Raw genomic sequence first — 72,089 nt, forward strand, 5'->3', positions numbered from 1 at the left:
TACTGGATGGGGTGGGGGCCCTGCCTCTGTCCCATAATACACACAGGTCACTAGAAGCAGGCTGCCACCAGCAAGGGGAGTGTCCCTGCTGTGCCAGCTCCCTTCAGCAGAAGCAGGTCCTGGAGCTAAAGCTGCCAACACTTCAGAATCCGGAGAATGAGGACTCCACCTGCAGGGCAGGGGCCAGGATTCTGGTTGTCACACAGGACACCTAGGACAGAGCCAATGGCAATAGCTTTGATGCTATGACCAGGAAGGAATAAAGACATGCATACACATAGGCAATACGGACAGGAAAAGACAAGGAGAAAAGAGTGCATGTAAAAGGAACGGCATCGGATGAAGACATACTGGAAGAATGAAACAGAACATGACTAACAGGAGACATGCAGAGAGACAGAGACAGAGACAGACAGAGGCAGAGTGAGAGACTCCAGCACACTCTAAGTTCAGCTCACCTGCCTGGACTCCTCTGTCACATTCACAGCCACAGCAGCTCCAACGTGCCTCCAGGAGCAGGTCCTGTGACCTGTTTCAGCTGCTCCCTGGACTAATTTGTCAGTACCACCTCAGGCTTTAGAGATTCCCCAAATGTGACAATAAGACCACATGATGTCCATTCTCAAGACTCTGCTGAGGCCACAGCAGAGTACTTGTGACATAAACTGTTACTCCAGGTCTCGGATCACCTGGTATCTGTGAGGCCAACTCATGGGTGTGCAACAACCTGGGAAGGGACACTCATCCTTCACATTGTTAATTAGTCACTTTCACATGACAAGAGCTGACAGTGGCCTTTTTAGACCCTGCCCCTTGACTATAAAAAATGGCATCTCATGGCCCTCGGTCCTTCTCTGACAAGGCTTTGTAGTGGCAGCTCCCTCGCTGCTTGGTCACTATCCAAGCACAATAAGGGATGGTCTTTATCTGCTTCCCTTTAGATTCACTGTCATCACTTCTAGGACTTTGTCCCTTTGTCTATCCATCACAAGCTACTGCTGGCCTTCCTCTATGTTGTTAGCCCCACAAGACCCAGGTAGACATGGATATGATGTGGTCCGCAGAGGGTTTGGATTTATTTCCCTAAAGTCCTCCTGACTCACTTTCCTACAGTGTAAGCATTGGAGGAAGCTCCCCGCTAGAGGGACAAATGGGAGGCCTTGTTGGTGACAAAGTCACTGCAAATCCTTGTAGAGATCAATCGTTTACTGGAGTGGGGAGGATGGAGCTGGCCCTGTGACCCCTATGACTCAGCCAACCAGAGGCTGACACATGTCACTGCAGGACTGAGCCTTGATGTCTCTCTCTTGTCCTCCTTCTCCTGTCTCCTGTCCACTCCCACCCTAGGAGACTAGCCTACCTTCAGGCACCCTTGGGAGTCATACAGGCAACAGGAAGCTCCTGGACCTTCCATCTCAGAGCTCAGACATGGTGGATCAGCCTGGAATTCTGGGGTTAGCCCTGAAATCCCACCTGATCCTGCTCAGGTCATGGCCCAGGGACCAGGGTTACTTCGTCAATATGGCTGCTTCATGTTGACACAAACTTATGGGTGTGTGTGAAATATGCTTGTTTTTCAGATGCCTGAAAAGGTATTGAAGAAATCAACAAGTCCAGGAAACCACCCCCTTCCCAAATATATTTAGAGTCAATAACCCACCAGGCTAAGACTCAGGGGAGGCACAATATTTTCCACATCAATGTCCCCTTTCCCACAAGCCCTGATGCTGTCCCAGTGAACCTGGTCCTGGTCCCTAGAAAAGTCCTTTGGGAAAAATGTAGAGCCTTCTTGGCACCAAAAGCTGAGATCTACCACAGCTGGAGAAGAACATGCTTTTCTCCGTGTTGGTCCTGCCACAGACCTCCTAACATGCACTCCACTTCCCTACTGGACCCCAGCTCAGCACCCACCATGGGGTTCATGTCTGTCTATCCTGCCTCCCCAGAGGGCCAAGTGCTTCCTGTTGAGCCCTCAACCCTGAGAGTACTCCTGCTATACACTGTGGTTCCCCTGAGTCAAGACATTAGCTGCAGATGACTTCCAGGGTCACCAATGGAACCACAAGATCTCTGTCTCTTCCCTGAGCAGAACCTCATGCTGGGACCAAGGGACTTAAGCTCCCTGGGGACAGAGTCATCTAAGTCCAGACACTTTCTCGGGGTGATTTTCCTGCCTGGGCTGATCTGATCTCTCCCAGCATTGTGCCCACAGCCATGTGGTGGAATAAATAGATGTCAGATTGTCAATGACCTAAATTTTGACCTGTATCAGCCTCTTCTTAGTAATGTGATGGGGTTTGCAATGAGAAGAGTCAAAGGTCTCAGGGTCCTGGAGAGGGATAGGGAGCAGTTCACCATGAGTCCCAGTGTATAAGAGGGAGGGGGAGGTTTTGGCTTCATTTCCCTTTGTCAGTGTCACTGTGGATTACCCATCCTTTCTATCAATTGTGTGGCTCTCACCACAGTGATACTCAGCCTCATCTTGAGACTGGTTGTTAGAGATGGTTAAGTAGCCTTCAGCCCAAGGGATGGAGCCTGAGAAGCTATCAGGAATCCCATCACCCTTGCTGTGGCTTCAGTCGCTGTTAACCCTCATCACATACCCAAGGCCCTTCCCTGGTCTCTGTTGATACAGTGAATGGAGTAGGTGCGGTGCTCACAACTTAGGATGCAGGTGAACTTGACTGAGGCTCTCATGGAGGCAGATGCAGATGGGGACTTGGTCAGCACAGGCAGAGCACAGAGACCTGGAAACAGAAAGTACCAGAATGATTCTGAATGCACTGAGATTGGACAGATTTCCTTGGGGATTGTGCTTGGAAGGAAATGTCAGGGAGGGAAACACCTGAGAGCCCTGGGACACTCTGACCTGTGGAGAAAATGAAGGGCAAGAGGTAGAAGGGAACCCCGTCCATGGTTACGGGGTTTCCAGGAGCTCTGCCCTGCTGCCCAGATGGACTGGCCTCTCCAAGCTCTAGGCTTACTCTCTTTTTGCAGCTCAAGAAGGGAGGAGCACTGAATGCACGTCTATTCTCCATTCCCTCTGTCTGAGCTTTTTTCTGAACCGTGACCCTAAAGACCTCCTGCTGGTAATTTTCTGAGGTCAGAAGAAGGGCCAAGTGTGGTTTTCCTAGTAGGGGGTTGATTCTGCCCAATAGGAGTGTCTGCACAAAGCTTCAGTCATGCCGTTTGCTCTTGAGCACAGCCCAGGAGACTTGGACCTATTAGGGTCCCTAAACTAAACCCACAGTTCCCCTGTTGCCCATAGGATGAATGGCATCCTATATGTACAGCTAGTTCAACAAAATGACTAACTGCTTCTGAGCCCTCAATAGATGCCAGGCCTTTGGTGAGAGTTTGCACGCACCCCCTCAACCAGATGTCACAATAACCCACCAGCAGCTCTCTGCTTAAAGTCAAGCTCTCCTCTAGTCTGATAAGGAGGGAGCCATCATTGTGAGGTTAAATGGTTTCCCCAAAGTCCCCCAGACAGTGATGAGTGAGTCAAGATGCCAACACAAGACACTGACCTCAGAGCCTTAGCTGTCAGCCCCCTCCCTGCCTGCTCCTCACAATGCCTCATATCCTCCTCCTCCCTCATCCTGGCCCTCCTGGGCTCTCCTGTCACCACCTTCTCTTCTGTATTCTGGTACTCCCTCCCTGAGTCTGTTCTGAAGAGCCCTCAGATCTTAATGGTGTTGGAGTCCATGTTTCCCAGTGAAACGTAGTCTCTTTGTGGACACAGGTGGGGACACTCCCTCTATGACAGGCAACACAGGAGCACGTGTCAGGAGGACACTGTGCAAATTGGATGTCTGTTTGAACTCATCGTTCCAGGCTCATCTTCTAACAAGTTAGGATCAGGATTCATCTTCTCACTTGGTCAAGGCCATTGAGTTTTGGCAATTGTCAGAGTAGGAATAGAAACCTTTTAATTGTAATAAACATACTTGGCAAGATGCATTTTCACCTAATATCCTGAACAAATGTATTTGTTTTCAAACCTAGTACTAGTGAGGATGTGATGACACTGGTTCACTTACAAATTGCTGGAGAAATTGTTCATGAAAATAATGTGTGAAGTGCTGTGCTGACACATGAGCACAAACAGGAGACCCCATTGTGCTCTCTCCTCAGGGTTTGGACTAAAGAGATCATAGAAGATGAGATGTGCACTACTGCTCCCTCTGAGTGTGTTACACACAGCTCCTCTCCACCCTCCTACCACGTTGCCTCCACTCCTCACTCTTCACACATCAGTCTCCCCCATGGGGCTCTGCTGGCCACTCCAGTAGGCCAATTCTGACACCTTTGCTTCTGGGTCTCATTCCAACATGGAAGGGAACTTGTTAGTACCATCCAGAGGAGAATTGACCTTCAAGAAAAATGATCTGTGCTTGTGAATTAGGCATATATATCTCATACGGAGAATAGCAAGTCATTCAAATTCAATAAGATTTTCCTTGTGATCAGCCTTCCTTTCTTCATCTATGTACAAAATATAACTTTATAACTGTCATGAGGTTTATGGAAATGATCTTCCCTTGAGAGGGATTGGCAATATGTATAAAAAAATTTCACACAAACTATTGCCTTTCATTACAGCTACTAGTAATGACAATTATTAGTTAATGTTGAGGGCTCAGAATCACCTTCAAAATTGTGGTTGTATTTAACGTCTTGTTTTGAGAACAGAAGTAGTGTTCACACACGTTTTAAAAATTTTCTCATTTAGGTGGCCTCAATATGCCCAGTTTGGGTGGAAAGCACGGCAGCCATTCCTCCCCTGTGTGACTCTGGGTCATGGGACCCTCCATCGCCCCCAGTGGCTCTGAGTACACACTGTAGGAACAGTTACCCCAAGGAAAACCCATCCATCTAATCTGCTCTGTACAGGGAGTGGCCACAAGCCACATGTACGTGCTGAACATGAAATGTGAGTAGTCCCAGGAGCGATGTGCTGTAGTTCTGAAATATCCACCATGCTTCAAACTCCTGTAAAAAATAAGGTAAAAATATCAACTTTTATATTTAATTCATTTTGAATGATATTTTCAATTAATTGATTAAAACAAAACGCATTAGGGAAAATAATTCCCCTTGTGTCTCCTCATTTTTTAAATGTGACTACTGGAAAATTTTAAATTACAAATATGGTTCAAATTTTATTTCTATTGAATAGGGCAGCAAGGTAAACTCATAATATCAGTCATTTCCTCTTTAAATAGGAGAAAGAACTTTTTGGCACCTTAAGGAGAGGGCTAGTCTCAACTTTGAAAGCACAATGAGAGGCCACAGGATGGGGGTGATGATCAGGGACTCTGGGGTCACAAGACCTAGGTTTGCTGCTGGGTTGGCCACTTTCTAGTTCTGACCTCGGGTGGGTTGCTCATCCCTCCATGCGTCAGCTTCCCCATCTGTGTAATGGGTCATAATGAAAACGCTTATTCATAGAGTATTTGTGATTAATCTATTTAATAATATGAAATGCACTGAAGGATGCATGATATGTATTCAGCACACATGAATGGTTCTTCCTCCTTCTTCTATTATTATTCTTAATCTTTATTCTTATATGCAAAAGAATACAAAGACACTGGAATAGAGGGAGGAGGAAAGTTATTGAAACAAAAAGTCTTGGATTTGGGCCATTTGACATTGGCCAAATGTCCTTGGCAACAGCAAAATACACACCCATGCACACACACACACACATGCACACAAGCCCACAGATGCACTGCCCTTTGCACAGGTCACAGGAGACCACATCCTCCCGGTCCCCTGTCCTTCCCATGAAGCCTTTGTGGCCAGGGACGTGGTCCTTGTTCTCCAAAGGAGACATGATGGGATGTCCCAGCAGAACTACAGCAGAACTGCTTCATGCTTGTCCACATCTGTGATGTGGGTCATCTCATCCACATTGTCTCACTAGGGTTGGCCCTGCTTGTGACTCCCTGTTCTTGGAGAGGGTACATAGTTCTATAGAAACTGCAAACTTGAACTCCCCAGGGTCGACATCAGTGTGTGTCCTCTGAACTGTTCAAAAAAGGCAGCAGACAGCCATTGTTAGTGTCAACTTAAAAGCAAATTCACCAAATTTTTTAAACTTTTTATTGAGATTATGATAGTTTACAACCTTGTGAAATTTCAGTTGTACATTATTGTTTGTCAGTCATGTTGTAGGTGCACCACTTCACCTTTTGTGCCCACCCCCCACCTCCCCCTTTCCACTGGTAGCCACTAATCTGTTCTCTTTGTCTACATGTTTAACTTCCACCTATGAGTGGAGTTATACAGAGATTGTCTTTCTCTATCTGGCTTATTTCAGTTAACATAATACTCTCAAGGTCCATCCATGTTGTTGTGAATGGGATGATTTTATCCTTTTTTATGGCTGAGTAGTATTCCATTGTATATATATATATATATATATATATATATATATATATATATGTGTATATACCATATCTTGTTTATCCAATCATCAGCTGCTGGGCACTTAGGTTGGTTCCACGTCTTGGCTATTGTAAATAATGCTGCAATGAACATAGGGGTGCATGGGCCCCTTTGAATTGCTGATTTCAAGTTCTTTGGATACATACCCAGTAGTGCGATGGCTGGGTCATATGGTATTTATATTTTTAATATTTTGTGAAATCTCCATACTGTTTTCCATAGTGGCTGCACCATTTTGCATTCCCTCCAGCAGTGTATGAGGCTTCCTTTTTCTCCACAACCTCTCCAACATTTGCTACTTTTTGTTTTGGTTATTTTCGCCATTCTAATGGGTGTAAGGTGATATCTTAGTGTGGTTTTGATTCTCATTTCCCCAATGATCAGTGATGATGAGCATCTTTTCATGTGCCTATTGGCCATATGTATATCTTCTTTGGAGAAATGTCTGTTCATGTCTCCTGCCCATTTTTTAACCAGGTTGCTTGATTTTTTGTTGTTGAGTTGTGTGAGTTCTTTATATGTTATGGAGATTAACCTTTTGTTGGATATATGACTTGCGAATATTTTTTCCCAATTGGTGGGTTGTTTTTTTGTTTCAATCCTGTTTTCCCTTGCCTTGAAGAAGCTCTTTAGTCTGATGAAGTCCTATTTGTTTATTCTTTCTATTGTTTTCCTTGTCTGAGAATACCTGGTGTCTGAAAAGATCCTTTTAAGACTGATGTCAAAAACTGTACTGCCTACATTTTCTTCTAGAAGCCTTATGGTTTCAGGTCTTACCTTTAGGTCTTTGATCCATTTTGAGTTTATTTTGGTGAATGGTGAAAAAGAATGGTCAATTTTCATTCTTTGCTGTGTGGCTTTGCAGTTTTCCCAGCACCATTTGTTGAAGAGACTTTTTTTTCTCTGTTGTATGCCCTCAGCTCCTTTGTCGAAGATTAGCTGTCCATAGATGTGTGCTTTTATTTCTGGGTTTTCAATTCTGTTCCATTGACCTGTGCACCCATTTTTGTACCAGTACCATGCTGTTTTGCTTACTGTAGCTGTGTAGTATGTTTTGAAGTCAGGGATTGTGATGCCTCCAGCTTTGTTCTTTGTTTCTTTTTTAGCAATTCGGGGTCTTTTGTTGCCCCATATGAATTTTAGGATTCTTTGTTCCATTTCTGTAAAGAATGTCATTGGGATTCTGATTGGGAAAGCATTGAATCTGTAGATTGCTTTAGGTAGAATGGACATTTTAACTATGTTTATTCTTCCAATCCATATGCATGGAATGTCTTTCCATCTCTTTATGTCGTTATCAATTTCTTTCAAGAAAGTCCTGTAGTTTTTGTTGTATAGGTCTTTTCTTCCTTGGTTAAATTCACCTCAAGGTATTTTATTCTTTTTATTGTGATTGTGTGAACAGTATTGTGTTCTTGAGTTCTTTTTATGTTAGTTCATTATTAGAGCATAGAAATGCTACTGATTTATGTAAGTTAATTTTATACCCTGCAACTTTGCTGTAGTCATTGATTACGTCTAATAGTTTTTCAATGAATTCTTTGGGGTTTTCTATATATAAGACCATGTCGTCTGCAAATAGCAAGAGTTTCACTTCTTCCCTCCCTATTTGGAGTCATTTTATTCCTTTCTCTTTCCTAATTGCTATGTTGAAAACCTCCAGTACTGTGTTGAATAAGAGTGGTGATAGAGGGCATCCTTGTCTCATTCCTGTTCTCAGGGGGATGGCGCTCAGTTTTTGCCCATTGGGTATGATGTTGGCTGTGGGTTTGTCATATATGGCCTTTATTATGTTGAGGTAATTTCCTTCTACGCCCATTTTGTTAAGAGTTTTTATCATAAATGGCTGTTGGACCTTGTCAAATGATTTCTCTCCGTCTATTGAGATGATCATGTGGCTTTTATTCCTCAGTTTGTTGATGTGGGGTATCACGTTGATGTATTTGCAGATGTTGAACTATCCCTGTGTCCCTGGTGTGAATCCCACTTGACCGTGATGTATGATCCTTATCATGTATTGCTGAAGTCGGGTTGCCAAAATTTTGCTGAGAATTTTTGCCTCTATGTTCACCAGCAATGTTGGCTTGTAGTTCTCCTTTTTTCCTGCTTTTGTTGTCAGGCTTTGGTATCAGAGTGACGTTGGCTTTGTATAATCTGTTAGGAAGAGTTCCATCCTCCCTAATTTTTTAGAAAAACTTGAAAAGGATAGGTATTAAATCCTCTCTGAAAGTTTGGGAGAATTCTTTAGGAAAGCCTTCTGGTCCTGGGCTTTTATTCTTTGGGGTGCATTTGATTGCTGTTTCAATCTCTTTCCTAGTGATTCTTCTGTTCAGATTTTCTGTTTCTTTTTGACTCAGCTTTGGGTGGTTGTAAGAATGTAAGAATTTATCCATTTCCTCTAGATTATCCATTTTGTTGGCATATAGTTATATGGTATGCTATCATTTTCATCAGTCTCCAGATTTTTTTTTATTTCTCCTTTAAATTCTTCAATGATCCATTGCTTGTTCAATAGTGTGTTGTTTAGCCTCCACATCTTTATCCCTTTATCAGCTCTTTTGTCGTAATTACTTTCTAGATTTATAGCATTATTATTGGAAAGGATGCCTGTTATTATTTAATTGTTTTTTAATTTATAGAGTCTTGCCTTGTTTCCCAACATATTACCTATCCTTGAGAACGTTCCATGTGCGCTTGAGAAGAATGCGTATTCTGTTTTTTGGATGAAGTGTTCTATATATGTCTATTAAGTCCAACTGTTTTAGTTTTTCATTTAGCTCCACTGTTTCCTTGTTGATTTTCTGTCTGGATGATCTATCCAATGATGTGAGGGGGGTGTTCAGGTCCCCTACTATTATTGCGTTATTTTTGATATCTTCTTTTAGATTTTTTAATAGTTGCTTTCTGAACTTTGGTGCTCCTGTGTTGGGTTCATAGATATTTATAAGCATTATTTCTTCTTGATGGAGTGTCCCTTTGATCATTATATATTGTCCCTCTTTGTCTCTCTTTACCTGCCTTATCTTGAAATCTACTTTGTCTAAGTATTATGACACTTGCTTTTTTTGTTTGCCATTGGCTTGGAGCATCGTCTTCCACCCCTTCACTCTGAGCCTGTATTTGTCATTGGAGCTGAGATGTGTTTCCTGGAGGCAACAAATTGTTGCATCTTGTCCTTTAATCCATCTTCACTCTGTGTCTTTTTATTGGAGAGTTCAATCCATTTACATTGAGGGTGATTATTGATGTATGAGGGCTTAATGCTGTCATTCTGTCACTCGTTTTCCAGTTTTCCTGTATTTTCTTTATTTCTCATCCTGTGTGTTTTGGTCTAACCATTTAATTCTGCAGTTTGTTATCCTGTGTTTCTTACTTTTTTCCCTATTTATTTTTTGTGTCTCTGTTCTGCTTTTAAGTTTAGTGGCTACCCTGAAGATTGTATTCAGAATCTTGTGCACAACATAGTCCATTTTCTGATGGCCTCTTATTTCCTTAGTCTAAACTGATTCAGTCCCTTTCCTCCTCCCCTCCTAAGTTATTATTCTCATGTCTTATTCCAATTTGTGTTGTGAGTTTGTGGTTAAAGTGACAAGATTATCTTTGTTTTGGGTGTTTTCCTTCCCTTTAGACTAATGCTATATTTGAATATTTGCTATCCTATTCTGATTCTGTCTATCCATCTGTCTCCTCACTCTGTGTTTTTTGGCCCCTTTCTCTCTTTTTTTATTTTTTCAGGTATGAGCGCATTCTTGAAGATTTCTTGTAGGGAGCGTCTCGTGGCTACCAAGTCCCTTAGCTTTTGTTTGTCTGGGAAAGATTTAATTTCTCCCTCATATCTGAAGGATATTTTTGCTGGATAGAGTATTCTTGGCTTAAGATTGTTATCTTTTAAAGTTTTGCATATGTCACTCCATTCTCTCCTAGCTTGTAAGTTTTCTGCAGAGAAATCTGATAAATGTCTGATAGGGGTTCCTTTGTAGTTTATTTTCTTCTGCTTTGCTGCCCTGAGTATTCTTTCTTTGTAATTTCATTTTTGCCAGTTTTACTACTATATGCCTTTCAGTAGGTCTTTTTACATTGACAAATCTAGGGGATCTGAAATCTTCCTCCATACACATTTCCCTCTCATTCCCTAGATTTGGGAAGTTTTCTGCTACTATTTCTTTGAGCACACTTTCTGCTCCATTCTCCTTCTCTTAACCTTCTTAAATACCTATAATTCTTATGCTGCATTCCCTCATTGAGTCGGATATTTTCAGAGACTTTCTTCATTTCTTTTTAGTCTCAGTTCTCTCTCCTCCACTGTCTGGAGCAATTCAACATGTCTATCTTTGATTATGCTGATTTGCTCCTCTACAGTGTTTACATGCGCATTCAGGGAATCCATATTTTGTTTTATCTCTTCCACTGTGTCTTTCGTCTGTAGTATTTCCAAATGATTCTTCTTTAGAGTTTCAACCTCTTTTGTGAAGTAGTTCCTGAACTCATTGAATTGGTTTTCTATATTCTCTTTTATCTCTTTGAGTTTTTTGACGATAGCTATTCTGAATTCATTGTCATTTAGTTTACTTATTTCTAAGTCCTCAGGACATAATTCTGGATATTTATTGTTTTCCCTCTGTTCCGGAGGTTTGATGAACTGCATGATGCTGGAAGAATGGGTTTTTCCCATTGTGATATTATTTGGTTGCAGTTAAGCCTATCACCACTGGATGGGGGTTGAGACCCGTGTATTCTGAGCCCTCTGGCTTCAGCCAAGATGGTGCAGTGTGGCTCTGGTTGGGGGGATGCTTTCTCTTGCATGCAGTACCCAGTTTCCCCATATCAGCTCTCACTATCTGATCTCTTGGGGTCTTGGCTTGATGAGGTCACCCCGCATGAAAGCTTTCACCCTGTTAGAGGGCTTCCCTCTAGGCTGCAAGTGCACTAGGGAGTTCTGGGTGATCCTGCAGATGTGTGACCCCTCTCCCACTCTTTCCCTCCCAGAGCCTCCCATGGTAGCAATCCCAGTCTTTAGGGGACGGAGCAAAGTTCTCTCTTACCCCATTCTAGGTCCTCCAGCCTCTCCACCCTCTGTCATTTGGCTGCTATGACTCTCTCAGGATTCCTGTGCTATTAGGATAATTTCTGTTGGAATATGATTGTTCCTTTTTGTTGTGTGTTGGAGGGAAGAGAATCCCAGGCAAGCTCACTCTGCCATGATGCTGACATAATTCTCACCAATTTTTTTTACCCTCAAAATGAGTTTATTCAGGAATAGCCAAAAGAATTGCAATTTGGGGTGTACATGCTATGACAAATGATAGGCAAATCTGGAAAATAAGGGAAGAGAGTGGCTTTAAAGAGAAAAAGAAGGATTTTGGAGGGGCTGTTCTAGAGAAAGTCCATTGGGGGAAAGTAACAGTTCAAGGCGGCAACAGCTTCTCATTGGCTGAGCTGTTGCCAGATGGGGAGAGAAGCATTCCTTCAGCAGTAGAGTAGTTGTACTTCTTGTTAGAGATGCAAGTGTCTCTCTTCCTGTTTGGAGTAATCGATGAGGTATGATAGGGCATGAGAGCTCCCACTAGAGGACTTCCTGACTCTTTTTTAGTTGAGGTTTCTTTCACCAATTTCCACAGTGGGAAGATGAGGACTGATGGGCTTCGGGACTGGGCTGGTGTTACTGACATAAGGGATGCTGGACAGAGAGAGTGGGGGCACCTCACACTGATTCCTCCAGGTCAGTCCAGAGGCATGAAGGGGAGTGTAATGTGCTTTTAGAGACACCACATCCTTGGAAGAGCTGAGCTGACTCAGGAGGAACAGAACCTGCAGTTGGAGAAGCAGATAAGCTTGGTGTCCCAGGCACTCTGTCAGGAAGGCAGCAGCCAATGAGTTCCCCTGAAGAATTGTGGTTGTTGTCTCTCTATGGCCTGACTGGGAGGCTATGGAGGCCACCTTTCTTTGAGTCAGAGATTTTCTCACTATGGTTGAAGTTTGGATATCAGGTACAAGAGATGTGTCATTTAGAACATGGTCAGGGGACTTTCTGCACTGTCAGTTCATGCCTCAACTGAATCCCTGAGAGACTGGTGGTGCACCTACAACCTGAAGAGTTGTACACCTACAATCAACCTCCCCAAGGGCAGGGAATGGCAGAAACACTCTTATGAACTAAATTAGGTCCCCTCTCAAATCTTTATGTTGAAGTCCTAATCCCAGTACCTCTGAATGGGGCCCTATTGCATATAAGATCATTGCAGATGTAATTAGTTAATTTAAGATGCAATCACACTGGAGTAGAATGGACAGCTAATCTAATTTGACTGATGTTTTTACACCAGGTGAAATTTGGAGACAGACCCTCAGAAGGGAGAAGCCCATGTGAAGATGAAGTCAGAATCTACAAGCAAGGAACACCAATGATTGCCAGCAAACCACCAGAAGCTAGAAGGGAGGCATGGAGCAGATTCTCCTTCACAGACCACCAGAACACCAACCCTCTGACACCCAGACCTATGACTTTTAACCCAAGAACTGTGATAGAGTAAAATTCTATTGTCAGCCCCTTGTGTGTGTGCTCTGTGACAGCTTCCCTAGAACTAACTCAGCCCCCCTAGAACTCTGCTCTCAGGGCCTCAGCAGCAGGGTTGGGCTTGTTCCACCTGCTTTGCCTCTCTGATCACAATTCCCTGGGGAGGGGCCTCCTGCCATGTGCCTACCTCCCCTAAAGTTTCCATTCTCCTCTCAGGCACCTGTCTCAGATCCCCAGGCAACATAGTCTCTGCTGTAACCTAAGACCCCTCTGTCGCCATGCCTGCTTCTTTTGATGTCATGCTGGAGACCAATGCACACAATTCCAGAACATTGTCCTGTCCCACTAGGACATTCTGTGGTTTCCCATGAGAGTTACGATTGTCACTGTAACTACTCAGAGTCACTGCCTTGTTAGGCAGAGTACACAGGATCTCCCTGTCAGAACTGACTCTGTGATAAATGCGTAAATGACATATGACATTTGCTAAGAGTTGCAATAGGGGGAAATATAGGGTCCTGTGAGAACATTCATGAAAAACATCTCACTTAGGCTCTATTTCATGGATGGTCTCCCTGAGAAAGGGATTTTGAAATACAATCTTGAAGATTAATTTGTGTTGATGTAGTAAGGATCAGTACCCCTGGGGGTGCCAAAGAGAGGCTGGGAGCCAAAGTAAATCATGGAGTGAAGAAAGAGATTTAGGAGGAGGAGTGAAGCATCTTCGATGGTAGGATCCCTGGTTCCTCACAGCACCAAGTGTACTGGTTATAGACCACACCAGACCCCACATGGTTTGGAAGACCCTGCAGAATCTGCTTCGTCAGGTCACATGCAAGTCAGGCCAGAATCACCTCTCCTTACACTCCTCTCCCTGGTAATGGGAAGAGAAGATAGACCTGATGAGTTGGGCAGAGAGGTTCCCATCACAAGATGGAGTGGACAGAGTAGCTGGAGACAGGATCTCCAGGTGACCCCCTGCACTGTCCCAGCCTGGACTCTGATCATCTGGACATCATCTCTACACGCCTCTCCTGAGCAGATCAAGTGTGTGCCTGAGCACATAGGCCACAGGCAGGGACAGAACAGAACATTTGTTCCCAAGTGGTCTCAATGAGCTGATGCTCCCAAGGATGCACATTGTCAAATAGGGGGAAAGAGGAAAGGACCTCACTTCTTCAGCCTTGAACCTAGAAAGTGATGCCCTCCAGGGGAGTTGACAACAGAGGAGTGGCAGGAGGGGTTTAGGAACAGCCCAGGATGTTTTTTGTCTCAGTTCCTCATAACTAAGAAACAGTGTGAACCAGTCTGCCTCCCGCTTCCAGCATAGGGACAGCAATAATAATCAGCCTCATGGCTGGACTGGAGCTGATAGATACTCAGAGAGGCCCTATTGCCAGATTTGAACTCCAGGATCTGTGAGGTTAGATTGTGACCCATACTCAGTCATGTGTGGTGGTGCCATGACCAGCTGGCATCAGGAGACACAGCTACAACCCCTAATTGCTGCTGTTTTAGCACAGGAGATGGTGACCATCTATCCAGGGGCCCCAGATGCCTAGGGAAGCTCAATCAGGACAGACTGGACCCCCAAACCCTAATGGGAGAGAGAAATGTGAACAGATGTGAGTGCAGGGCCAAGATCCCACGGACCCTGTAGGAAGGGAGAGTAGGTCCCCTGTGCTTCACAGATTGTGTCTTCCTGTGGTGACTCTCACCTGAGCTGTGAGGAGCAGGTGAGCAGGAGTGAAGCCACTCAAAGTGTGTTCCTTGGAGGACTGGCATCACAAGCACCCCGAGAGCTGTTAGACATGCAGATTCCTGGACCCCACCCTGACCTGCTGCAGCTGCATCTTGTGGAGACCCCCAGGGGACTGTGTGCTCAGTGAAGTCTCAGAGGCTCTGATCTAGGTCACCATGAAAACTCTCACTTCTTCCTGCTTGTCTCCTCAATCTTTTCTGGGCCCCCGAATCTTGGGACTTAGTTGTCCTGCTCTTGTTAACTCAGCTTGATTCAGACCTAAACCCTGCAGTGATGTCGGGAAATGTTTAAGAATAGACTTTTCAAAGGCCACATGAGTGGTGCGCTGGGAGAGGATGTCCTAGTGGAACGTCCAGACAGAAACAGGTTGTTCCTGCTATTTCTTTGATCTCACTCAGTCTCAGTTGATCTGGACTTTCTTACTTTCTACACACATCATGTTCTCTTCTGTCTTCTAGTTTCTATGATTTCCTCTATGATTGAAACCCTTCTTGTGACCCTTTTCCTTGCCAATACCTGTATTCTGGTCATTCTTTCATTCTGTGTCCGTATGTTTTTTCTAGGAAGTGACCCCTAAACACAGAACACACAGAAACACAGAATTACACTCCTTTCTCATTTATCATCAATCTTCTCACAGTTGGGCACGTGATACCCAAATCATTTTCATGGAATAACCCCCTGTCCCATCTCTGCACTTCCAATCTTATCTTTTTGATGCTGTAATGGGACTAGAAATACAACCAGAGGCAACATCAGATGCATGAAAACATTGTGACTCTTGAGAAGATCATGATTTTTGTCCTTTATTCTATTAATATGGTGCATTCCATTGACTGATTTCCAGGTGTTTAAACAACATTGCATTCCTGTGATAAATACCTCTTCATCACAGAGCACATTTCTTTTTCCATATTGCTGGATTAAGTTTTCCAGTAATTTGTAGAGGACTTTTGTATCCATATCTTTAAGGGTTATTGATCTATAGTTTTATGTCCTTGTGATCTCTTTATCTGGTTTTGTTATCAGAAGAATAGTGGCCTCATAGAATGTGGTGCTAAGTGTTCTTTCCTCTTCTATTTTGTGAAAGAGCTTGTGAATAATTGGTATTAATTCTTCTAAATAAGTGATGGAATTCGCCAGTGAAGCCATGTGTGTCTGGGCCTTTGTGGGTGGTTTTTGATTACTGATTTAATCTTTTTCCTTTTTGCAGACTTCATCCATTTTTTCCTTTTTTTACTGAGGTAGTTTTAGTAATTTGTGTCTTTCTAGGAATTTGCCCTTTTCATCAGTTTTTTTTTCATGTAGTTGTTCTTAGTATTCCTTCACAAACTTAAAGTCCTTTTTTATTACTATAATGTCAGGAGTGATGTCATGGACTTACTCTGGGCCTGATCTGGCCATGGAAGAGCTCAGAGGTGAATTTATCCACATTTTCAGAAACTATTCTACAGCTGACACACTGAGGCTTAGATAGGGGCAGGGTCCTACCCCAGATCACAGTTCCTGAGTGACAGAGCGGAATACAATTTCTCCCTTGCTAAGGCATGTGGAGCATTTCAGGAGTCACTGAGGTGCTGTAAGTTTTTACTCTTGCTGAGAGCTCCTGAGGAAGGTCATAGGTGTGGTACCTCAGTATCCCTAATTGTGCACAGGGCTAATTACAAATCCAGTGCTGGAAAAGGTCTTTGGAATCTAGGGCTGGGCAAGAATTCTTTGATGACACCAGAAGCATGATTTGTAATAGGATGATTGATCAAACACTGAATTTCATCATAATTAACATAATTTACTGTGTAAAACTTTCCAAAGAGCATGAAAAAAGCAAACAACAGTCAGAAAATATTTGAAAATTGCATATCAAGTGAATTATTAGTGTATAGAGAATATGAATAAATCTCAAAACCAAACAGTAAATATAAAATCCACCCAGAAAGTGGGCAATGAACAAGACTGAACATTTCATGGAAGATGATATAGAGATGACAAAGAACATATGAAAAGATGTTCCCCCCAGCCATGAGGAAAATGCACATGAAAACCACCAAGAGCTATCCCGATATCCCGATCAGAATGACTGCAATAAAAATAATGACAAATCTACGTGCTGGCAAGGATATGGAGAAACTGGACCACTCAGGATTGCTGATGAGAATGTGAAATGGTACAGCTACTCTGGAAAAGAGTATAGCGGCTTCTGGAAAAAACTAATCTTGTGGTTATCATACAACCAAGCAATTGTTCTCCTGGGTATTTATTTCAGAAAAATTAAAACATATGTTCGCAGAGAAACTATACACAAATGTCCATAGCAAACTTATGCTTTATAGCCTCAAATAGCCATAAAGTGAGAACAATACAGATATTCCTTAATGGGTAGATGGATAAACAGACTTTGGTACAGCAAGAGCATGGAACAGTACTCAGCAATGAAAAAGAATGGAGTCTTAATGCACACAGCAATTTTGATGAATGTACAGCATATTATGCAGAGTGAAAACTGTCGATCCCAAAGGCTACATAGTATAAGACTCTACTTTTTATTTCTATATATCATTTCTGAAAAGAAAAAATTGTAGAAATGGAGAATCATTAGTGGATGCCAGGGGTTAGAGTTAGAGAATGGCACCTCAGAGGAAGTAGGTCGATGTTGTTATTAAAGGACAACATGAGGGATCCCTGTGGAGGTGGAACTGTTTGTATCATGACTGTGGTGGTGCATACGTAAGCCTAATCATGGAATAAAATCACATCGATCTAAATACACAGATACACAAAGAAGTGCAAGTCACCAGGGGGATAGGAATGTGAAAATGGGCAAAGATTTGATCAAACTCTTCACCAAAAAAAATACACAGATGGCAAATAAGCACTTGAGAAAATGCTCAACATCACAGGTCTCTAAGGAAATGAAAATTAAAAACATAATGAGATAACACTGTAGATACATTAAAGTGGCTTTAAAAACATGACAATATAGTGATAATGAGGATGTGGAAGAACTGGAAGTCTCATGAATGTGTGGTGATAATGAAGATGCAAAATCAGAGACCATCCCAGTGGCCAAGTGGTTAAGTTCCCATGCTCTGTTTCCATGGCCTAGGGTTTAGCTGGTTAGGATCCTTGGCATAGACCTAGCACTGCTCATTGAGGCATGCTTAGGTGGCATCCCACATAGCAGAACTAGAAGGACCTACAACTACAATACACAACTATGCAATGGGGGCTTTGGGGAGAAGAAAATAACAAGATTGGCAACAGATGTTAACTCAGGGCCAATCTTAAAAAAAATAGGAAATGCAAAATCAAGCATCCACATTGGAAAAGTTTGACAGTTTCTGAGAAAGTTCAATATATATCTGCCATATGTCCTAGAAATTCCATTGTCAGGTATTTACCCAAGTAAAATGGAAACACATGTCCACAGAAAAAACCCATAGCAGATTTAAAAAGGTTTTATTTCAAATTGCCAAAGTGTGGAAACTGGAAACAACTCAAATGTTAATTCACTAGAGAATGGACAAACTGTGGTTCATCCTTGCAAAGGAATTCTACTCAAAACAAAAATGGAAATAACTCTTAACATCCAACAACACAGAGGCATCTCAAATGCATTATGATTAGTGAAAGAAGCCAGAATTGAAAGGCTACCACATCTAATTCCATTTATATGACATTCTTGCAAAGACCCAACTATAGGGACAGACAAGAGATCTAGAGTTGTGGGATTGGGGCTGGAGGGAGAGTGTGACTACCAAGGGTTTTGATAAATTTATGGACAAGGATTGAACTGTTATGCATCGTGATTGTGGAAGTGCTTACACCTCTGTATGCATTTATCAACGCTCATAGAACTGTTCACTACAAAGGGTGGATTTTAGTGTATGGAAATTATAAGTCAGTGAAAAAAGAACTGTGACAGGTGAAGGTTGGCAGGAGCCAACTCTCTCTTAAAGACTAGTGAACAGGAGTTCTAGATAAACCAGAAAACACATCCCGAGGACAGGGAGGAATGGAGAGATGGGATGTGGACAGGGATGGACACTGATCTGTGAAGCAGTCACAGCCAAGCCTGCAGTAGCACTTACGTGGCTCTGGTGTGGCGTGAATTCTTTAAATCCTACTAAATGGTGTGGGACTCTTTATTCTATCCCACCGCACACCCAGGCCACTAGATGCTGGAGGCCACCAGGAAGGGGGGTATCCCCACAGTGCCAGTTCTCTTCACAAGAAACAAGTCCTGGAGCTTTAGCTGTCAATACCCCAGCCTCTGGGGAATGAGGACTTCATACTGCAGGGGAGAGGTGTGGATTTTGGGTGTCACACAGGACACCAAGACAGTAACAGATTCAATGTCATAGGTTTGGTGTTATGACCATTAAGGAATAAAGACACAGAAACATGCACAAAAAATGGACAGGAAAAGACAATGAGGAAAGAGTGCACATAAAAGGAACAGCATAGGATAAAGAAGTACTAGAAGTATTAAAAGGACATAAACAACTGGAGAAATCAAGAGACAGTCAGAGACAGAGACAGAGTGAGAGATGCAGGGGGAGCCAGAGTAAAGGACCCCTCCTCCAGCACTCTCTCACTCCAGCTCAATTGCCTGCCCCCGTCACACTCACAGCCACCTCAGCTCTAATGTGCCTCCACGTGCAGGTCCTCTGACTGTTTCAGCTGCTCCCTGGAATGATTTGTCAATAGCTCATCAGGCTTTACAGATTCTCCAACTGTGACAATGACACTACATGACATCCATCCTCAAGACTCCGCTAAGTACACAGCAACAAGTACTTTTGACATAAACTGTTACTCCTGTTCTCAGGAAAACTTGGCATCTGTGAGCCAAGTGCATGGGTGTGAAAACCCTGGGAAGAGACATTCTTCCTTCACATCATTTATTGTCATTTTCATGTGACAAGAGCTGACAGTGGTCTTTGTGAGACCCTGACCTATCGTAACCTTGACCATAAGAAATGACCTCTAATGGGTCTTTGGTCCCTCTCTGACAAAGCTTGGTGGTGGCAGCTTCCTCACTGCTGGGACTCCATCTAAACACAGCAGGGAATGGGCTTTATCTGCCTCCAAATTCCACTCACTGTCTTCACATCTAGAATGCTGTCCTTCTGTCTGTCCATCAGAGGCAAATTGCAGCCTTATTCCAAGTTGTTAGCCCCACAAGGTCCAAAATGACATAGATGTGCTGTAGTCCACACTGGGGTTTGGATTTATTTTCCTACAATCCTCTCAACTCCCTTTCGTACCATATAAGTGATGGAGGAAACTCCCCACTGGAGGGACCCTCAGGAAGTCTTGCTGTGGACAATGTCACTGAAAATCCTTATAGAGATCAACCCTTTCCTGGAGTGGGGAGGATAGGAGACGGCTCTGTGACCCCAAAAACTCAGCCAACCAGAGACTGACACATGTCACTGCAGGACTGAGCCCTGATGTCCATCTACCCGTGACATCCTGCACCATCTCCACTCCTTCCCTCACTCACAGGACTGAGTCTTGGGGGGAATCAACATATTTTCCATCTCAGTGTTCCCTGTCCCCATGCTCTGCTGATGTCTTAGTGGACGTGGTCCTCAATTGTCCCTGGAAAAGTCCTGTGGACAGGATCTGGAGCCATTCTTGGCACCACAATCTGGGAATCTAACTCAGCTGGAGAAGCCCAAGCCATGCTCCATGTTGGTCCTGCCACAGACCTCCTAACATGCACCCTGCTTCCCTACTGAAACCCAGATCAGCACCCACCATGGGGTTCAGGACCCTCTGCCCTGCCTTCCCTGGGGGCCAAGGCTTCCTGCTGAACCTCAACTCTGACAGGAGTCATGCTGTTCACCATGGTGTACACAGAGTCAAGACATTAGCTTCAGATGATATCCAGGGTTATCCATGGGACCCTGAGTTATGTATCACTTCCTGGAACAAAGCACCATGTGGGTGCACAAAACCCAGCTATTCTTAGCGACATGTTCATCTCAGCCCAGCCACTCTCTCAGGGCAGTTTTCCTGCCTGAGCTGGTCAGGTCTCTCCCATCATCATCACCAAACACCAGTGGTGGAGGAAACAGAATTCTGTGCTGTCAAAATGACCGAAATTGTGCCCTGTGTCTGTTATCTCAAGGAGGAGGAACAGGACGATGGAGTTTTCAAAGAGAAGAGTCAAAGTCTCAGGGTCCAGGAGAGGAACAGGGAACAGCTCACCCTGAGTCCCTGTGGGGAAGAGGAGACAGAGGGAGGGAAGTTTGGGTTTCAAATCCCATTTGTCTGTGTTTCTGTGCCTTACCCGACCTGTCCATCAATAGTATGGCTCTCACCACAGTGATACTCAGCCTCATTCTCAGACTGGATTTTGGAGATGGTTAAGTAGGAGTCAAGACACAACCAGAAGCTTCAGAAGCAGTCAGGTTTCGGCCCCCTTGTGGTGGCTTCTGCCACTGTAAATCTACGCAGGGAATGAAGTATTTGTTGTGCTCACTGCTCAGGATACAAGTGAGCTTGGCCGAGGCTCCAGGAAAGCAGATGCAGTTGGGGGTTGGATCAACACAGACAGAGCACAGAGACCTGGAAACAGAAAGTATCAGAACATTGCTGAATGCACCAAGACTGGACAGATGTCCCTGGGGACTGTGCTTGAAGGGAAATGTCAGGGAGGGAGATTCCAAGTGCCCTAGAATACTCTGACCTATGGAGAAAATGATGGGCAAGAGGTAGAAGATAACCCAGTCCATGGTTTGGGGGCTTCCGGGAGCTCTGCCCTCAGGCTGCCTGGCTGGACTGGCCTCTCCAAGCTCTGGTCTTATTCTCTCTTCTTGCAGGTCAAGAAAGGAGGAGCACTGAACGCACATCTATTCTCCATTCCCTCTGTCTGAGCTCTGGTCTGAGCCCTGAGCCTATGGTCCTCCTGCGGGTAATTTCCTCAATTCAGAAGAAGGGCCAGGTGTGGGTTTCAGAGTCGGGGGTTGATTCTACCCAGTGTAGAAGTGTCTGCAAAGGAAGCATCAGTCATGCCCTATGCCCTTGAGCATGACCCAGGGGACTTGGATCTATTAGGGTCCCAAACGAAGACCCACAGTGACCCTTGGTGCTCCTAGAATGAATATCATCTTACACGTACAGCTAGTTCAACAGAATGACCTCTTCTGAACCCTCAATAGATGCCAGTCCATTGGTGAGTGTCGACATGCATCCCTGCAACCAGACATCACAATAACCCACTAGCAGCTCTCTACTTAAGGTCAACCTCTCCTCCAGTCTCATGAGGAGGGAGCCATCATTGCAAAGTTACATGATTTCCCCAAAGTCCCCCAAACAGTGAGGAGTGAGTCAGGATTCCAATCCAGGACATTGACATCAGTGCCTCACCAGTCAGCCCCCTCCCTGCGTGCCCCTCACTATTTCCCATATCCTCAGCCTTCCTCATCACAGCCCTCCTCTGCCTCTCCTGTAGCCACCATCTATTCTGTAGTGAGGTCCTCCCTCCTCCCTGAGTCTCTTCTGAAGAGTGCTCAGAACATCAGGTGTTGGATTCTGTGTTTCCCAGTGAAATGCAGGTCTCTCTGTGGACATAGGTGGGGATGCTCTGAAAAACCTATCAAGTTTCAAATCTTGTATAAAAATAATGTAAAATGTATCAGTATTTTTATATTTACTTCATACTCAAATGATAATTTTTCAACTAATGGAGTTAAAATATATTCTAAAAAGTAATGCCACCTGTATCTTTTTAAATGTGGTTACTGGAAAATTTTAGATTACATAAGTGGTTCAAATTTTACTTCTATCGAACAGGGCTGCACTGCAAAGCCACGATGTCAGTCATTTCCTTTTGAAAGAGGAGAGAGAGCTTTCTGCACCTTAAGGAGATGCCAGGTCTCAGCTTTCAAAGAACAATGAGAGGCCTCAGGATGGTGGTGAAGATCAAAATCTCTGGGGTCAGAAGACCTGCATTGGCTTCCAGGTCAGCCACATACTAGTTCTGAACTCTGGCAAGTTGCTCATCCCTCCATGCCTCAGCTTCCACATGTGTAAAACAGGATCATAATGTGAATGCTCATTCACAGAGGATTTTTTAATTTAATAAATATGAAGTGCTTTAGATGGTGCTATCAATATGTATCACGTTTTGAGCGCATATGAATGTTTCTTCCTCATCCTTCTATTAATACCCTTAATCCTTATTCTCAAAAGTAATATAAAGCCAAGACAGTGGAATAGTGGAAGGAGGAAAGTTATGAAACCATAAAGTCTTGCGTTGGGGACAATTGACTTTGGCAACTCTTCCTGGCCACACCAAAATATACACACATGCACGCACACACACACATGCACACAAGCCCACAGATGCACTGTACAGGTCAATGGAAGGCACATCTTCCCAGTCCCCTGTCCTGCTGATGAGGTCTTATATCCAAGAATGTGGTCCTGGTTCTCCAACAGAGACATCATGGGATGTCCCAGCAGAACTATAGCAGATTTGTCCAGATCTGTGAGGTATTTCCTCTCATCCCTCTTGTCTCTCTAAAGTTGGCCATGCTTGTGACTCATTCAGGGAGCTGGAACTTGTTTTCCAGAAACTGCAAAACTGAACTGCACACGTTGACATCAGTGTGTATCTTCTGACCTGTCCACAGAGGGAAACATGCAGGCCTGGTTGGGAAGGTGAAGACTGATAGGCCTCAGGGCTGGGCTGGTGTCACTGAAGGGAAGGGACACTGGGCAGAGAGTGCAGGCACACCTCACAATGATTCCTCAAAGTCAGTCCAGAGAGCATAGGGGTCTTAGGGACACAAGGTGTATAGCAGAACTGAGGCTGGCTCAGGAGGACCAGGACCTGCAGTTGGAGGAGAAGCAGATCAGCTTGGTATCCTGGGGACCACATCAGGAAGTCAGTTGCCAACAAGCAACCCCCACACACTGAAGAAACGGAGTTCTTGTCTGACTTATGGCCTGCCTGGGAGGCTATGGAGGCCACCCTTCTTTGTGTCAGAGATTTCTTTTCTGTGGGATGGAGCCTAGATATCAGGCACAAGAGATGCGTCATTTAGGGGACTGTCAGGTGTCTTTCTGAGCTGGCAGTTCATGTCCCACCTGAATCCCTGAAAGCTTTGTGGTGTACTTACAATCTGCAGGGTTTTGCATCTACAAGATTTCCCCCCAAGACAAGGAAGAGCCTAACCATAGCAGAAACAGTGTTATAAGCTGAATTGCATCCCCTCTCAAGTCCTTGCCCCCAATGTCTGTGAATGAGACCTTATTGTGTATAGGATCATTACAGATGTAATTAGTTAATTTAAGATGAGATCATATTGGAGTAGGGTGTATCCCTAATCCTATTTGACTGATGTCCTTACAAAAGTGGAAATTTGGAGACACTCACCAGGGAGAACCTCATAATAAGACAGAGGCAGAATCTACAAGCAAGGAACACTAATGATTGCCAGAAGAACACTAGAAGCTAGAAGAGAGCCCTGGAGCAGATTCTCCTTTGCAGCCCACAGGAAGACCAACCCTGCTGACACCTTGATCTCAGACTTTTAACCACAGTAGGTTTTCTTGTGGATTCTTTGAATTTTCTATGTATAGGACCACGTCATCTGAGAGAGAATTTTACTTCTCCCTTTCCATTTTAGATACCCATTATTTCTTTCCCTTGTTTAATTCTCTGACTAAAATTTCCAGTACAAAGTTGAATAGCAGTGGGGAACTTTTCAGTCTCTCGCTACTGAGTGTGATGTTGGCTGTGGGTTTTTCATAAACACTCTGTATCATTTTGAGATGGTTTCCTTCTACTCCAGTTTTCTGGGAGTTTTCTTTTTTTTCTTCTTCTTTTTTTTTTTCCTTCTTTTTTGTTTCATCGGGAAAAGGTCTTGGATTTTGTCAAATGTTTTTCTGCATGTATTGTGACATGTCTTCTTTTTTTCTCTTCAGTATATTAATGTGGTATTTTCCATTGGTTGATTTTCTATATTGACTCACCCTCGCATTACTGGAGCAAACCTTGCTTGCTCATGGTGTGTAATCCTTTTAACACTCTACTGGATTCTATTCGCTAGTGTTTTTTAAAGGATTTTTGCTCCATATTCACAAAGCACATTGGTCTGTCATTTCTTGTGGTGAGTTTGACTGGTTTGGTAACTCACAGAATGAGTTGGAAAGTGCGCCTTCCTCTTCCACATTTGGTAGAGTTAGATAAAGATTAATGTCAATTCCTCTTTAAATGGTTGGTATCTAATCAGTGAGACCATCTGGTCCTGGACTTTTCTTTGTTTGGAGTTTTTAAATTGCTGATTTAAAACTCTCTACATGTTATAGGTCTGTTCAGATTTTCTATTTCTTCTTGAGTCAGTTTGGTTACCTTGTATGTCAAATTAATAGACATGTAATTTGTTGGTATACTAGTGTTTATAGTATTGTCTGATAATTATTTTTCTTTGTGTAAGATTGGTAGCAATATCTCCAGAGAGGAGTTACAAACCAAAAATACATTAGTAGAGGCTTTTATATTAACTTGCGTTGTTAACTTCATTATAGTTCCTTATTTCTTAGCATAACTTCTCATTACTCTCTAATGTCCTTTCATTTCACTGTGAAGGACTCCTTGTAGCATTTCTTGCAATGCAGAAAAAGTGTCATACCATGTACAATGACACATTGCTTTCTGTGGAACTTTTTGGAAAATTTCCCATAAGCCTAGATTTATAAGCAATCTCAACTGATAAATGCTGGATCACAAATAAATAGTAACCAAATGCGAAGGTGGGAATCTGGTCTGATAACAAAATTAAACAGCTCTAGTAGACATTTTGGGGAACTGAGGAAATGTGATACAGACTGGATGGAAGATCGTTGTCAATTTTCTGAAAGAGAGATAGAGATTAAAAGATAGAGAGTTAGAGAGAGAAAAAGAGAGAATTGGAGAGACAGAGAGAGATGGAGACAGAGAGAGACAGACAGGCAGACACAGAGGTGGGAGAAGAGAGAGCAAGAGTGAGAGAGAGAGAGAGAGAGAGAACTGAACGGTCACAAAGCAACACATTCTTATGTCCAGGTAGTGAGCATTTGGGTGCTCATTATACAATTCTTTCAACTCTTTTGTCACTCAAATGACTTCAAAATTAAGCTTCCTCTGCTCTCTTTTGAGACTGTGCCAGTTTTAAAATTATAGTAAAAGATGTATACATAAAATTCGCCATTTTAATCATTGTGATGGTTAATTTTGTGTTTCCACTAGACTGGGGCACAAGGTGCTGGGACTAAACTTATTTCTCACTGTGTCTGTGAGGGTGTTTCTGGATGATGTTAGCACTTGAATTGGTGGACTCAGTAAGACAGATTGCCCTCCCCGATGTGGGTGCGCATCATCCAATCCATTGTGGACCTGAATAGAACACAAGGAAGAGTAAGGGACAACTCCTCCCTCCTCCCTCACAGTTGAGCTGGGACATCAGTCTCCTCCTGCCCTTGGACTGAGACTTACACCATTGGCTTCTCTGGTTCTCAGGCCCTGGGACTGAATTACACCACTGGCTCTCCTGGGTCACCAGTTTACAGGTTAAACATCATGGGACTTCTTAACCTCCATGATCTTGCGAGCCAATTCCTCACAATAGATCTTTTTATTTATACATATATAACCTATTGGATCTGTTTCTCTGGAGAAATCTAAATAATACAATCATTTTTAAGTGAACAGTTCAGGGATACTAAGTACATTCAAAATGTTGTGCACCATTAGTATTATCTGTTTTTAGCGATTTTTTTATCACTCCAAACAAACTCTGAACCCATTAGGGAGTTGTCTTGGGGACTTGGGACCTTGGGACCTTGAGTACAACATTAGGACAGTGCAGCCAAGAGAAAGTCCCCAGGAAGAACCCAAGGGGGTCTCTGCACTTCCTCTACAGTTTCTGTGGAATTTCAGGATCAGAGGGGCCCTGGGGTGGAGAGATCAGGTCTCCAGTCGTGCCCAGGCTCAGACAGCCTGTTAAGATGTGGGGGACATCTCATCCAGGAAACCAGATGATCCCAGGCTTTTGGGGCTCCACCAAGCTGGTTTGCACCAGGAGAAGATGAATTCCCGCAAGACTAAGCCATCTCAGACAGCTCTCCTTTCTCCTGAGTGACACATGATTACTGCTGGAGCCACTGTAATACATCATGGTGCCCTAAACATTTCCTTTCTACTCCAAACCTGACAACAGACTTTGGAACTCAGAACAGCTACATTTCTCAATTTTTCATCAGAATAAATGAAGGCCCTGAGAGGACAGAGAACCTGCTCAGTCTCCTGGCCCTAGAGGGGCCAAGCAAGTACCACAGATGACGCCTGAGCCTAAGGCCTGACCTACAGCTGCTCAGAGGGCAGGTGAGAGTGAGAGCCAGGCAGGGCAGGAGGTTTGTGTCCTACTTCCTCATCTGTTTGTGTCACCGTGAGTGACTGCCAGCTGCTCCCACTTCCAACACTTACCCCACAGTAATAGTCAGTCTCGTCCTCAAACTGGACCCCACTGATGGTCAGGGTGGCTGTGTCCCCTGAGTCAGAGGCAGAGAATTGTTCAGGTGTGCCTGTGGTCCAATTGTTTTTACTATAGATGACCCATACAGGGGCCTGGCCTGGCTTCTGCTGGTACCAGCCAGCATAGACACTTTTTGGTCTCTCTCCCTGGCAGGTGACCCTGGCTGTCTGTGCCAAGGCCACAGACACCGCAGTTAACTGAGTCAGCTCAGAAGGGGCCACAGAACCTGCAAGAGAGGAGAGCAGAGGTGAGTGTGGGGATGAGGATCTCATTCCCAGAGGGCACACACCCTGCGGCCTCCCCTCTGCAGAGTTGAAGGTCAGCACCAAGCTGCTCACTGGTTTCTTTGGGGGCTGAGCCCTGAGGGACAGCACCTGTGCAGAGAGTGAGGAGAGGGAGCAGGAGAAGTGTCCAGGCCATGGTGGAGATGCCCAGGAGCTCTGCCTCTGAGCCCACAGCTGGGGATATGCCTCAGGGCCTCTCTTATTCTCTGAAGAAATGCAAATCCACTTCCTTCCTTTGTGTGGCCCTGTTGCATGTCTCCCTGCTGAACAGAAAAGGGCTCAGCTTGAAGGAGGCTGTGAAAGTGGGTCCTGTTCCCTAGGCGTATCCCTGAGCACTCAGAGCCTCTGTGGTGTTGAGTGAGAAAGTGCTGACCCCTGCCCCCAGCACATGCACACACAGCTTGGTCTGTGCCCCAGGATTCCTCTCTGGGCTTGGGGAGAACCCCTCAGTCATGCTCTGTAATGAGCGGTCATCCATGGGGGTGGGCTGGGCAGTGATGAAGCAGAAGCTTGTAGGGACTGGGGTTGTGCTTCTACGTGAAAGGGCAGAACTCATCATCAGACACAGACAAATTGCTCACGTATCTCTCAGGAAATCCTGTTTTCATGTTTTAGAAAAACGACAGCAGAAATTTTTGGGATATAGAGCTAGTCAAGATTTCTTCAATGACACTAGGAGCATGATTTGAAAAAGGAAGATTAATGCATTGAATCTCAGCAAAAGCAATATATTTTGTTTTGCAAAACTTTCTGAAAGGATGAAAAAAACAAGCAACAGAGAGAAAATATTTGCAAACCACATATGCAATGAATGACCAGTGTACAGAGTGTATGAAAAACCCCAAAACTAAACAGTAAAAATAAACCCCATGCAGGAAATGGGCAATGGACAAGAAAAGACATTTCTTGGAAGAGCATATAGAGATGGTAAAGAGCACTTGAAGAGATGTCCCTCAATGGCCAGGAGGGAAATACACATGAAAACCACAAGGAGACATCCCTACATACCTATCAGAATAGCCGCAAGAAAAATATTGAAAATTCCTAAATGCTGGCATGGATGTGGAGAAACTGGGTCACTCCTGATTAGTGATGAGAATGTGAAATGGCGCAGCAACTCTGGGAAAGAGTAAGGAAACTTCTTTAAAAACTAGACTCGTTAGTATACAACTCACAATTGTACTTGTCGGCATTTGTCTCAGAAAAACAAAAACTTATGTTAATAGAGAAGTTATGCACAAATGTTACCAGCAATTTATGCATAATAGCCCCAAAGTGAGACAAATCCAGATGTGCCTCAATATGTGGATGGATAAACAGACTTTGGTACTCTAGTACCAGGGTATACTACTCAGCAATGAAAAGGAACAAACTCTTAATGCACATAATATTTTGATGAATGTGCAGGGGATTACGCAGACTGGAAAATGCCAATACCAAAAGCCAACATACTATAGGACTCTATTTTTTATTTCTATACATCATTTCTGAAAAGGTAAAATTTTAGAAATGGAGAACCAGTTAGTGGTTGCAGGCATTAGGGACAGTGAACGGCATCTCTGAGGGAGGAGGTGGGTGTTGTTATAAAGGACAGCACAAGGGATCCTTGTGAAGATGGAACTGTTTTGTATCTTGACTGTGGTAGTGGACATATGAAACTACTCATGAGATAAAATCACATCCATCTAAATACACACACACACACACACACAAGGACAAGTCATCTGGGGAATGTGAATTTGAAAGTGTGCAAAGATTTGACCAAACACTTCACAGAACAAAATACAGAGATGATGATAAGCACCTGAAAAGATGCTCACCATCGCATGTCCCTAAGGAACTGAAAATTAAAAACATAATGGGATACCATTATAGACATATTAAAATGACTTAAATAAAATCTGGCAATATGGTGTTAATGAGGATGTGGAACAACTGCTAGTCTCGTAAATGCCTGGTGACAATGAAGATGCAAAATCAAGCATCCATGTTGGAAAACAGTTTGGCAGTTTCTGAGAAAGATCAACAAACGTCTACCATATGACCCAGAAATTCCATTTCCAGGTGTTTACCCAAGTGACATGCAACACATATCCCCATAAAAACCTATAACAAGTTGTATAAAAGTTTTATTTGAAATCGCCAAACAGGGGAAACTGGAAACAAGACAGACATTACTTCACTGAGGAATGGATAAACAAACTGTGGTTCATCCGTGCAACGGAATTCTACTCACCAGCGAAAATGGAATGAACTCAACATACAGCAACATAATGCATCTCAAATGCATTACGCTGATTGAAAGGAGCCAGAATCAAAAGGATACTACTCATGATTCCATCTATGTGATGTTCTCACAAAGACCCAACTTTAGGGACAGAAAACAGATCAGGAGTCACCAAGATCGGGGTTGGAGGGAGGGTGTGACTACCAAAAGATCTGTAGAATTGATGGACAATGATTGAACTGTTATACATGGTGATTGTAGAAATGCTTACACCTCTGTACATCTTTATTAAAACTTATAGAACTGTTAACTGAAAAGGGTGAATTTATTGTATGTAAATTATAACTAAAAAAAAAAAAAAAAAGAAAATAAGTTGTGGCAGGTGAACTTTCCCAGGAGTCAACTCTCACTTAGAGATCAGTGTGCAGGGAGTCTAGATAAACAAGAGAACACAGCCCAAGGACAGGAAGGGATGAAGGAGGCAGGACATTGACCTGCAAGGCATCACAGTAAGGCCTGCAATAGAACTTACAGGGCTCTGGTCCTGGGCATGCTCTTCACATCCTGCTGAAGGAGGTGCGGCCTCTGCCTCTATCCTACCACACACGCAGGTCACAAGATGCAGGCTGCAACCAGGAAGGGGAGTGTCCCCACTGTGCCAGCTCTCTTCATCAGAAGGACGTACTAGAGCTGCAGCTGCCAACATTTCAGCCTCTGGGGAGTGAAGACTCCATCCTTCAATGGAGGGACTAGGATTCCGATCATCACACAGGATACCTAGTACACTGAAAGACTCAATGTCATTAGTTTTTGTGTTATGACCGTTAAGGAATAAAGCCACATGCCCAAACACACATGTCCATACATGGACAGGAAAAGACAATGAGAAACAAGGGCATTTAAAAGAACAGCATAGGGTAAAGATGTATTGGAATAGTTAAACATAAAATAAAGAGACATCCAGAGACAGAGAGTGAGAGACACAGGAGGAGCCAGAGGGGAATGACCCCTCCTCCAGCACACTCTCCCTCTGGCCCACCTGCCTGGCCTCTACTCTCACACTCACAGCCACATCAGCTTCACAGTGTCTCCATGAATAAGTCCTGTGACCTCTTTCAACTGCTCCCTGGACTGATTTTCAATAGCTCATTATTTATTAGTGATTCCCCAACTGTGACAATGACACTACACAACATCCATTCTTGAGACTCTGCTAAGGCCACAGCAACAAGAACTTTTGACATAAAATGTTACTCCAAGTCTCAGGATCACCTGACATCTGTGAGGACAAGAGCATGGGTGTGTAACAACCGAGGAAGGTACCCTTGTCCTTCGCACTGTTCATTAGTCACTTTCACATGACAAGAGCTGACAGTGGCCTCTGATGAGATCCTGACCTGTTGTAACCTTGACCATAAGAAATGGCATCTCATGGCCCTTGGTCCCTCTCTGACAAAGCTTTGTAGTGGCAGCTCCCTCACTGCTTGGTCACCATCTAAGCACAATAGGGCGTGATCTTTTCTGCCTCCCTTTTCCATTCACTGTCATCACTTCTAGAACACAGTCCCTCTGTCTGTCCATCAGAGGCTACAGGTGACCTTCTTCCAAGTTGTTGGCACCACAAGGCCCAGGTGGACATGGATGTGGTGTGGTCCACACTGGGGTTTGGATTTATTTCCCTACAGTCCTCCTAGCTTCCTTTCCTACAGTGTAAGTGGTGGAGGAAACTCCTCCCTGGAGGGACCCACAGAAGCCATTCTTGGGGACAAAGTCACATCAAAGCCTTGGTAGTAACAACCTTTAACTGAAGTGGGGAGGAAGATGGTAGATGGCCCTGTGACCTCAGTGACTCAGCCAACCAGAGGCTGACACATGACACTACAAGGCTGAGACCTGATTTCCACCTTTTCCTGCTCCTCCTGCACCCGGTCTACTTCCTCCTTGGGAGACCAGCCACCTCCTCCACTCCTGCCCACTTGGGAGTCATCCAGGCCCCAGGCAGCTCCTGGACCTTCCATCTCAGAGATCAGTCACTCAGGAGACCAGCCAGATGTTCTGGGTTCAGCCCTGAAATCCCACCCAGCCCTAGTGAGCTCAGTGCCCAGGGAACGGGGTTAATTGGTTAATGCAGCTTCTCCATGTTGACACAGATGTGTAGGTGTGTGTTAAAGATGGTTGTTTTCTGATTCCAGAGAGTTATGGAGGAAATCCACATATCCAAGAAGCCTGGCCCTCCCAATGCATTTGAGGTGGATCACTGATGGGGCTGAGAGTCAGAGGAATTAACACATTTCCACCTCAGCATCCTCCATCCTCCATGCCCTGTTGCTGTCCTGTTGGATGTGGTCCTGGTTTGTTTCTGGAAAAGTTCTGTGGGAAGGATGCAGAGCCACTCTTGGCACCACAAGCTGATAATCTACGACAGCTGAGGAAGCCCAGGCCATGGTAAATGTAGGTCCCACCACAGACTTCCTAACATGCACCCTCCTTCCATACTGGACCCCAGCTCAGCAGTAACCATGGGGTTCATGTCTCTCTGCCCTGCCTCCCTTGAGGTTCTCATGCTTCCTGCTGAACCCTCAACCCAGACAGGAGTCCTGCTGTACACCATGGTGCCCCTGGAGCGAGACATTAACTACAGATGATTTCCAGGGTTGCCCCCTGGAGCCCTAAGGTCTGTGTTGCTTCACTGAGGAGAGCCCCATGCTGGTAACACAGGGCCCGATGGTTCCTGGGGAAATGGTCATCTCAGGCCAGCCACTCTCTCAGCATCATTGTTCTGTCTAGGCTGCTCTGGTCTCTCCCAGCATTGTCTCACAGTCGGTGTTGGAGGAAACAGAATGTTGTGTTGTCAAAATGACCTGTATTATGACTTGTGTCTGCCTCACACTTGTTGTGTCTCACAGTGGAGGTGCAGGATGACAGGGTTTGCAAGCAGAAGAGTCAAAGGTCTCAGGGTCCTGGAGAGGGATAGGGAGCAGCTCACCTAGAGTCACCGTGGGGATGAGGGGACAGAGGAAGGGAGGTTTTGACCTTACTTCCCCTTTGTCTGTGTCACTGTGGTTTACCTGTCCTGTTCATCAATTGTGTGTTTCTCACCACTGTGATGCTCACCCTTGTCCTCAGACTGGATTTTGGACATGGTGAATTGGTGGTCAGCCCCAGAGCTGAAGTCTAAGAAGCAGTTGGGAATCCCATCTCCCTTGCTGTGGCTTACATCACTGTTAACCTTCATCACATACCCAGGGGTCTGTGTCACTGTGGTTTACCTGTCTTGTTCATCAATTGTGTGTTTCTCACCACTGTGATGCTCAGCCTTGTCCTCAGACTGGATTTTGGACATGGTGAATTGGTGGTCAGCCCCAGAGCTGAAGTCTAAGAAGCAGTTGGGAATCCCATCTCCCTTGCTGTGGCTTCCATCACTGTTAACCTTCATCACATACCCAGGGGCCTTCCCTGGTTTCTGTTGATACAGTGAATGGAGTAGGTGCTGTGCAAACTGCTCAGGGTTCAGGTGAGCTGGGCTGAGGCTCCCAGGGAGGCAGATACAGATGCGGGCTGGGTCAGAACAGGCAGAGCACAGAGACATGGAAACAGAAAATACCAGAATGATGCTGAATGCACCAAGACTGGGCAGATGTCCATGGGGACTGTGCTTGGAAGGAAATGTCAGGGAGGGAGACCCCTGAGAGCCCTGGGAAAGTCTGACCTCTGGGGAAAATGAAGGGCAGAATGTAGAAGGGAACCCAGTTCATGGTGGGGAGCTCCCAGGGGAGCTGCCCTGAGGCTTCCTGGTTGGACTGGCCTCTCCAAGCTCCAGTCTTATCCTCTCTTCTTGCAGCTCAAAAATGGTGCAGCCATGAATGCATATCTATTCTCCATTCCCTCTGTCTGAGCTCTTGTCTGAACTCTGACCCTAAAGACCTCCTGCTGGTAAGTTCCTGAGGTCAAACGAAGGGCCAGGTGTGAGTTTCAGAGTGGTGAGTTGATTCTACCCAGTAGAAGCAGCTGCAAAGGAAGCATCAGTCATACCCTTTGCACTTGATCACAGCCCAGGGGACTTGGACCTACTACGGTCCCCAAACAAACACCCACAGTACCCACTGGTGCCTTAAGGATGAATATCATCCTACATGTACAGCTTGCTCAACAGAATGACTACTTCTCAGCCCTTGGTAGATGCCAGGCCCTTCATGCGTGTTTACATGCACCCCCTCAACCTGACATCACAATAATCCATCAGCAGCACTTTACTTAAGGTCAACCTGTCCTCCAGTCTGATGAAGGAGAAGCCATCATTGTGAGGTTAAATATTTCCCCAAAGTAACCCAGACAGTGATGAGTGAGTCAAGATTCCAATCCAGGAGACTGACCTCAGAGCCTGACTTGTCAGCTCCCTCGCTGCCTGTTCCTTGCCTTGCTTCATATCCTCCTCCTCATCATCCCAGCCCTCCTGGACCCTCCTTTCACCACCCTCTCTTTTGTATCCAGGTGCTCCCTCCTCCCTGAGTCTGTGCTGAAGTGCGTTCAGCTAACCAGGTATTGGAATCTGTGTTCCCAGTGAAACACGGGGATCTCTGTGGACAGAGGTAGGAACCTTCTTTCAGCTCCCTTCATGGATTAACTAGGTGTCTGTGGAGATCACGTTGTCACATGTCTGAGATATGCTCATTCTGGTGATGTCTGAGAGCAAGGGCAGGGCCTGGACAGCCTGGCACACAGATGGATCATTTACAGGAGGACTGGTGGACTTTCTGGGCTGTCAGTTATGTCCCATCTTAAGCCCCAAGAGCTTTGTGGTGTGCCTCCAACCTGCAGAATCCCCCAAGGGGAGAGAGGGCCTGACCATTACAGAGACACTGATATGGGTTGAATTGTGTCCTCTCAAAAACATTTCATACGTTGAAGTTCTAATCCCAGGAACTCTGAATGGGACCTTGTGGGGAATTAACCCAATTAATTGGACAGGTGTCCATATGAAAACAGGAAATTTGCAGACACAAGGGAGAACGCCATGTGAAGGTGGATGCAGAATCTACAAGGAACACCAATGGTTGCCAGCAAACCACCAGAACCTAGAAGAGAGGCATGGAGCAGATTTTCCTTCACAGCCCATAAGAAATCTAACCCTGCTGACAACTAGATCTCAGACTTTTAACACCAGAACTATGAGACAGTAAATCTCCATTATCAGCCTCTGTGTGGTGATCTGTGACAGCTGTCCTAGCAAACTAACTCAGTTCCCCCTAGAACTCTGCTCTCAGGGCCTGAGCAGCAGGGCTGGGCTCCTTTCAGCTGCTTTGTGTCTATGATCACCACCTCCTGGGGAGGGCCCTCCTGACAAGTGCTTCCCTGCCCTAAAGCATCCATTCTCCTCCCAGGAGCTTGTCACAAGTCCCTAGGCAGCATAGTCTCTCCTATAACCTAAGACCCCTTTCTCCCCATGCCTGCTCCTTCTGGGATCTTGATGGGGAGCAATGCACACAGTTCCAGAGTCTTGTCCTCTCCCAAAAGTACTTTCTGTAGTTTCCTGTGTGAATTATGACCACACATATAAATATTTGAAGTCACTACCTTGTAGAGCCGTGTGCACAATCTCTCCCTCCAATAACTAAGTCTAACTGTGATGAAAGTATAAATGAGATATCACATGTGCTAAGAGCTGCAAAAAGGAACATACAGGGTCCTGAGAGAACATTCAGGAAAACCATCTCACTTAGTCTACATCATGGATGACCTCCCTGAGGAAGGGACTTTTATACAGAATGAAGAAGGATAACTGGGTGTTAACCTAGCAAGTTTCAGTATCCCTTGGAGTAATGCTGAAGGGCAAAGAGCCAAGATAAGCCATGGGGTGGAGAAAGGGATTTATGAGGAGGTGCCAGGCATCCTTGATAGTAGGACCCCTGGCTCCTTCAGGGCTCCAAGGCTGCAGGTTGCACACAAAGCCTGACTCTTTGCGGGATGGAGGAGCTCCCCTTCCCATGATTTCTTTCCTCAGGTAACAGCCAAGTCAGACCAGGGTTACCTGGTAATGTGAAGAGAGGACAGATTTGAAAAGCTGCACAGAGAGGCTCCCTCCCAGGTTGAGATGGACAACAGTAGCTAAAAGCAGGACCTGAAGCCGACCCCCCAGCACTATTCCAATCTGTACTCGGAGCCATCTGCACATTGTCTATTCCTGCCTTTCCTGAGCAGATCAAGTGGTGTCTGAGCACACAGACAACAGGCAGGGAGAGAACCTTTGTCTCCAAGTGGCATCCATTAGCTGATGCTCCCAAGGATGCACTTTGTCAAGTGGTAGGACAGAAGAGGGATGTCATTTCTTCATCCTTGAAGCTAGAAGGTGTCACATGCCAGCTGACAACAGAATGTGGGTAAGAGGGACGTAAGGCCAGCCCAGGATGGTTTGTTATCACTTTCTCATCATGAAGAAACAAAGGGAAACAGCCCCTCTCTTCCCCCTTGCATAAATGCAGAAAAAATAATCAGCCTCAAGGCTGGACTGGAGCTGAAGAATGCTCAGAGAGACACGTTGCCAGAGTTGAAGTCTGGGTCCTGTGAGGTTTGATTCGTGACACCACCTTGATGCATGTGGTGTTGTGCCAAGAGCTGTTGACACCCAGAGACACAAGTATAAACTCCAGTGTTGTTACTGCTTCAGCATAGGAGATGGTGACCATCTTTCCAGGGGCCCCAGAGAACTAGGAAGGCTGAGTCATGGCAGACTGGGCCCTCAACTCGAACTGGAGGGAGAAATGTGGACAGAGGTGAGTGCAGGGCCAAGACCCTAGGGACCCTTGGTGGGAGGGAGAACAGATCAAACTGTGCCTTCCTGTGGTGACTCTAACCTGAGCTGTGAGTAGCAGGTAAGCAGGAGTGAATCCACTCAAAATGTGGTCCTTGGAAGACCAGCAGCACAGGCTCCCCTGGGAGCTGTCAGGCATACAGATTCCTGGGCCCCACCCTGACCTGCTGCAGCTGCATCTGCACCTTGTGGAGACCCCCAGGGGACTGTGTGCTCACTGAAGTCTCAGAAGATCTGGTCTAGATCACCATGGAAACTCTCACTGATATCGACCCTGATATCAGTTTCCCCACATTAAACCCAGCATATATGAGCTTAAAAGCAAAACACCCATTCCCTGCTTGCTCTCTGGCTTCCTGGCTCCAGAAGCCACTATCCTCCATGGAGACAGACACCGTCAAGGACAAGCACCTGGACTATCTCCTCCAGCAAAAAGATACAGGCTGGTGGGAAAGCTGCTGACCAGCAAGGTCATGAGCTCCCTCCTGTCTGCAAGTAGTCTCAAGGCCAAAGACAGGCTGGTGGGAAAGCTCTGACCAGCAAGGCCATATGCTCCCCCTCCCCTACCTAAAACCCCAAATAAAAAGCCTTCCTTTTAGCTTTTCGGGGAGTTTGGGATTTCAGCGTTAGCTGCCCTCTCTCCTTGCTCAGCGCTGTGCAAAAATAAAATTCCTACTTTCTTCCACCACACCCGGTGTTGGACATTGGCTTGCTGAGCAACGGGTAAGTGAACTCACTTCAGGTTCGGTAACATCACTTCCTCCTGCATGTCTCCCAAGTCCTTCCTGGGCCACATGGGTCTTGGGGCTTAACTCTCTCGCCCTCATCAACTCGGCTTGATTCAGATCTAGACGCTGCAATGATTTGGAGAAATGTTTAAAAATAGACTTTTTCACAAGTATATGTGTGGTATAAGGGGCTGATGTCCCAATGGGACGTCCAGACAGAAATAGGTGGTTCCTACTCTTTCCTCGATCTCACTCGGTCCCAGTCGATCTGGATTTTCCTACTTTCTCCACATGTCATGCTCACTTCTGTCTTCTGGTTTCTATATGTTTTTCTCACTGATTGATACCATTTCCATGACCCTGTTCTTCACCAATGCCTGAATCCTAGTCACTTCACGTTCTGTGTCCATATTACATGGTCTCTGAACACCTGAACTTTAAGAAACACAGAATTACATACCTTTCTCATTTATCATCATTATCCTCACATTGGGTGTGGGATATCCAGATTCTTTGCATGGAATAACCCACTTCCCGTCTCTGCACCTCCAATCTAATCTGTCTGTTTCAGTAATAAGACTAGAAACAATGAGAAGCAATGTCTGTTGCATGAAAACATTTGACACTTGAGAAAATCATGACATTTGTCCTTCATTCTACTAACATGGCGCATTCTATTAATTGATTTCTAGGTGTTAAAACAAACTTGCATTCCTGAGACAATACTATTTGGTCATGGTGTATATTCCTTTTTGTATGTTGCTGTATTGGGTTTTCAGTAATTTGCAGAGGACTGCTATGTTTAAATCCATAAGTGTTATGGATTTATACCTTCCCTTCCTTGTGATCTATCAACTTGGTTTTGGTATCAGAGTAATTGTGGTTTAATAGTGGGAGATGGTAAGTGTTCCATCACTTCTTTTTTGTGGATGAGCTTGTGAATAATTGGTATTAGTTATTCTTTAATTATTTGACGGAATTCTCTAATGAAGCCATCTTTGACAGGGTCTTCTTTGTGGGTAGGTATTGATTACTAATTTAATTTATCTTCTTGTTGCAGACTTCATCGTGTTTTCTATTTTGTCTTCTGACAGTTTTAGTAATTTGTATCTTTCTAGGAATTCTTCCATTTCATTTAATCTTTTGGCATGCATTTTTTTGTACTTGTCCTCCACAACCCTCAAGTCCTGTTTTGTTTCTCTCATGTCAGTAGTAATGGCTCTTCTTTACCTCTCAGTTTTGGTAATTTGTCTTGTTTACTAATGATCAGCCTGCCTAAAGTTTGTCAATATCGTTGACTTTTTAAGGAACCAACGTTTAGTTTTGTATATTTTCTCTAATTTGTTTCTGTTTGTATAGTTTATTTCTACATTATCTTTATCATTTACTTCCTTCTGCCTGCTTTTGTTTCAGTTTTCTCCTCTTTTACATTATATTAAGGTGGAATGTTACATTATTGATTTGAGATCATTCATGTATTATATATGGTGCTTCTAAAGCAGTGCTTGGATATCAATGAGTACCTATGTGTTTGTGTATATGTCACCACTAATGTGCAATCTTTCTTGTACCCTCGTGAACACATAGAATACACTTATAATAATTGCTGTTGTATCCTTGCCTATAAATTATATCATTTGATCAACTTCAGGGCCAGTTTAGAATATTGAGTTGTGTACATACTAGTGCTCTTATTTTCCTGATTCTTTGCAATAAATTTTTGACAGGATGCCAGGTATTCTGAGTTTTACCTTGTTGGGCCCTGCCTACTTATATTTCCCTCTAATTTTTTTTTTTAATTTTTGGAGTCAGTAAACTTACTTGGACACAAGTCAATGGTTTCTAAACTTGTTTCTACACTTTCTTAGGTGGCAGCAAAGCAGCATTTAGTTTGTGGCTGATTTCCCCATGACTGAGGCAAGTTCTCCTGACTAATCAACCTGACGCCTTAACCAGGAGCTTTCCCCTCTGATAGGGGAACAAGCACTACATGACTGTGAGTGTGAGCCCTGCAGAATGTTCCTCTAGTGTCTCTGGTTCTTTCCTCAACCTCATACAGTTTCCTCCTACACATGACTCATCAGTCCTCTTAGGAATATGTACAGAACTCCAAAGGTCTCACCCTGTGCAGTTCTCTCTTCTTCCATACTCTTCACTCAAGGCTTTTATTTTCTCTTTGGCTCCCTGGAAGCACACTGTGACATGGAGGATTGCATTCAGCAGGGATTTGAGGTGATCTCTCTGGAACAAAGCATGTAGACAAGGCTGGGCAGACATGCAAAGTGCTGGCAAATGAGGACTCAGCTGGGAGTCCCTGGAAAGTTATCCTGAACTGAGGCAGGACCTTGGGGTCTCTGCATCAGGCAGACATTGGACCAAAGTGACACAGAGAGGAACAAAAGCTTGGGGAAGGCAATTCTCTGCAGATAAAGGTGTTTCCTAGTGAGGGCACAGCTCTGAACATCTAGGGCTCCCAGCAGTGTTGGGTGGGTTTGTGAGTACTGAAAAGGGGATCTAGGCAGACAGTACATTGTCCATTACCTTAGTTTTCTTCCTTCAGAGGCCCAGGCTGTCATGGGAGTCATGGACTTCAGAGGACCTACTGACCTTGGAATTTCTGGGCACTAACCCAGGAGAAGTGGAGCAATATATAGTCCAGTTACTCCCATAAGGAAATACACACATAAGGACCAAGACAAATAAAGACCATACATTTTTCTCACTCTGTCTCACCACCTAGGACCTCTGTCCCCAGTTCACAGCCTTGCCCAGAAAACAGCAGAACAACCTGGTCCTACCAGTCCTGATCCATCCTCCACAGAGCCTGCCTGGAGGGCTGGGAGGAGAGGGCAGCCTGGGGATCTCAGAGCTGGTGACCTGGGCCAGACCTGCTCATGGCTTTGTCTACAGTCCTCCTGCAGCTAAAGGAGAGTGTGACACAGAAAGGGAAAGGGTTTTTGTCTCATTTCCCCATTAGCCTTTGACACTGTGAGCTTCATAACTATAATAATCTTTTCCTGAGTGACAGTAATAGTCAGCCTCGTCCTCGGCCTGGGCTCCGCGGATGGTCAGGGTGGCTGTGTTCCCTGATTGGGAGCTGGAGAATCTGTCAGGGATCCCTGAGGCCCGGTTGTTACTACCATAGATGACAAGCACAGGAGCCTGGCCTGGCTTCTGATGGTACCAGCTCGCATAACTGTTTCTTAAGCTGTCTCCCTGGCAGGTGATGGTGGCTGTCTGTGCCAAGGCCACAGACACTGCAGATGGTTGTGTCAGCTCAGAAGAGGCCACAGAACCTGCAAAAGTGGAGAACAGAGGTGAGTGTGAGGATGAAGGTCTCATTCCCAGAGGGCATGCACCCTGAATCTTCCCCTCTGCAGAGCTGAAGGTCAGTGCCAGGCTGCTCCCTGGTTATTTTGGGGGTCGTGCCCTGAGGGGCAGCACCTGTGCAGAGAATGAGGAGAGGGAGCAGGAGAGGGGTTCAGGCCATGATGGAGATGCCCCAGAGCTCTGCCTCTGAGTCTAAAGCTGGGGATGTGCCTCAGGGATTCTCTTATTCTCTAAAGAAATGCAAATCCACTTCCTCCCTTTGAGGCCTTCTTGCCTGTCTCCCTTCTGAGCAAAAAACGGCTCAGCTTTAAGGAACCTATGAAAGTGAGTCCTATTCTCAAGGCCTGTCCCTGAGCACTCAGAGCTCCCTCTGATGTTGAGTGAGAAAGTGCTGACCCCTGCCCCCAGCACATGCACACACACCTCAGTCTGTGACCTGGGCTTCCTCTCTGGGCTTGGGGAGAAGCCCTCAGTCAAGCTCTAGAGATGGGTCATCCAGGGGGGTGGGCTTGGCAATGATGAAGCAAGAGCTTGTAGGGACAGTGGTCATGCTGTTGTATGAGAGGCCAGAATTCATGATCAGATACAGAGAAATTGCTCATTTACCTCTCAGGAAAGCTTCTTCTATGTTTTAGAAAAAAATAGGAGACATTTTAGGATCTAAGGCTAGTTAAGAATTCCTTGATGATGCCAGAAGCCTGAGTCATAAAAGGAAGATTAATACACTGAACTTCATCAACATTAATATCTTTTGCTTTGTGAAACTTTCTAAAAAGGATAAAAAAAACAAGTAGTAGAGAAAAATATTTGCAAACCACATATCCAATGAACAACTAATGTCTAGAGTTTATCAAAACTCTCAAAACTAAGCAGTAAAAATAACATTGATGCAGAAAATGGGCAACGAACAAGAACAAACATTTCAGCAAGGGGTGGAGAGACGGCAAAGAGCACATGAAACATGTTCCCCACCACAACTAGAAGGACCACAACTAAAATATACAACTATATACTGGGGGGATGTGGGGAGAAAAATCAGAAAAACAAAACAAACAAACAAACAAAACATGTTCCTCATTAGCCATGAGGGAAATGCACCTGAAAACCACAAGGAGATATCCCCTACTTCCCTATCAGAACGGCTGCAATAAAAATATTGACAATTCTACATGCTGCAAGAATGTGAAGAAACTGGACCACTCATGCTGGCTGCTGAGAATGTGAAATGATACAGCAAGTCTGGAAAAGAGATGGCAGCTTCTTTCAAAACTAAAATTGTGGTTACCATACAAGCCAGCAATTATACACTTGGCCATTTATTTCAGAAAAACGAAAACTTATGTTCACAGAGAAACTATACACAGATGTTCATACAACTTTTTGCATAGTAGCCCCAAAGCAAGAACAATGCAGATCTCCTTCGAAGAGTGGATGGATAAATAGGCTTTATTATACTGGGTCCACAGAATACTACTGGGCAACCAAAAGGAAGAAACTCTTAATGCACACAACGATGCTATGAATGTACAGCCGATAATGCAGAGTGAAAAACGCCAAATCCAAAAGGCTACATACTACAGTATTCTATTTTTTATTTCTCTATATAATTTCTGAAAAGACAAAATTTTAGAAATGGAGAGTCAATTAGTGGATGCCAGGGGTTAGGGACAGTGAAGGGCACATCAGAGATGAGATGGATGTTGTCATAAAAGGTCATCACAAGCGATCCCTGTGGAGATGCAGTTGTTTTGTGTCTTGACTGTGGTGGTGGACATACAGACCTACTCATGGGGTAAAATCACATCCATCTAAAGACACACACCCAAGTGAGTATGAGTCACCCGGGAAATCTGAATTTGAAAAAGGAAAAGACTTTGATCAAACTTGTCACCAAACAAAATACATAGATGACAAATAAACACCTGAAAAGATGCTCAACATCACACATCACTCAGAAAATGAAAATTAAAAATGTAATGAGATATCACTACAGCTATATTAACATGGCTTTAAAACCCTGACAGTCTAGTGTTAATGAGGATGTGAAACAACTGGAAGTCTCATAAATGCCTGATATTAATGAAAATGCAAAATCAGGCATCCACGTTGTAAAACAGTTTGGTAGTTTCTGAGAAAGTTCAGCATATGTCTACCATACGATCCAGAAATTCCATTCCCAGGGATCTGCTCAAGCATCATGAAGACTTATGTCCACACAAAAACCTATAACAAATGTTATATTTGAAATTACCAAAGAGTGAAAGCTGGAAACAACCAAAATCTTGCTTCTCTGGGGATGGATAAACAAACTGTGGTTCACCCATGCAAACTAATTCTACCCACAATGAAAACAGAATCAACTACTAACAGACAACAACATAGACGCATCTCAAATGCATTGTGCCAAGTGAAAGAAGCCAGAACCAAAAGGCTACCAGGTATGATCCCATCTTTATGATGTTTTTTCAAAGACTCAACTATCAGGACAGAAAACACATCATGAGTTGTGGAGTGGAGGGTGGAGGGAGGGTGTGAATACCAAGGGGTCTTGGGAATTTATGGACAACAATTGAACGTTAAATGTCATGATTATGGAAGTGCTTACACATCTGTACACATTTATGAAAACTTACAAAACTGTTCACTAAAAAGGGTGAATTTTAGTGTATGTAAATTATAACTCAATAAAAGAAAAAATTAATTGTGTCAGGGGAACTTTCCCAGGAGTCAACTCTCACTGAGAGATTAGTGTGCAGGAGTCTAGGTGAACCAGAGAGCACACCCCAGGACAGTAAGGCACGAAGGGAACAGACATGGGCAGAGATGGATGTTGATCTATAAACTGGTCATAGCCAGACCTACAGTAGAACTTACAGGACTCTGGTGCCTGGCATGCTTGTCAGATGCTACTAAACAGGATGGGGACCCTGCCTCTATCCCACCACATGCACAGGTCACTAGATAAAAGCTGCCACCAGGAAGGGAGGTGTCCCCATTCTGCCAGCTCTTTTCAGTAGAATCAAGCCCTGGAGCTATGGCTTCTGACACCACAGCTTCTGGGAAATGACTTCGCCCTGAGGGGAAGGACCAGGATTCAGGTTATCACAGCACTCCTAGGAGCATTACAGACACAAACTATAGGTTTTGCTATTATGACCGTTAAGGAATGAAGACCTACTCACACACACACAAAATGGACGGAAAATGAAAATGAGAAAAGATATAAAAGGAACAGCACAGGATAAAGCAATGTTGAAAGAATTAAATAGGAGTTGACTAATGAGAGAAATTCAGAGACACAGATAGAAACAGACGGAGACATTGATTGAGAGATGCAAGAGGAGCCAGAGGGGAAGGACCCCTCCTCCAGCACACTCTCACTCTGGCCCACCTACCTGGCCTCCCCTGTCACACTCACAGCCACATCAGCTCCACCACATGTCCACGTGCAGGTCCTATGACCTGTTTCAGCTGCTCCCTTGACTGACTTGTAAATAGCTCCTCAGACTTTAGAGATTCTACAACTGTGACAATGAAACTACTTGGTGTGTATCCTTAAGACTCTACTAAGGCCACAGCAACAAGTACTTTTGACATAAAGTGTTACCCCTGGTCTCAGGATCACCTGGCATCTGTGATGCCAAGTGCAATTGTGTGAACAACCTGGGAAGGGATACTAGTCCATCATACCGTTCATTGTCACTTTCACATGACAAGTGCTGACAGTGTCCTCTGATGAGACCCTGACACTATCATAACCTTGATCCCAAGAAATGGCCTCTAACGGGCCCTTTGTCATTCTCTGACAAGGCTTTGTAGTGGCAGATTCCTCACTGCTTGGTCACCACATCAACGCAACAGGGGATGGTCTTTATCTACCTTTCTTTTCTATTATGTGTCACCATGTCCAGCACCCTTTCCCTCTGTCTGTCCATAAGAGCCTACTGATGACCTTTGTCCAAGTTGTTAGCACAAGGCCCAGGTAGACATGGATGTGGTATGGTCTACACTGGGGTTTGGATTTATTTCCCTACAGTCCCCCTGATTCCCTTTCCTACAGTGTAAGCAGTGGAGGAAATCCCCACTGGAGGAACCCATGAGAGGCCTTGTTGGGGACAAAGTCAGTGCAAGCCTTTGTAGAGATAAACTCTTTACCAGAGTGGTGAGGATGAGAGATGGCCCTGAATTCTGGTCATTCGGCCAAGAAGAGACTAACACATGTCACTGGAGGCCTGAGCACTGTTGTCTATCACTCTTTCTTCTCCAGCACCCCTTGTCCACTCCCTCCCCGGGAGACCAGCTATCTCTTACCTTCCTGCCTGCTTGGGAGTCATCCAGGCCACAGGCAGCTTGTGGACCTTCCATCTCAGAGCTCAGACATGGGGGATGACCCGCCTGATTTTCTGGGGCTCAGCTCCAATATCCCACCTGATCTTGCTCACGTCAGTGCCCAGGGACCAGGTTTACTTTGTCAATATAGTTGCTCCATGTTGACACAGGTGTGAGTGTGTGTGAAAGATGCACGTCTTCAGATTATGGAGAAACTATGGAGAAAATCAGGACATGCAGGAAACCTGTTCTCCCCCAGTGCATTTGAGGTGGATCACCCACTGGACTGAGACTCATGGGAGTCAATACATGTTCCCCCTCAGTGTCGCCCATTCCCCATGCTCTGCTGCTTTCTGAGTGCACGTAGTCCTGCTCTGTCCCTGGAAAAGTCCTGTGGGAAGGATGAGGAGCCATTCTTGGTACCACATGCTGAGAATCTACCACAACTGGAGAAGCTCAAGTCACACTCCATGTTGGTCCATCCACAGACCTCCTAACATGCGTCTGCTTCCCTACTGGACCCCAGCTCAGCAGCTGCCATGGAGTTCAGGTCTGTCTGTCCTGCATCTACAGAGGTCCAAATAATTCCTGTTGAACCATTAACCCTGACAGGAGTCCTGCCTACACCATGGTGCATCGGGAGTCCAGACTTTAGCTGCAGATGACTTCCATGGTAACAGCTGGAAAACTGAGCTTTCTGTCACTTCCCTGAGCAGAGGCAGGTGATAGTGCACTGGGCCTGATGGTTCTTTGTGACACAGTCATCTCAGCCAAGCCTCTCTCTCAGAGTCATTTTCCTGCCTGGGTTGCTCTGTCTCTAAGATCATTGTCCCCACAGGCCTGTGGTGGAAGAAACAGATATCCAGTTGTCAATGAACTAAGTTTTGACTTGCATCGGTATCTTCTTAGTGGTGTCTCAGGGAGAAGGTAGAGAATGACTGATTTTACAAAGGAAAGAGTCAAGCGACTCAGGGTCCTGGAAAGGAACAAGGAGAAGCTCACCATGAGTCCCCATGGGGAAAAGGGAGGCGAAGGCTGGCCTCTCTTCTCTTTGTCTGCTTCACTGTGCCTTACCCGCCCTGTCCATCAACTGTACAGCTCTCACGACAATGATACTCAGCCTCCTCCACAGATTGAATGTTGGAGATGGATAAGTATGGGTCAGCCACAGAACTGGAGCCCAAGAAGAGGTCAGGAATCCAGTCCTTCTTACTGTGGCTCCCATCACTGTTAACCTTCGTGACATACCCAAGGGTCTTCCCTGGGCTGTTGATACAGTGGATGGAGTAAGTGCTGTGCTCACTGCTCAGGGTACAGGTGAGCTTGGCTGAGGCTTCAAGGGAGGAATATGCAGATGGGGGCTGGGTCAGCACAGGCAGAGCACAGAGACCTGGAAACAGAAAATATCAGAATGATGCCGAATGCACCAAGACTGGACAGACATCCATGGGGAAAGTACTTGGAGAGAAATGAAAGGGAAGGAGACCCTTGAGTGTTCTGGAACACTCTTACCTGTGGAGAAAATGTGGGGCACGAGGTAGAAGGGAACTCAGTCCTTGGTGAGGGGCTTCCAGGTGCTCTGCCCTGAGTCTACCCAGCTGGACCAGCCTGTCCAAGTTCCAATCTTATCCTCTCTTCTTGCAGCTCAAGAAAGGAGGAGCATTGAGTACACATCTAATCTCCATTCACTCTGTCTGAGCTCTTGTCTGAGTTCTGAGCCTAAGGACCTCCCACTGCTAATTTCCTGAGGTCAGAAGGGCCAGGTGTGGGTTTCAGAGTTGGGAGTTGATTCTACCAAATAGAAGTGACTGTAAAGGAAGTGATAATCATGCCCTCTGCACTTGAGCACTACCGAGGGGACATGGACCTACTAGGGTCCCCAAACAAAGACCCACAGCGTCCCCTGGTTCCCCTCAGACTGAATGTCATCCTACATGTACAACTAGTTCAACAGAATGACTATTTCTGAGCCCTCAGTAGATGCCAGACCCTTGCAGAGTGTTTACATGCACTCCCTCCACCAGACATCACAATAACCCATGAGCAGCCCTCTGCTTAAGGTCAATCTCTCCCCTAGTCTGATAAGGAGGGGGTCATCATTGTGAGGTTACTCACTTCCCCAAGGTCCCACAGACAGTGATGAGTGAGTCAAGATTCCAATCCAGGGGCCGGCCTGGTGGCCCAGCAGTTAAGTTTGCATGTTCTACTTTGGTGGCCCGGGGTTCGCTGGTTTGGATCCCGGGTGTGGACAGGTCACCGCTTGGCAAGCCATGCTGTGGTAGGCGTCCCATAAAGTGGAGGAAGATGGGCACGGATGTTACCTCAGGGCCAGCATTCCTCGGCAAAAAGAGGAGGATTAGTGGCAGATGTTAGCTCAGGGCTAATCTTCCTCAAAAATAAAAAAAGAAAAAGGATTCCAATCCAGGAGACTCACCTCAGAGCCTGACTTTTCAGATTCACCTCAGAGCCTCCCTGCCTGCCCCTCAATATGCTCCATATCCAACTGGTCCCTCATCCCGGCCCTCCTGGGCCCTCCTGACAACACCTCTTTTCTGTGTTCAAGTGCTCCCTCTTCCCTGGGACTCTTCTGAAGAGCGCTCTTCATAGTGTTAGAATCTGTGAGTCCCAGTGAAACATGGTCTCTCTGTGCATAGAGGTGGGGACACTCCCTCTGCTGCCTCCACAGCAGCAGGACTTGAGGGAATTCAGATACCTGGTTGGGTCCTCGAGTCAGGCTCAACCCCTGACAAGTTAGGATCAGTGTTCCTTTTATAACATGGTCAAGGCCATTGAGTTTGGACAACTCTCAAAGTAGGAACAGAAACTTTTTAATTTTGTAAACTTGATTGTCAAGATTCATTTTTCACCTAATATCCTGAATATATTTGTTCCAAATCTAGTACTGCTAAAGATGTGATGACGCTAATTCACTGACAAAATGCTGGGGACATTGTACATGGAGATAATGTGTGAAGCCCTGTGCTGATACACGTGCACAGACAGGAGACCCCATGTGCTCACTACTCAGAGTTTGGCCTGAAGAGATCACCGAAGATGAGACGAGGGCCACATGCCTCAGACGCACACACCACTGTTCCCACTGAGTGTATTACACACAGCTCCTCTCCACCCTCCCACCTGGATGCCTCCACTCCTCACACTTCACACATCAGAGACTCCCCTGTGGGGCCTTGCTGTGCACTCCTGCAGGCCAGTTCTGACACCTTTGCTTCTAGATCTCATTCCAACATGGGAGGGAACTTGTTAGTACCATCCTGGGGAGAATTGACCTTCATAAAAGTGATCTGTGCTTGTGAATTAGGCAGCTATATCTCTTTGTGAAAAACACCAGATCATTCAAGTTCAAGAAACTATTTCTTATGATCAGCCTTCCTATGTACAAAACATATCTTTATGAATTGACATGAGGTTTACAGAAATTATCTCCCCACTGAAAGAGAAACTTGCAGCAGTATTTATTTAAAAATTCACAGACTATTGCCCTTCATTACACTAACTAATTAGGAAAATGTGTGTTGATGGCTCATTTCCATCTTTAAAATTGTAGTTCTGTTTAATATGCTGTCTTTGAGAACAGTGTGGACACGTTATAAAAGCTACTTTATTTCTAGGCAGTCTCAATATTCCTGGTTTGGGAGGAGAGTGGAACAGCCATTCCTCCCTTTGAAACCCTGAGTCATGGGACTCTCCAATGCCCCCTGGTGGCTGTGAGGAGATACCGCAGGGACAGTTGCCCCAAGGAAACCTCATCCATCTAATCTGCTCTGTCTAAATGGTGTCCACAAGCCTCATGAAGCTGCTCATGAAGAGCATAAAATGTGGGTAGTACCACAAGAGATATGCTATAGTTCTAAAATACCCACCAGATCTCAATGACTTTGTATAAAAATAATGCAAAATATTTCAATGTTTTTATATTGAATTCCTATTGAAATGGCATTATTTAAACTAAGTGAGCTAAACAAAATGCATGATGTAAAACGATTCCACCTTTTTCTCCTCATTTTTTAAATATGGTTACTGGAAATTTTCAATTACATATGTAGTTCAAGTTTTACTTCTATTGGATAGGGCTGCACAGCAAAGTCACAATATCAGCCATTCCCTTTTGAAACGGAAGAGAGAACTTTTTGGCACCTTCAGGAGAGGCCGCATCTTAGCTTTGAAAGCACAATCAGAGACCACAGGATGGTGGTGAAGACCAGGGACTCTGGGGTGAGAAGACTTGGGTGTGCTGCTGTGTCAGCCACTTTCTAGTTCTGACCTCAGGCAGGTTGCTCACCCCTCCACGCCTCAGCTTCCCCATCTGTAAAATGGGGTGATGATGAGAATGCTTGACAGTACAGTATTTGTGAGTAAACAAATTAAAATATGATGTGCATTTGAAGGTGTTTTATACATATTAGGCACACATGAATGTTTCCTCCTGCTCCTATTAATATTCTTAGTCCTTATTCTTATAAATAATATAAAGCCAAAACAGTGGAAAGAAGAAAGTTGGGGAACCAAAAATTCTTGCATTGTGGATTGGTTACATTTCCTGGAAACGTGAAAATACACACTCACATACACAAGCACACAAGCTCAGAAATGAATGCCCTTTGCACAGATCACCAGAGGGGACATCCTCCCAGATCCCAGTCCTGATCACCAGATCTTTGGACAGAGGAATGTGGTCCTGGTTCTCCAAAAGAGACATCACGAGATGTCCCAGCAGAACTACAGCAGAACTGCTTTATGCTTGTCCAGATCTTTGACGCGTGTCCTCTCATCACCGTTGTCTCACTAGAGAAGCTCTGCTTGTGACTCCTCATTCGGGGAGGTGGTACCTAGTTCTGCAGAAACTGCAAACCTGGACTGCACACGTTGATGTCCGTGTGTCTCCTCTGACCAGTCCACAGAGGGCAGCATGCAGGCCTGGGTTGTGTTAACTCAAAAAGCAATTCACCAGTTATTGTACCTCAAAATCAGTTTATTTGGGAATAGCCAAAAGAATTCCAATTCTGGATATGAATACTATGGCAAAAGATAAGCGAATTGAGAAGAGAAAGGAGGAGAGGTGGTTTTATAGAGGAAAAGGGGGAGGAGTGAGAGGCTGTTCTTAATGAAAGTCCACTGGGGGAAAGTAACAGTCCAGAGTGGCAACAGATTCTCATTGGCTGCGCTGTTGCCAGTTGGGGAGAGAAATCTTCCTTCAGCAGTAGAGTAGTTGTACTTCCTGTTGGAGATGCAGGCACCTCTCTTCCTGTTTGGAGTAATTGATGAGGTATGATAGGGCATGAGAGCCCCCACTATAGGCCTTCCCACATCCTTTTTAGTTGAAGTCTGTTTTATTATTTTACTCAAGGAGCAGATGAGGACTGACAGGCCTCAGGGCTGGGCTGGTATCACTGAGGGGAAGGGAAACTGGGCAGAGAGAACAGGGGCTCCTCACACTTATCCCTCGTGTCAGTCCAGAGAGCACAGCAGGAGTTTACCAGGCTATCAGGGATTCCATGTCTACAGCAGAGCAGAGCTGGCTCAGGAGAAACAGGACCTAAAGTTGAAGGAGAAGCAGATCAGCTTGATATCCCAGGGACTCTGCCAGAAGGCAGTTGCCAATGAACCCCCACACTGAAAAAAATGGAGTTCTTGTCTCACTTGTGGCCAGACTGGGAGGCTGTGGAAGCCATCCTTGTCACGTCACAGATATGATCACTGTGGATGGAGCCTTGGACAACAGGCTAAAGATATTAGTCATTTAGGAAACAGTCAGGGTCGTTTTGGACTGTCAGTTTATGCCCTACATGAATCCCTGAGAGCAGGCTGGTGCACCTACAACCTGCAGAACTCTGAACCTATAATCATACCCAAAAGGAAGGGAGAGCTCAACCATGGAGAAACACTGTTCTGAGCTGAATTGTGTCTCCTCTAGAATACGCGTATTGAAGTTCTAACCCCTGTACATCTGAATGAGATGTAACTGGATATAGGACCATTGCAGATGTAATTAGTTAATTTAAGATGAGACCATACTAGAGTAGGGTAGACATTTAATCCAATTTGACAGGTTTCCTCTAAAAGGTGGGAATTTGGTGACACTTACAGCATATTCAGATGGAAGCAGAATCTACATGCAAGGAAACCAATGATTGCCAGCAAACAACTAGAAGCTAAAAGAGAGTCATGAAGCAGGTTCTCCTTCATAGCCCACGAGAAAACCAACCTTGTAACACCTTGATCTCAGACTTTTAACCTTAGAACTGTGAGACAGTAAACCTCTATTGTCAGCTCCCAGTATGTGGTGCTCTGTGACAGTCACCCTAGCAAACTAACTCAGTCCCCCAGAACCCTGCTTTCAGGGCCTCAGCAGCAAGGCTGGGATCCTCAAAACTGCACTATCTCTATGATCACAACTCCCTGGCAGGGTCTTCCTGCCAAGTGCTTTCCTCCCCTATTGTGTCCTTTCTCCTCCCTGGAGCCTGTCTCAAGTCCCCAGGCAGCACAGTCTCTCCTGGACTTAAGACTCCTCTTTCCCCATTGCTTCCCCTCTGTGACCACAGCAGGAGCAATGTACCTGGGTCCAGAGCCTTGTCTTGCCCCACAAGAACATTCTGTACTTTCCCACATGAGTTTTGACCATCACCGTAAATACTCAGAGCCACTACCTTGTTGGTCCCTGTGCACAATCTCTCCTCACAGAACTGAGTCTAAGCATCACAGAGGTATAAATGAGATATGACATGTGCTAAGAACTACATCAGAGGGAAATACAGTGTCCTGTGAGAACATTCAGCAAAATCATATCACTTAGTTTTTATGTCATGGATGGCCTCCTTGAGGATGATACTTTTAAACAGAACCTAAAAGTGTAATTTGTCTTAATTTAGTACGTTTCAGTGCCTCTTGGAAGTGCTGATAGTGGGAAAGGAGCTGAAAAAAGCCATGAGGTGGAGAAAGGGATTTATGAGGAGGAGCGAGTCTTCTTTAGTGGTAGGATCCATGGCTCCATCAGGGCTCCAAGGCTGCTGGTGGCAGACAAAGCCTGAGCCAACAAGGGGTAGAAGAACTCCCCAAGATCTGTGTCCTTGGGTAACAGGCAAGTCAGGCCAGAGACAACATCCCCACACTCCTCTCCATGGAAATGGAAAGAGAAGATATCTATGAAAACCTGGACAGTGTGGCAGGCTCACTTCCCATAATAGCTTGGACAACAGAAGCTAGAGGCAAGGTCTCAAGGTGACATCCCTGCACTGTCCCAGCCTGGTCTCTGAGCCATCTGGACCTTGTCTATACCTGCCTTTCCTGAGCAGATCATGTGGGTGTCTGAGTGCACAGACCACAGGCAGGACAGATACCTTGTTCCCAAGTGGCCTTAATGAGCTGCTGCTGCAAAGGATATACTTTGCCAAGTTGTGGGAGAAAAAGGGGGCTTGATTTCTTTAGCTTTGAACTTAGAAGGTGCCTCACTCTAGGGGAGCTGATAACAGAACAGCAGGCAGGAGAGGAGTAGTGCAAGCCAAGTATGGTTTTAGTCTCACTTCCTCCTCACTAAGAAACAGTAGGTAAGAGACCTAACTGCCACCCTGAATAGAAAAATAAATAGTAATCAGACTCTTGGCAGGGCTGAAGGTGAGAGATGCTCAGAGATTTTCCAGATTTTGAGTCTGGGGTCTGTGAAGTTTGATTGTTGACCACACTCCTCAGTCATGCGGGGCTGTGCCAGGAGCTGTTGATATGAGGAGACACAGTTATAAACCCCAAATCACTGCTGCTTCAGCACAGGAGGTGATGACCATCTGTCCTTGGGCCACAGATGCCTAGGGAAGCTGAGTAGGAACAGACTGAGCCCCTAACCATGATGGAAGGGAGAATTGTGGACAGAGGTGAGTGCAGTGCCAAGACCCCATGGTCCCAGGGTGGGAGGGAGAGTATATCCCCTGTGCTCCACAGACTGTGCCTTCCTATGGTGACTCTTACCTGAGATATGAGTAGCAGGTGAGTAGGAGTGAAGCCAGTCAAAGTGTTGTCCTTGGGGGGCCAGCAGCACAGACTCTTCTGGAAGCTGTTAGACATGAAGATTCCTGGGCCCTGCCCTGACCAGCTGCAGCTGCATCGGCATCTTGTGGAGACCCCCAGGGGATTGTGGGAACACCAAAGTCCCAGAAACTCTGGAGTAGGTCACCGTGGAAACTCTCACTTCCTCCTCCTTATCTCCACAAGTACTTCCTGGACCACCAGGGTCTTGGGGCTTAACTGTCCTGCCATCATCAACTGAGCATGATTCAGATTCTAGACACTGCAATGATGTGGGGAAATGTTTAATAATAGACTTTTTTACAAGCCACATGTGTGGTGTGTGGGGGTTATTTCCCAACGAGCTGTCCAGACAAAATGGGATGTTTCCTGCTACTTGCTTGATCTCATTCAGCTGTAGTTGTTTTGGTCTTTCCTACTTTCTCCAAATATCACACTGTTACCACACAAAATTGGGATTCTCTTACCCAATGCACATTTAAAAAGCCAATCATTACAGAATCAGGTTGGGAAAAGAATGTAGCTTTACTTTGTGAGGTCTATCTGCAAGGAGACAGGTGGCATGTGCCCTAAGATCTGAATACCTAATCCAGGACTTGAGCCACAATTTATGGGATGAGGCCAAGTTGGTCTGAAATATGGAGATAGATGATTGGAGGTAAGGATAAGTGAGGTAATTGATGATCTGTGCAAGCATAGTCAAGCTTCATGCCTCTTCATGGGATGCACGTTCAAGAATAGTGATTTGACTAGGACCTGAGGGTGAAGTTTTTATCTCCTTGATGTCAAAAACCTCACTTATCTGGCATTTGCACAAGTCCAGTTGATGGATTGGTGTTCTCAACCAGACTGAACCATAAAAAGGGTCTCAGTTTCCTGAAAGACAATTCTTAATTACCATGTTGATAAGTTGGGGTCAGCTGAACTTATCCTAGAGGGCTCATTGGTACAAATCCCCCCTTTTTGTTATTCATTCCAAAATCTTGAACAATCGACAGTGACAGGTACTCTACCTTCCTCCTGCTGATAAGGGGCTTAGGTTGTTCCATGTCATTGAACTAGTCTCTTAGTAAGATGGTGATGCAGGTGGGCTTCCAATGTTAGGCCTATATTGTGTGAGCAAGTTACCAGGTATTTAGTAGGAAGTATTTCTAGATAAACAAAAAGAAAAGCAAGGTTAAAGGTTGGAGCAAATTCTAAAGCAGTTTCTGATCCCGGGGGAGCTGGTCAACAAGACTTCTAGATGTTAGGGTGGAAGCATATTTTGCAGTTTGAAACATCTCTGATGATGTCTTCAGGTATCTTTATGAGTGGCTTACACAGCAACAGGCATGAATGTTGCTTAAGTTTATACCAAGTTGTCCAGTTTCAGTTTGCAGGGCTTCAGGAAAAAGGGTAATTTCAATTCTCAATGATTCCAAGTGAAAATGATGGAAAAAATTGAAAATGTTAGTTTGGAGATTTGTAGCCAGATATTTCAGGAGACTAGAACAATTCAGGGCCCAGTCCAGTTTACAGATAGAAAACAAAAACCTCAAAGACAATTAACAGAACTAGAATCTAATATCCATGAATGTGTACTATAGTTTTTATTGCAACATACTTTTTCTCTCTAATATCACCTCATTTTTGACAAAGATACACAAATTAGGACTAACTTGTGGGCAAAAATGTCTAGTTTCAATAAATTTGGTCCTATTAGTTACATAAGTTCAACAAGAATAGCAGTTCATCATATAGGCTCTTTTAAATCTGCTTTGCTGGAACTTTTCGTAAGGAATCTCAAGTTGAAATTCAAAGGCTTCTCAAGGCCAGGAAAACCAGTGAAGAACTTGTCCTCAGACTGCCTGCAATACCTACAGATTTGAGTGAATTACCCCCTTCTCTTGAGGTTCCCCCAAATATTATGAGGTTCTTTGCACCTGTCAGGGAAATGACCTTCTTTTCTCACCTGGTAAGGTATATAGGAAGCCTGTAAGCAAGATACCAGGTACATATTTCCACGTGGCTTTATTCCATAAAGTCCAATCTTTGTTCCTCAAAGCTATCCGGTCATATCTGAGTCTATGCATGCTTCTCTCAAATACAAAATTCCTGTCAAAGCTTTGGTAATGCAATGAATGTTTCCAGTTGTGTCCTGCTATAAGGAGATCAAATTCATATTGAACTTATGCAAATAACTATATTTCCATGAAAATAATAACACTCACTCATCAGAAGTTTTCAAATTCTGGAAGGATCTGGTAGGGAGAAAGAGATAAATATTTCAATTCTGCTTAAAAAGGTACAAGTTACCAAATTGCTATTGGTCATAAGAGACCAATTAGAGAAAAGAGAAAAAAATTCCTTAAATCTGGAAAAATGAAACATTAAAAATCATCAATATCTCAAATGAAAATTCATGAAAATTGTTATCATCTTCATCAGTTCATTCAGTCATGTGTAATTGATTATTGATCTTAATCTTCATTTTCTTTTTAAAGATTGGCACCTGAGCTAATGTCTGTTGCCAATATTCTTTTTTTATTTTTTCTTCTTCTGCTCTCCAAAGTCACCCAGTACATAGTTGTATGTTTGAGTTGCAGGTACTTCTGGGTTTGCTTATGGGATGCTGCCTCAGCCTGGCTTGGTGAGTGTTGCCATGTCTCCACCCAGGATCCAAGCTGACAATAACCTGGGCCACTGAAGTGGAGCACATGAATTTAACCACTTGGCCACAGGGCCAGCCCTAATCTGAAACTTCTATTAGCAATTTTATGAAGCCATAATTTTCTCTGTTAGAGTTGTGTGATTTTTACCCACCTCAGTTTTACAATCTCAAAGCTTGTAGAAACCTGCATTCTAGAGCTAGTGTCAGAGTCCTTTCTATGAATTTATCTGAAGATGAAATATATCTGAAAAATATTAGAGTACAACAACTATCTGCAAATGACAAAAAACTCAAAAAGGGCAGTTGACAAAGAAACTTGGCTATTTCTGTGACATACAACATTTCAAGATAATAACTGGAATTATGGCTGACAACAACTATACATCAGAATGTTAGGAGTGTTTATATATAGTTTTTAAAAAATTTTTATTAATAACATTTGACCACGTTATATAACCTGTGAAGGTTTATCATCATCTATTTGACAATGCTTCACATTTAATTTAACATACCAAATAAGCCTAATTAGCTCAATATCTCCCTCTTTATAGAAAGAGAGAGCAAGTTCTTTAAGATGTCCCAGGGTCCCACTTGAAATTCACAAAGTTTGAATTTTGACGAAATTTGAAAAAAACAAAACACCAAAAGTTTTTAAAACACTTGGTCAAATAGGAAACAATGCTCACTGTGAAAAAATGCTCAGTTACTCATTTAACCAAAGTGAGAACAGGAGGTGTTAAAGGTAAACTACAGAGTTCATCATTAAAAAATAAAAAACAATCCTAAGTTCTCCTAAGAACTTCTCCTAAGAACTCCTAGAAAGAGTTTAGATTTTTAGACCATAGGAAATTATTTTAATCAAACATGGAATTTCTATCTTTTAGGTAGACTTACTCGAAAATAAAGAATAATTTTTGTTCTCAATATAATGTTTATAATCTCCTTGTCAAGATAAGATCTAAAGTTCAATATAATGATCCCTTTTAAGAGAGAGAAAACAAAATTCTAATTTTTCACCAACTTATATTTGATATTATAACTTATTCACTTAATTAAATTTATTTTAATCTTAACCAACGTGACCATGCACAAAATTCTTTCCTCAGGGTTCCTCTTCCACAAACCTTCTATAATTTTCTTTTGCATTCAGAACTTGTCCCATCCCATCTTTCTTCCCTCTTAGTACTTTTTAGGACAAATTCATCTTTCTTAAGAAAACAAACAAAAATATTTCCATTCTTTATACCATTTTAACTGAAAACATATATCTTACCTTCCTTGAATACAAATATATTTTCCTTATTAATTTTAGTAGCTTTAGTTACAAATATTAATTGGAATTGTTAGCCCTTACAGACCTTAATATTTAGTGGAAATTAAGAAGTAAGTAATTATAAACTGTCTTGACATTAGCATTCTTTGGCTTGGTATGTTTATAAGCATTTTTCATCATTTCTAGAAACGTGCTACTTCATAGTACAATTTCTAGTAAAATGCAAGAGACATTTATTAAGAAACCCAAACATCTTTTTGTTTCTCTGTAATAAGAAGACAAAACTAGATAGACTTAGACATGTTTAGCAATACTGTTTCAGTATTTTATCTTATTTGGAAATGATTCAGATATTCAATAAATTACTTCATAATTTAATTCCACTTAGCAAAACTTCAAAGAGTTTTTGGAAGCTATTTTAAATACACATGCCATCACACATAATGATTGTTAAAATGTTAAACACTTTTATCTTTTTCACACTATTTAGTTTACTTGTTCCCTATAATTATTTAGATACCCACAAGACTTCATAAGACATTAGGCACAATTAGCTATCATTTTAAGTTATAATTTTTCTAACCTATTTTGTAACAAAGATAACACGAGCTTATTTGACCAATAAACATAGAAGAGAGGCTGCATCTTTGTGTCATATCCAATGCTGATAACACTGAAGACATGTCCATCTTAATCAAACACAATCTTAGAAAGATTTTACTTACAAAAATTATCATATCTCATGCTATCTTGAAAACATTTGGTACGGTTTCCATCACATTTAAATAAGTGCTTACTTTAATCCAATTAAACAGAGTGTTACCTAACCTAAAGTGAGTTTGCTCACCTGTTGCACAGCAAGCCAATCTCTGACACCGGGGGTGGTAGAAGAAAGTAGGAATTTTATTTTGGCACAGCACTGAGCAAGGAGAGAGGGCAGCTAATGCTCAATCCCAAACTCCCTGAAAAGCTAAAAGGAAGGGTTTTTATTTGGGGTTTTAGGTAGGGGATGGGGAGAATATGGCCTTGCTGGTCAGAGCTGTCCCACCAGCCTGTCTTTGGCCTTGAGACACTTGCAGAGAAGAGGAAGCCTGTGACCTTGCTGGTCATCTCTTTGTGGGGAGGAGATAATCCAGGTGATTGTCCTTGATGGTGTCTGTCTCCATGGAGAATAGTGGATTCTGGAGGCAGGAAGCCAGAGAGTAAGTGGGGAATGAGTGTTTTGGTTTTAACCCCGTATATGCTGGGTTTAATGTGGGGAAATTGATATCAGGGTTGATATCAAGAGCTCTTTAGAAATTATACCATCTAGAGGTAAAAAAAAAAAATCACACATATATGTATAGACACACATACACAGATACTCCACAGCTATTGTTTTAAAGTTACTGCCATGAATCAGATTCTGTAATATAAAGCTCATCAGTATTGAAAGAATAATTTAATCCAAATTTATTTTAAGTTTTTTCCACTAATATTTGCCTAGAATACACTTCAGATGCTAGATTTGGAGCGATAGTGTTCCTATGGGCATTTTTCTTTCCTTTGTTCTTTTTTTCTTCAGTCTTAGGAAATGGCAATGCGTTAGATAACATTTCCCAGAAAGGCTACAAGATTTTTGAGATACAGGAAATTGAGTGGAATCTGAATTTCCTCTAGAGTTTCATTTCCAGTTTTGTAAGGATTTTTTTAAGGGCAGTTGCTCTTGATTCATCACAAATGGAGTTGTAACATAACTGACATTATAATTTGATCTACTTCTCCAACTAAATCATCCCCAATTCACTTCTTTGATTCTGGGTGCTTGGTTCTATTTTATCTTAGAGAAGAAAGCTTTGAAAATTCCTGTTAGGCCCTGAGTATCAACTTCCCATTTGGCCAAATTTCTTACCACAAGTTGCTAAATCCTTTCAAATATCTTGTATGATTTCAGCCAGATGAGCAGTAGCTATAGCTGACTGTATTGGACAGTAGTTTCCCAGAAAATCTCTCAGAATCCCATTAACTCTGGGAGTAGATTACATGGGTGGCTGTAAAGACATGACTCAATATCCTTTTCTTTTGGGTAACTTTTATAACTTATTTTTCTATTAGCTTTTTGCAACAAAACTTTCAATAAGCTTATTTTGGAATTCTGAAGTCTTTACTTTTAAGTGCACTTTTAATTATCTTATCTAATTGGAATCTGATTTTTGGGACCTCCAATCTGACGATTGTTAAGTAAGCCAAACCCTTAGAACAATAAAGAATCTTGTTAAGATTCTTCAGTTCTTTGTAAACCTTTATGGTTTCTGGAACCACTGGATTTTGAGAAATTTTGCCAGAGGGTGGAGCACTTGACTCTTTAAAGATTCTTCCTTATTCCTCTTTTGGAGGCTGAAAAAGGCTCAAAAGCATCACTGAAATTTTAAATTATCTCGAGTTCTTTTGCCATCTGTTTAGTTATCCCCATTTTATGGGGCTTTCCCCAAGGTGGCCACAATGAACAAGGTAATTCCTAAAAAGAGTTTGTTACCATCACTGAGAAACTCAATTCCGAAAGCAGCCAATTCAATTTAGACAAACACTAACACGATACAATTGTACATATGACACAGAGGAGAATACTAGCTAGGTTTCCAGGAGCAACTCAGAATCAGTGCCAGTTGCTGCTCAGAACCAGGATTAGCTCAAAACCAGTGCTAGGAGCTACTCAGGAGCAACTTCAAGCAAGTCATTTATCCTACCTCTGATTATCTTGGGGGGTTCTGGCCCAAGTTTTAGTACGCAGCATTCCAAGATTCTCCAGAATACAAGCTAAATTTATATTTCCAGGAAATCAACCCAGAGAGACATGGTAAACAACAGTTTCTTTCTTAATGTTACTCACCCAGATGTCAAAGATGTCTTGATTCAGAAGCTGTTTCTTCTCTCAAAAGAAAAAAAAATCCCTTAGAGCCTGAAACACCACAGTGGGAAATGGGAATCTGATCATTTGATCCTCTAGAAAACATTTTCTAGACAATTGTCTAGATCAAAAGACCGTGCACCCTGCCAGGGATTCCAGAGCCTCAGGTGGGCAGTCACAAGATCTAGCCTCTTTCTGGTCACCAAAAATTGTTACTGCACAAAATTGGGGTTCTCTTGGCCAAGGCACATAAAAAAGCAATTATTATGGCATCATCTTTTGGGAAAAGAAATGTAATTTTATTTAGTGAGATTTATGTGTAAGAAGACAAGGGACATGTTCCCTCGGATACAAATCCCCAGTCAAAGGCATGGGGCACAATTTATGAGATGAAGGGCAGGGCACCTGAAGCGTGGAAATAGGTTATTGGAGGTAAGAAGTGAGGTAATTGATGATCTGTGCAAGCATAGTCAAGCTTCATGCTTCTTCATAGGACACATGTTCACAAAATGTCGTGGTTACCATGATCTGAGGGCAGAGTTTTTAGCTCCTTGCTGTCAGAAAGGTCACTCACAGACATTTGTGCAGGCCTTGTGGATGCGTTGGTGGTATCTACCACCTTGAACTGGACAAGGGGTCTCAGTTCCTGAAAGACAACTCTTAATTATGCTGTTGATAAGATGAGGTCAATTGAAGTGGTCCTTGAGGGACCATGGTTACAATGTTCTTTTCTGTCTTCTAGCTTCTATATATTTTTATCTCTGACTGAAATGTTTCCCATGACCCTGCTCCTCATTGATGCCTGAATCCTAGTCATCCCTTCATTCTGTGTCCATATCATGTATCTAGAAAGTGGCTTCTGAACACTATAACATTTCGAAACACAGAATTAGACTAATTTCTCATTTGTCCTCAATCTTCTTACGGTTGGGTGTTGAGCTTCCTGATTCTTTTCATGGAGTAACACTCTGTCCCATCTCTGTACCTCCAATCTTACCTGTTTGATGCTGTAATAAGACTAGAAACACAACCAGAGGCAATGTCTGCTGCAAGAAAACATTGTGACTTTTTTTTAAGATTGACCCTGAGCTAATATCTGTTGCCGATTTTTTTTTTCTTCTTCTCCCCTAAACCCCCCTTACACAGTTGTATATTCCAGTTTTAGGTCCTTCTAGATCTGCTGTGTAGGATGCCACATCAGCATGACTTGATAAGCGGTGCTAGGTCCACATCCAGGATCCAAACCAGTGAAACCCTGGGCCATTGAAGTGGAGGGCATGAACTTAACCACTTGGCCACAGGGCCAGCCCCAAACGTTGTGACTCTTGAGAAGATCATGTCTTGTACTTTGTTCTATTAATATGGAGCATTCCATTAACTTATTTCCAGGTGTTAAAACAGCCCTGCATTCCTGCAATAAATACTACTTTTTCATGATGTGTATATTTTGCTGTATGTTGCTGGAGTAGAATTTCTAGTAGTTTGTAGAGAATTTTAGTGTCTATAGCCATAAGGGTTATTGATCTACGCTTTTCATTCTTTATGATCTATTTATCTTTATTTGGTATAAGAGTAACAGTGGTCTCATAGAGTGAGGTTGTAAATATTTTACCTCCTTCTATTTTTTGGAAGCAATTGTGAATAACTTGGTAGTAATTCTTCTTTAAATATTTGATGGAATTCCCCAGTGAAACCATCTGGCTCTTTCTTTGTGGGTAGTTATTGATTACTGATTTAACCTCTTTCCACATTGCAGACTTCATCAGGTTTTCTATTGTTTCTTGAGTCAGTTTTAGTAATCTGTATTTTTCTAGGAATTTGCCCATGTCACGTAATATTTTTGCATGCACTTTTTTAGGGTATCCCCTAACAACCTTACTTATTTCTGTAGTTTCAGTAGTAATGTCTCCTCTTTACTTCTCAGTTTTAATAATTTGGTTTTTTTAATTAATGATCACCTGGTTAAAGGTGTGTCAACATCATTGATGTTTTCAAAGAACCAACTTTTAGTTTTGGTGATTTCCTCTAATGTTTCCTGTTTCTTTCCTTAATTTCCACTCCATCTAATTTTTTTTTTTTTGAGGAATATTAGCCCTGAGCTAATAACTGCTGCCAATCCTCCTCTTTTTGCTGAGGAAGACTGGCCCTGAGCTAACATTCATGCCCATCTCCCTCTACTTTGTAGGTGGGATGCCTAGCACAGGACAGCTTGCCAAGTGGTGCCATGTCCACACCCAGGACCCAAACTGGCGGACCCCAGGCCACTGAAGCAGAACGTGCACACTTAACTGCTGCACCATCGGGCCAGCTCCTCCACTCTATCATTTTAATATACTTCCTTCTACCTAATTTTGCTTCATTTTTCTCTTCTTTTTATGGTATCTTAGGGTAGAATGCTACTTTATTGATTTGACCTCATTTATAAATATATATGGTGTTTGTAAAGCAGTGCTAGGAGATCAATGTATACCTCTGTGTTTGTGTATGTGTCACCACTTAACATGTTCAATCTTTCCCCCACATTCAGGAACACATGGAATATAGTTATAATAATTGCTTTTGCATCCTTGTCTACAAATTATAACATCTTGGCAATTTAGGACCATATTTGAGTAATAGATTTTTGTAATTATCAAAGTTGATGTTTTCCTGGTTGTTTGCAGGAAATTTTTGGTATGACGCCAGGTGTTGTAGGTTTTTCCTTATTGGACCCTAGATCTTGTATTTCCTTCTCTGCTTTGCCTTTTATTTTTGGATTCAGTAGTTATTTGGACACAATCCCATCCTTCTCAGCTTGCTTGTACACTTTCTTAGGTGGCAGCAGAGCAGCCTTTAGTTGGGGGTTAATGATCCCCACGACTGAGGCAAGTTCTCCTGACTAGTCAACCTGATGCCTTAACTAGGAGCTTTCCCCTCTGACTGGGGAACAAGCACTACGTGACTATGTGAGTGTAAGCCCTGCGGAATGTTCCTCTAGTGTCTTTAAGTGACTTTCCTCAGCTTCAGGCAGTTTCCTCCCACACTTAACTCATCATTCCTCTTAGGAACATTCACAGAACCTCAGGGTTCTCTGTCTGTGAAGATGTCTCCCATGCCACACTCTTCCCTCTGCATTTTTATTGTAGGGTGGGCTCCTGGGAGCATGTTGTGACATGTATAATTGAATTCAATAGAGTTTGTGGTGATTTTTCTAGAAGGAAGCACGGAAGTGATACTGGACATAACTGCAATGTCCTTACAGTTGAAGATTCAGCTTGGAGGCCATGCAAAATCATCCTGAAAGGAGATAGGACCTTGGGATCTTGGCATCAAGCAGTCATTAGACCTGAGGCCCACTCAGAGAGGGCAATAAGCTTGGAGGAGGAATTTCTCTGCAGACAATGGCTCCTCTCAGTGAAGGGAAGGCTGTGAGCAGCCAGGGGCTCCCAGCAACAGTAGGTGGTTGAGTCAGCTCTCAAGTGGGGCCTGGTTGGACACCAAATGTCCATTGCACAGTTTGCTCCATTCAGAATCCCAGGCTGCCATGTGAGCTGGGGCTTCAGAGTGCCAGCTGAATCTCAGCAGTCTGTGTACTACTCCAGGACATGTGGGCCAAATAGTCACCCAGACACTTTCATATGGAAATCTAGGGACAACTACCACTGGGAAGATTTCTTCCTCATCTTTCCTTCCATCCAGGCCCTCTGTCCATAAGAAATACAACATCCAAGAAAAGACTATGACAGCCTCATCCTGACAGCCAAACATCCAGTCCTGAACCATCAGGTACAGAGCCTTCCTGGAGGGCTAGAAGGAGAGGGCAGCCTGCAAATCTCTTATCTGGAGACCTGGGCAAGATCTGTTCTTGGCTTTGTCTACAGTCCTGGGCCTGGAGGAGAGTGTGACAGACATGGGGAAGTAGTTTTTGTCTCACTTCCCCATCAGTCTGTGTCATGGTGAGCATTAGCACTTTCTGCTGACTGGCAGTAATAGTCAGCCTCATCCTCTGTCTGGGCCCTGCTGATGGTCAGGGTGACCGTATTCCCTGAGCTAGAGCAGAGAATCAGTCAGGGATCCCTGAGGGCCACTTGCTGTCCTGATATATCACTGTGACAGGGGCCTGGCCTGGTTTCTGCTGGTACCAGTGCACATAATTGCTTCCAAAGTTTCCTCCATGACAGGTAATGGTGGCAGTCTGTCCTAAGACTGCAGACACTGAAGGTGGCTGAGTCAGCTTAGAAGAGTCCACAGAACCTGCAAGAGAGGAGAGGAGAGATGAGTGTGAGGATGAGGGTCTCGTTCCCAGAGGGCACACACCCTGGAGCCTCCCCTCTGCAGAGCTGGAGGCCAGAGTTGGGCTGCTCTCTGGTTTCTTTGCGGCCTGAGCCTTGAGGGGCATCACCTGTGCAGAGAGTGAGGCGGGGCAACAGGAGAAGTGTCCAGGCCATTGTGGAGATGTCCCAGAGCTCTGCCTCTGACCCCACAGCTGCAGATATGCCCTAAGCCTCTCTTATTCACTGGAAGAAATGCAAATCTACTTCCTTCCTTTTTGTGACTCTGCAGGTCTCCCTCCTGAGAAAAAGACTCAGCTTAAAGGAGGCAGAGAAAGTGGGCCCTATTCCCAAGTCCTGTAGCTGAGTACTCAGAGTTGTCTCTGGTGTTGAGTGAGAAAGTGCTTCCCCCTGCCCCCAGCGCATGCACACGCATCTCAGTCTGTGCCATGGGCTTCCTCTCTGGGCTTTGGGAGAACCCCTCAGTCAGCTCTAGTGATGAGTCATCATCCATGGGGATGGGCTGCCAGTGCTTGAAACAGGAGCTTGTAGGGACATCAGTCATGCTGGTGTATAAGAGGTCAGAATTCATGATCAGATACAGAGAAACTGTTCATATACTTCCCTGGAAGACTTTTTTATGTTTTATGAAAAAAAATAGGAGAAATATTTGGGATGTAGGACTGGGCAAGAATTATTTGTTGACCTCTGTAGCATGATTCATTAAAGGAAGATTAATACATTGAACCTCATCAAAATTAGTATCTTTTGCTTTGTAAAACTTTCTAAAGAGGATGGAAAAAGCAAGTAGCATCAGAAAATATTTGCATATCACAAATCCAATAGAGGACTAGTGTATAGAATAAATAAAGAACTCTCAAAACTTAACAGTAAAAATAAAATCTATTCAGAAAATGGGGAATGGACAAGAATAAACACTTCATGGAAGAGGATTTAGAGATGGCAAAGAGCATGTGAAAAGATGTTCATCATTAGCCATGAGTGAAATTCACATGAAAAGCACAAGGAAATATCCCTGGATACCTATCAGAATGACTAAAATAAAAAATAGCACAACTCTAAATGCTGGCAAGGATGTGGTGAAACTGAATCACTTATGCCTGCTGATGAGCATATGAAATAGTGCAGCAACCCTGAGGAAGAGTATGGCAGCTTTTTAAAAAATTAAACTTGTGGGGGACGTCAGCAACATGGTGGAGTGAATGGTTTTCTTTGACTCTCCCCATTCAAACTACAACTAAATGGGCATTCATTGATCAAGGAAGGATACTCATCCAGCGCCTCAGGATGCCTGAGAGAGCCACACTGGTATACATCGGAAGGTGAATAGACTACCCCCAGGGAGGAGGTGGAGATAGTTAAGAACTCTGCAGTTCCCAGACAGCCTAGTACCTGTGAGCAACTCTCTTCTGGCTGACGTGCTCATAGTGCCACCATGGCCCAGAGAGTGGGCGTGTGCATTGGTGTGACTGGAGTCAGGTGACTACACGCTAACCGTTGTCATTGCTCTGTGGACCAGTGAGAAAATCCACGGTCCTACTGTGTCCCAAGGCAGTGACACAAATAATAATGTACCACTGAAATTTCACAAGGTTGTAAACAATCATAACATCAAAAAAAATAATAAACTTGTGGTTTCCATACCACAGCAATTGTACTCTTAGGCATTTATTTCAGAACAATGAAAACTTATGTTCACAGAGAAACTATACAAAAAAGGTCATACACTCTAATGCATAATAGCCCCAAAGTGACACCAATCCAGATGTACTTCAATGGGCGAAGGAAAAATAGACTTTGGTACACTAAGACCATGGAATACAACTAAGCAATGAAAAAGGAATGAATTCTTAGTGCACACATAAATTTTGATGAATGCAGAAGTATTATGCAGAGTAATATATATCAATCCCAAAGCCTTAATACTGTAGGACTCTGTTTTTTATTCCTATGTATCTTTTATGAAATGGCAAAATTTTAGAAATGGGGTGGAAAGCAATTAGTGGATGCCAAGTATTGGGGTAGTGAAGGTCATTTCAGAGGGGCTAGATGGAAATTGTTATAAAAGGACAGCACAAGGGATCCTTGTGGCCATGGAGCTTTTTTTTATCTTCACTGTGTTGGTGGACACAAGAACCTGGTCATGTGGTAAAACCATATTGATATAAATACGCATACACAAATGAGTACAAGTCAACTGGGGAATCTGAATTTGAAAATGGGCAAAGATTCTATCAAACTCTTCACTAAACAAAACACACAGATGACAAGTAGCACCTGGAAGATGCTCAACATCATATGTCACTAAGGAAATGAACATTAAGACATAATGAGATACCACTACAGATGTATCATAAGGCTTAAAAAAAAAACTGACAATCTAGTGATAAAAAGGACCTGGGGCAAGAGGAAGTCTCATAAATGCTTGGTGCTAATGAAAATGCAAAATCAATCATCCACATTGGAAAACAGTTTGGCAGTTTCTGAAAAAGTTTAAGAAATATCTACCATGTGACCCAGAAATTCCATTCCCAGGTATTTACTCACGCGACATGAAAACGTATTTCCACACAGAAACCTGTAACAAAGGTTATAAAGGTTTTGTGTGAAATTGCCAAAGAGTGGAAACTGGAGACAACCCAAATGTTGCTTCCCTGGGGAATGGATAAACTAACCGTTGTTCATCTGTGCAAAGGAATTCCACTCACAATGAAAGTGGAATGAACTATTAACATAAAACAACATAGATGCATCTCAAATGCATTATGCTGAGTGAAAGAAGCCAGAACCACAAGGCTACCATGTATGATTCCATTTATATGACATTCTTATAAAGAACCAACTATCAGGAGAGACAACAGGTCAGGAGTTGTTGGGGGGGATAGAAGGAGGGTATGACTACCAAGAAGTCTGGGGAATTTATGGACAGTGATTGAACTGTTATATATAATGATGGTGGAAGTGCTCACAGCTCTGTATGTGTTTATCAAAACTACTCACTAAAAAGGGTGGATTTTAATGTATGTAACATATAACTCAATTAAAGAAAATGAAAAATAAACTGTGGCAGGCGATGGTTCCCATAAGCAGGCTGTCACTTAGAGACTAGTGTGCAGGAAGTCAAGTTACACCAGAGAACACACCCCAAGGACAGGATGGGATGATGGGAGTGGACGTGGGTGGAGACAGATGCTGATCTTTGAATCAGTCACAGCCAGACTCACAGTAGAACTTACAGGAGCTCTGATGCTGGCTGTGCTCCTCAGATTCACCTGAGTGTGTTGGTGGACCTGCCTCTATCCCACCACAAGCATAGGTCACTAGCTGCAGGTTACCCCCAGGAAGGGGAGTGTCCCGGCTATGCCAGTTCTCTTCAGTAGAAGCAAGTCCTGAAGCTGCAGCTCAGCACCCTCCATGGAATTCAGTTCTCTCTGTCCTGCCTCCCCTGGGGGCCAAATGCTTCCTGCTGAACCCTCCACCCTGACAAGAGTCTTGGAGGACACCATAGTGCAGATGGAGTCAGTACATTAGTTGCAGAAGACTTATAGGGTCACCCCTGGAATCCTGAGATCCATGTCCCTGTCTCAAGCACAGCCCAATTGGGGGAGCACAGGGCCCAATGTCTCTTGGGCACATTCTCATCTCAGCTCAGCCACTCTCTCAGGGCTGGTCTGGTCTCTCCCAGCATTGTTCCCACAGGACTGTAGGGGAGACAACAGAATTTTATGTTGTCAAAATCACCTAATTTTTGACATGTGTCTGCTTCACCATAGTGATGTCTCAGGGAGGTGGTGCTGGATGATGAGGTTTGCAAGTAGAGGAATCTCTATAGAGAGAGAGAGGGAGCTGCTCACCATAAGTTCCTGTGGGTAAGAGGGAGGGAGATGTTTTGGCCTCACGTCCCCTTTGTCAGTGTCACTGTGGCTTACCTAACCTGTCCATCAATTGTAAGGATCTCAACACAGTGATATTCAGCCTTGTCTTCAGACTAGATGTTGGATATGGGTAAGTAGCGGTCAGCACCAGAGCTGGAGCCCCATAAGTGGTCAGGGATCTCATCCACCTGTTGGGGCTTCATCGCTGTTAACCGTCGTCACATACACAGGGCCCTTCCCGGGTCTCTGTTGATACAGTGAATGAAGTAGGTGCTGTGCTCACTGCTCACAGTGCAAGTGAGCACAGAGAACTGGAAACAGTAAATACAAGAATGATTCTCAATGCCCTGAGACTAGACAGATGTCCCTGGGACTGTGCTTGGGGTGAAGTATTGGGGAGGAAGACTCCTGAGTACCCTGGGGACTCTCTGACCTGAGGAGAAAATGAGGAGCAGGAGATAGAAGGGAACTGAGTCCATGGTGGGGGGCTTCCAGAAGCTCTGTCCTGAGGAAGACCAGCTAGAATGGTCTCTCCAAGCTCCAGTATTTTCCTCTCCTCTTGCAGCTCAGGAAAGGAGTAGGATTCAATGCACATCTGTTCTTCATTCCTTCTGTCTGAGCTCTTGTCTGAGTTCTGAGTCTAAGGACCTCCTGCTGGTAATTTCTTAATGACAGAAAGGTGAGGTGTGTGTTTCAGAATGGGGTTTTGATTCTGCACGATGCAACTGTCTCCAAAGGAGCTTCAGTCATGCTCTTTGCACTTGAGCACAGCGCAGGGGACTTGGACCCGTTAGGGTCCCCAAACCAAGACCCACAGTGCCCCCTGGTGCTCCTAGGATGAATGTCGTCCTATATGTACAGTTCAGTCGACAGAATGACTACTTCTGAGCCTTTTATAGATGCCAGACACTCACACACACATATACACACATGTGCACACAATCTCACACATGCAGTGCTCTTTGCACAGGTCCCCAGAGGGCACATCCTTCCAGCCTGCAGGCCTGATCACCAGATCTTTGAGTGCAAGGATGTTGCCCTGAGTCTCCAAAAGAGAAATTGTGGGATGTCCCAGCAGAACTACTTCATGCTTGTCCAGATCTGTGATGTGAGTCATCTCAACCCAGTGTCTCACTAGAGTTGGCCCTTCAGGTAAGTCTTCATTCAAGGAGTGGGTACCTAGTTCTGAAGAACCTGCAAACTTGAACTGCACATGTTGACATCAGTGTCTGTCCTCTGAGGGGCCTGCAGAAGGCAGCATGCAGGCAAGGGTGGCATCAACTTAAAAAGTAAACTCATCAGTTATTTTACACTCAAAATGAGTTTATTCAGGAATAACCAAAAGAATTCCAATTCAGACTGGGCATTTTATGGCAAACCATAGGCATATCTGGAAAACAAAGGAAAGGAGCTGCTTTATAGAGAAAAAGAGGCATCTGGGAGGGGCTGTTTAGAGGAAAGTCCATTGGGAGACAGTAACAGCTCATGGTAGCAACTGCTTCTCATTGGGTGAGCTGTTGCCAGTGGAGAGGGAAATCTTCCTTCAGCAGTAGAGTAGTTGTACTTCCTGTTGGAGATGCAGGCACCTCTCTTCCTGTTTGGAGTAGTTAATGAGGTAAGATAGGGCATGGGAGCTCCCTATACAGGCCTTACTGACTTTTTCAGTTAAAGTATCTTTTATTAATTTCCTCAGGGTGCAGGTGAGCACTGAAATGCCTCAGGGCTGGGCTGGCATCACTGAGGGGAAGGGACGGGGAAGACACAGCAGGGGCACCTCACACTGATTGCTTAGGTCATTCCAGAGAGCACAGCGGGAGTTTACCAGTCTGTTGGGGATTCCATGTCCACAGAAGAGCTGAGCTGGCTCAGGAAGATCAGAACCTCCAGCAGGAGGAGCAGCAGATCAACTTGGTGTCCTGGGGACTCTGTCAGAAAGGCCATTGCCACTGAGCAGACACTACAGTGAAGAAATGGGGTTGTTATCTTACTTATGGCCTGACTGGGAGGCTATGCAGGCCATCCTTGTTTGTGCAAGAAATTTGCTCACTTTGCAGGGAGCCTGGACATCAGGCATAAGAGATGGATCATTTAGGGGTTGGTCAGGGATATTTCTGTGTTGTTAGTTCATTCACCTCCTGAATCCCTGAGAGCTCAGTGGTACACCTACAACCTGCAGAGCTGTGCACCTACAACCTTACCCCCAAGGGAAGGGAAGGCCCAACCAGGGCAGACACATTGCTATGAGTTGATCTCTGTCCCCTCTCAAATTCATGTATTGAAGTCCTAACCCCAGTACCTGTGAATAGGACCTTATTGGATACAGAATCATTGCAGATGTAATTAATTAATTTAAGATGAGATCATACTAGAGTAACATAGGCCCCTAATCCAATCTGACTATTGTCCTTTCAGAAGGGGAAATTTGAGGACAGATACTTACAAGGGAGATGGGTGATATGAAACAATAGGCAGAATCTACAGGCAAGGAACACCAATGATTGCCAGAAAACCAGCAGAAGCTAGAAAGAAGGCATGGAGTAGATTTTCCTTCACAGCCCACAGAACAAAAACCCTGTGACATCTTGATCTCAGAATTTTAACCCCAAAACTGTGAGACAGTAAATCTCTATTGTCAGCCTGCAGTGTGTGGTACTCTGTGACAGTCACCCTAGCAAACTCAGTCACCCCCAGAACTCTTCTCTCAGGGCTTCAGCAGCAGGGCTGGGCTCCTTCAGTTGCTTTGTCTCTATGATCACAACCCCCTGGGAGGGGCCTTCTGCCTTGTGCTCCCCTCCAGTAAAGTGTCCATTCTCCTCCCAGGAGCCTGTCGCAAGACCCTAGGCAGCACAGTCTCTGCTCTAACCTGAGACACCTGCGTCCCCATGACTACTCCTCTGAGATGATGATGGGGAGTTGTGCACATGGTTCCAGTGTCTCGTCCTTTCCTGTAAGAGCATCTTGTAGTTTCTAATGTGAGTTATGACAATGACTATAAATATTCAGAGTTACTACCTTGTTGGGCCTTGTGCACAATCTCTCCCTCTTATATTTGAGTCTAACGGTTAGAAAGGTATAAATGAGATATTACATGTGCTAAGAGCTGCAAAAGGGGAAATACAGGGTCCTGTCAGAACATTCCACAAAATCATCTCACTTAGTCTTTATTTCATGGATGGCCTCCCTGAGGAAGGACTTTAAACAGAACCTTGAAAGATAATTTGTGTTAACCGGCTAGAGTTCAGTACCACTGTCCATACCAATGATGGATAGGGAATTGAGATAAAACATGGAGTGGAGACAGGGATTTGTGAGGGAGAGCAAAGCATCTTTGATCCTAGGACCCATGGCTCCTCAGGGATCCATGGCTACTGGTTACAGACCACCCCTGATCACACATGGTGTGGAAGACACCCCAAAATCTGCTTCTGCCAGAAACAGACAAGTCAGGCTATGGTCACATGTCCCCACATTCCTCTCTTTTGTAATGGGAAGAGAAGACATATTTGAAAAGCTGGATGAAGAGTTCTCCATCCAAGGATGAGGCAGACAACAGGAGCTAGTTGCGGGATCTCATGGTGACCCCGCTGCGCTGTCCCAACTTGCATTTTGAGCCATCTGGATGTCATATATACCTGCCTCTCCCATTAAGATCAGGTGCGTGTCTGAGCACAGTGACCACAGGGATGGACAGACTCTTTGTTCCTAAGTGACCTCAGTGAGCTGATGTTCCCATGGGCTCATTTTGCAAAGTGGTGGGAGCGAGGAGTGACCTCACTTCTTCAGCCTTGAACCAAGGTGTCACATGCCAGCTGATAACAGAACAGGGGTTAGGAGGGGAGTATGGCTAACTCAGGATTGTTTTGGTCTCACTTCCTCATGACTAAGAAACATTGCATACCTGTCATTGTCCCCCACTCTACATAAGAACAGCAATAATAATGAGCCTCATGGATGGACTGGAATCCAGAGATGCTCAGAGAAGCTATGTTGCCATTGTTGGAGTCTACGGTCTGTGAGGTTTGATTTGTGGTCCATTAGCAGGATCGTTCCATTGTAGGTATACCTGTAATCTCATTAGATCATCAAGATTTACTGAGGAGAGAATAATTGTTTGCTTTCTGTGAGATC

At 44.1% G+C, this 72,089-nt stretch overlaps 1 pseudogene and 3 gene segments (V, D, J or C); all 4 read right to left on the minus strand.

The window, feature by feature from the left end:
* Positions 1-17,388: 17,388 nt before the first annotated feature.
* Positions 17,389-27,682, minus strand: LOC124227174 (immunoglobulin lambda variable 3-19-like). The segment is given in 3 exon segments: positions 17,389-17,430; positions 27,217-27,488; positions 27,637-27,682. Coding segments are annotated over 3 exon segments (360 nt in total).
* A 12,600-nt stretch (positions 27,683-40,282) lies between these two features.
* Positions 40,283-40,799, minus strand: LOC124227175 (immunoglobulin lambda variable 3-19-like). The segment is given in 2 exon segments: positions 40,283-40,605; positions 40,754-40,799. Coding segments are annotated over 2 exon segments (369 nt in total).
* Positions 40,800-46,038: 5,239 nt separating this feature from the next.
* LOC124227176 (immunoglobulin lambda variable 4-3-like) lies at positions 46,039-49,688 on the minus strand. The segment is given in 2 exon segments: positions 46,039-46,358; positions 49,604-49,688. Coding segments are annotated over 2 exon segments (405 nt in total).
* A 14,047-nt stretch (positions 49,689-63,735) lies between these two features.
* On the minus strand, positions 63,736-64,242 carry LOC124227177 (immunoglobulin lambda variable 3-25-like; annotated as a pseudogene).
* Between the last annotated feature and the right edge of the window lie 7,847 nt (positions 64,243-72,089).

This window comes from Equus quagga, chromosome 15, assembly GCF_021613505.1.
Source record: "Equus quagga isolate Etosha38 chromosome 15, UCLA_HA_Equagga_1.0, whole genome shotgun sequence".
Lineage (NCBI taxonomy): Eukaryota > Metazoa > Chordata > Mammalia > Perissodactyla > Equidae > Equus > Equus quagga.